Genomic DNA, 64,729 nt, shown 5'->3' with positions numbered 1-64,729 from the left:
TCAGAATTTCTCTATAAAATTGTGTAAGTAACTGAAAAATATAAGAGAATAGAATTAATAAATTTGTGGGTCTCATCCTCTATTTATAAAGAATGAAGTGACACCATGTGAAAAATCACAAATCTTAACTTGTGACTTTTCAATTGGTAGTTATAGTTTAGACGTTATGTTGCTTCATTTAGAGACCAAAAAATATGTATGTTTAAGTGATTGGACACCTCCCTTCACTGGTTCGAAACACCTATTTAACATTTCAGTTGAATTTATTTTGAAGCATTGCACTCATCCAAATGGGTCTTCACATGGGCCAGTTTGGCCCACGCCATACATTGTGTATGTTCGGCCCATGCCATGTATTGTGTCTGTTTAGTCCATGCATGGTGTCTGTTCGGCCCATGTGTGGTTTCTCTTCGGAACTCATACCCTTTCATTTGAAACAACACATTCTTACCATTAAACCAATGCATCTCTTTGAGATAGTAGTTCACAAAAATAAATAATAACCTACATTCAATAAATTTAATAGCAAAATCTATAATAAATATAATAATCTCCCACTTAAATTGGGATATTAAATTTTCAGTCAAATATTGATATCGTCATGCATACAAGAATGTATCTTTTTACTTAAACCTTCAATTAGTATAAGTATCTCAAATTCTTAACAAAGTCAATGGTGGTCTAGACTTAAACCATGACTGAAGTGATCTGCCACTTACTTGACTGTAATGGCTATAAATGGTGTTGGGTTATCTTGAATGAGTGTTCAAATGGTGTTGTTGGGCGTAATGCTTGTGGGCGTGCATGCATGTACAGAGCAGTTAAGTGGGTTAGAGTGGTTGAGTGGGCTAAGGCGGTTGAGTGAAGCACGCATGCCCCTAGTTGTAAAGCACACGTAGTTGTGGGCGGTTATGTGGGTTGGCCAAGTGGATGGTTGGGCAGTTTATGATGCTTGTAGTTAATCCCTACAAGATAAGGAGGCGGTTATAGCTGGACAAGTGTTTAAGGCTAGGTGTGTGGCTTGGGCAGTTGGCAATAACTGCCGAGCTTGTCTCTGTCCTTGCTCCAAATTCAACTATAGTGGCCCGGTGTAGGTCGAGTGCACTTCAATGGCCACTTATGGCTACCTTATGTGTTGTCCTACCCGAGTAGTGCGAAATGATCAGCATGCAAAGGAAAATGCAATGCAATAAACAACAAGCCACAATGCTAAAATATCTCGAAATTGCATTAACATAAGGGAAACGAAGATAACAATAGGTTATCCTAATTCACGAATTGCACAGGGATAGTCTTCTCCTTTGGGATTCACGAATTGCACCCAATAGAGCCTAAACGACAGAGCACATAAGTGCCTTCAAAAGCTTACAAGCCAAATTGTCCAAATGTTCAAAAAGATAGAAAATGCAATGGCCTAGTGCCTTACTTATACAAGAATTCAAATAACAATGTTTACAAAGTAGATAATGGTTGCTGGGTCCACGCCTCTTGATTGAGGCCTCATGTTGTTGGTGAGACATGCGTGGCCTAGATGAGCCCACGGCATGGGCTACTTGCTGGTGTGCGTGGGTCTTCAGGTTGGCATGCTAGGCAAGCCCTAATTGGTCCTTGGTTCCTGCATGTGTGGCCCAGGTTGTGTGGGCTGGGTGTTGTTGGTGGTCTTTGGGTTGGACCGTGGTGGGCTTAAGCGTGGCAGGTTGTTGCATGGCCCAGGCCAGAGAGGCTCGAGCATTGGTCTGCATGGCCCAGGCTAATGGGGCCTGGGCATTGGTTTGCATGGCTCTGGCCTTGGGCTAGGGCATTGAGCAACATAGCCCTGGCCAAGGCTAGGTCGTTGAGCGGCAAGCCAGCCTGCTGGGCAGTCGCGCCATCAATTCCAAATAGGATTTGCTTGCACGCGCTACGCTGGCACCCAAGCTATGCATGCGCACTGTGCTTATGCACAGGCTATGCATGCGCGCGGTATGTGCGTGTTGCCCATGCCAGAGCCTGCTGGGCAACCTCGCCATCAATTCCAAATAAGATTTGCTTGTGTGCGCTACGCTGGCGCCCAGACCATGCATGCACATGGTATGTGCATGTAGCCCATGCGTGAGCGCTGCGCACGCGCACTAGGCATGCGTGTAGTCTGGCCGATTGTGCGCTGCCTACTTGAGGGCCGCCGTGGCCTAGTAGCATTCTCCAAGGGCTCAGTCTGTGGGTAGTCAAGCCATGCCAACAAAGCTCCCAATGTGTTGTCTGGGCACAACAAGGTGCTTGTCAAGGCATGGTCCGTGGCCTCATGCCTTGGGATTTTGATAGTATGTTCTTTGGTATCTAAATGAAACAACATGACCTTTAAACTATAACTACCAGTTGAAAAGTCACAAGTTAAGAGTTGTGATTTTTCATATGATGTCACTTCATTATCTATAAATAGAGGATGAGACCTACGAATTTATTAATTCTATTCTCTTATATTTTCAATCACTTACATAATTTTGTAGAGAAATTTTGAAGGAAAAACTTAATAATTGTTATTTGTAATTGGCGACTTTGTTGTATCCTAGAAGTGAATTACTTGTAACCTGGTAGCAAACTCTTTTGAGTGGGAGCAATCATCACCTTAAAGATAGTATTCTACACGCCTCAAAGTTATATTTATTTTTTTAAATTACTGTATCCGTATAATTTCCTTCAACATTAACGTGGGAGGATGTCATGGCTTGATGTACGTGGCCGAGATATAGAGAAAAATAAACCGAAGAAAATTTAGGATGTGTGTGTGTATAATATATATATATATATATATATATATATATATATAGACTGTTGTCGTGAATGTAGTGGGAAGGCAACGTGCATAGAGTGGAAACATGCATGGCGTGGAGTCTAGACATGGTTCTCATGGGTTTGGGTTTTGGGCGTACGTGGTTTGGGCCTCTCCATGAGTTATGGGCCTCAACTCAACCTATAAAAATAATACAACTTATCCTATAAATTTTTCGGGTCAATTCTCACTTAATCCATTAAAAGATTTTAACCTAATTATCAAACTCAAAAAGATCCATACTTTGCCAAAATAAATTTTGAGACCCATGACTTATTCCAGAATTACTCACTAAATCTCGAGTAGACTTTTTATACATATTAATCCAAAAAAATTTATAAAATTTGCAATTAGTTTGTGGTTGGTGCTGGCCAAGTGTTACATCACCTCATTTCCTTTATGGTGCAGATATCAATTTCAATATTCAATGCTATTGATTTACATGGTGCCACTAGACGTGAATATTTCCTTTGTTTTTACTTTTTAACATTTACGCAAGAGCTCAACAAACGTCAAAATAGGCCAGGCTGCTCTTGAGATAATTTTAAAACAAAAACTACAAGACATCTTCCTTTCTTTCATCTTTCTCAAAACAATAACGGATGTGCAAGAATTGTGGGTGCATATTCGCCTTAGCACAGCAGAAAAATGCATATTTAAATTTATGACACAAATTAAGGAATTTCTCGATCCATCATATGATATTTAAAAGTATTGTCCCTTTTGTTACCAAATCATCTCTTATCCGTGAGTGATCAACTTAATTTGAATCTCTCTCTCTAGAAAATGTTAAAGATATATATAACGTGATATTTTTGCCTGATAAAGAAGAAATTTGCTAAAAGAATTCATAAAATATAAATACATACATCATCATGCTTTTGCTTCCTTTTAGGGTGGCTCTACAGCAGAGCTCTTCTGGGGCCACCGCTAGTGTATTTTGAATATTTTTTTTACTTTTTTTCACACATATTTTTTTAATAATTTTAAATATTTTTAAAAAATAAAAAAATTACAACATCATTAAAAAATACTTCCTTAATTACTAAATAAAAATAAATAAAAAATCTCAGAGGGAGCTCCTTGAAGAGTAGCATTTCCCTTTATTTTTCTACGCAGAACCCAAATACGGCACAAGGAGGGCTGGCACTAGGCAGGATCCACAGCCCGGACCGGCAAAGAAGACATGCATAAAAGCCCAACATAGGGGAGGACCCAGTCCAAAGATCTGGGGTATTTGGTCCTGCTTTTTCTTCCAACTTGCAGCTTGCTGCGTGACCGGACCATGTTAACTTCAGCAACGAAACACACATTTGCAAAGCTACGAAGACAGCAGGCAATCAGCCTTCATGGCCGCCCCACGTCTCCACTTCTTTTCCAGGACAACCCACAATCCGAGTACTGCTTGGATGGACTTTCTTGAAAACCCAGAAGAAACATCCGCTGGATGTTTTCTCTTTGAACTCGATCGCATCCATATTATTGTCTTTTCCTTCCTCTTGATCCATTGTCTTCATTTTCTCCTTGTGCAGCTTTCTCAACAGGTAGATTTCAGCCAGACCATATCCCGATGCCATTGCCAAATAATATTCAGATGTCTAGCTCTGGACGAGTACATAATACATTTTTTGGCCTCGGGAGGTGATTTATAGGCGTTTGAATTGGCTTGGGGAGCAAGCAAGCAAGCAATGTTCCTTAATGGATAGCGCATGCAGCGAAAGGGCTTGCGCATTAAATTCATTCTGTTCTTGGTTGACTGTGTTCATGGAGGCATGGGCGGCTGCAGGCAAAGACAAAAGTGGAAGGGATTGCTTTTGCTTTGAGCTGGAAAATTGTGTCGTGGCTTGGCGACCAAGCAATACAAAGCGGTCCACAAACATATCCATGGTCAAGAATAAGGGTGCCACATGTGAAAATTTTGAATATGGAGGCAATTTTGTGAGGTTGTCAGCAATGAGGTGCGATTCTATTTTTGTGGGTCCTTTTGCACCCACTTGCATATTAATTTCATATTTAATTTGCGTCTGATGGCTGTTTGACTTTCGTTTGAAAGTTAAAATCAATTCAATTCATTTTAATTCATCATTATAATTTTTTTAAATTTTAATATAAAATATAATAAATAATTTAATTTTTTTAAATCTTAAAATAATAATAATATTAAAAAATAATATTCTAACAATATTTTATCATCTCAGTTCAATTCAATTCAACTCAATTCAACATCTAAACGTAACTTAAATTACAAAAAGCCAATCAAATGCCTTGAGCCTTTTCTATTGTAGCAGTGGCTATTGGGAATTTTTTTAACCATATTAGAGTGTAATGAGAATTGAAGACAGAAAGTTGTAGACAGGAGTTTTCAATATTTTTGTGTCTTTAATTAATCGATACGCATATATTCTTTAGGAACAGGCTGTCGAAATTAAATAAAAGAATCTATTTACAAGGTTGTTTATTAATTTAGCATTAAAGAATTATTTAAATTTTGATTTTTTATATAACTCAATGGATTTCAGAGAAAGTAAATTGTATGTTTGTATCTCTTTGAATTCCTATTCAAATTTGAGAGACCCAGGCACTCGAGTAGAAAAAAGATAAACACGTGAATAGACTTCACAACGTTCATTGAACTTTTGATACAGCAAAAATAAATATAATAAGACTTACTTTATGTATATATCTCTCTTCTATTCAAGATCCTCAAATTTAGATAAGAACTTAACTAAATTTTTTTTTTGAAAACTGTCTGCATTTGGTTGCAAGACTCAGCTGAGTTCAATCTAATTTTAAACTAAATCTAACATCCAAACATCCAACTCTCAAATTATTAAACTTATCTCAACTCAAAACCTCTTTACACGTGAGACCCATCACTTTTTTCAACTAAACACATCTTTATATATGAGACCTATAATTTTTTTCAACTTTTCATAAAAAGTACTAAACTCATCTTAACATCCAAACACATTTTAAACTCAGTTTAGATGAGCTTAATATAACTCCTTCCATTACTTAACTTATTACTATTCATAAAAATTAAGCTCACCTTAACATCTAAACGCAGCCCACAATAGTTAAATACCTCAGTTACTCCACAAAAAGCACATGTATCAAAGATATTGGCTTTCTTGTAGTTTTTTATGTCACTACAGGCTGCAGCAACTTGACTATTCTCACCTAGATATATACTAGATGGCCAATCTAATTCTGCCTTTCAAAATTAATTAGGTGTAGCTACTAAAGCAGAATGTTATGATCAGTAGCTTGCATTTGGTGGTTGAAAATAGAGGATATGTCCAAAAGCAATATTATTAAGAAAAAGTTATATTATTAACTCGGCGCGTATTACATATTTTGTAAAGTGCTTACATGACATAATTTGATTTGAAAGAGAAATTTTAAATTTTGAATCTTACAAATTAAATCTTATCATTTAAGTGATGTGAATGATATGCTCTACACACCGGATTGAAAATTTAATAACTATATTATTAATAGATATCACATGAGAAAGATATGAGAACAAGAAAGGTAAGTTACATAAAGGGATGGATTATCACGAGCAATAAGACATACAAGACACTTCTAGAACTCAATTAGAAACATTTAACTGATTCATTCAAGTGGGCATTTTGTTAGGTGCCCACTTGATTGAATAATTTGATTTTTTTTTTTATTTTTTTTAAATTCAAAAGCTCACTAAATGGATCAATAGGTGATGCCCTATTAATTTTGTTAGGTGCTACCTTATCATAGTTTATCTTATAATTAATAATAACCATTATTTCTAAAAATAACTATATGCCACTCTTTCTACTGACTTTTATCTTACTGTCTTGTCTTGACATTATCAGAATTCTTGGATCATAAAGAAAAGTAACCTTTTTTCAGTCATTATTCTAATTTTTTGGATTGAAAACCTGGCTATAACCGGTTGGGTTCATGAGGAGATCAATCCAACCCCAGTTATGAATGGGCTGATAAAACTAAAGAGTTCCCCAAAATAAGCAGGGGAAAAAAAGAACAGAGACATGAAAAAGAAACCAAAATCAGTACCAATAAAATCTCAGGTGAGGTAAAGGATAGCATATCAACATGAGCAGAACATCCTTCCAGGTTCCAAGTAAGTGCTACTGAAGCTTATATTTATATCTGTATTCTACAACATTAGGGCCAGTTCTCAAGCTAGTATATGGCATTTAAAACACCCAATAATTGTCAGTACAGATCATTTCCCAACCATACACTGCACTATGCAGTAGAGTCCAGCAGGAAGATACCTCTGTTCAAAGCTCTCTGGCTATGGGCGTCTTTATGAAGAAAAAGATAGCAATATAATTTGAACTGGATAACACTTTACTATTTTGATTCTAGTGATAAAAAAGGCATGGGTGAAATGCCTTTACTTGTAAAGATTTTTGAGCCTCCTTGAAGCTTCCAATATACGTTCTCTCTGGCCAAATGCACTGACTCTAATGTATTCTTCACCACCAGGACCAAATCCTCTGCCTGGCACTGTCACTATGTGTGTTTTCTCAAGAATCTCACTGAATATATCCCAAGAACTCATTCCCGGAAAGTGTACCCACACATAAGGTGCATTTTTGCCTCCATACACCTTTAGCCCTAGTGATGCAAATGCATCAGCAATTATGCCTGCATTGCCCATGTAGTAATCAACCACAGCACTTAAGGCCTGAAACAAAAATAAAATAAAATGAAAAAAGGAAACTATGTAAGCTTTCATTCCAAAAAATCAACTTCATTGTAGTTATGTTCCTGGTTGGAGAACCAACTTCCTAAAGACTTTCATTTTAGTCAAGTGAAGCAGCTTTAATTACCAGAGTTGGTGAAAATGCTAAAAGAAATCCCATATGTCAAACTGAACCGAACTTCTAGTACTCTATCATGATCTGAAATCATATGAGAAGTTAAGAACTAGCAAAAATAACTTACCAGCTATCCTAAAAAGTTTAGAGAAACGTTGTCACGCTTGTCGATCTAGACAACTACATAACATGTGTCACATCGACAGGTGTGACTGAAGATAACAAAATATAGGATGGAGAACAACATTTCTCCAAAGTTTAATACCCGAAGCAAAAATGGATTTAGTTTCATCATTATTTTAACACTCCCCTTGGTAATTGGTATAGATTCACCTTTGTTTGATCAGTGAGATTCAACATGGAATTTAAACTTTTAAATTGGAGATAGACAGAAATTAGGATTGATTTCAAGATAAATAAATTACCCTAGTTGATAAAAAATGCTAAATGTATTCATAATTCTAACAAAAGATTTCAACGGAAAGTGTGGAAAACAACCAACCCTGTAACCATCTTTGGAGAGGCAGGCTAGTCCCCCAGCTTGAGCAACACTTGATGCACCATTGAAACAGGTGCACACAATGCGATTATAATCCTTAATGACAGGAAATCCATTCAAGTACAAAAGCTCCTCAGGGACCACTGTCCAACCAAGGCGAACGCCTGTGAAACCGGCAAACTTGGAGAAGGACGAAACTTCAATGGCAACCTATATTGGGGAACGAATGTCCCAGATTGTCATCATTCATTGATGCTAAACACTAGAGGTTCATTTCAAATTTGGCAATTGAAATATTCTCTAATTTATTTATCAAATTGGATAGTCTAACGTAGAAAAAGATAGACATAACATTTAAATGTTCATGTGAAGTCCACATTGTCTGAAAATCCTTTACAGACAACATTAACTGTTGTAAGACCCACATAGTGTGTCTATCAGACTATCACTCTCCAAATTTTGACCATCCAATTTGACCAGACAATTGGAGAAAATCTCTGTTCTAACTTTGCCAGCAAGAATAGTTGTTATCAAAACATAAAATGATTCATGCAAGTGACAAACCTCTTTGGCTCCTGGAATTTCAAAGATTGATTTGGGGCTTTCATCTGATATATAAGTAGCATAGGCAGAGTCATAAACAATTATGGATCCATTTGCCTTAGCAAACTCCACAAGCTGCTGTAATTGCTGCCGTGATGCAGCATAACCAGTTGGGTTGTTTGGAGAGCAGAAGAAAATGACATCAGTCCTTGAAGTAGTTGACAAGTCGGGGAAAAAATTATTCTCGTGCCCGCACTTCATGTACACAATATTCTCATACTTCCCGTTTTCATCTTGGAACATGCCAGCTTGACCAACAATAACACTGGAATCTATATACCCCTGTTCCAAGCAGAGCAACCATTAATATGGTGGCCCAAAATACAATCTGTCATGATGGTTTTCAAATGGAAGTATTTTTTGCAGGATAATCTTTGGGGATCATTCAAGCATTAATTTGGTGTTTGATATAAAAAAAAGGGGAAGAATTACCGGAAAAGATGGATCCTGTACAGCCACTGACACATTCGGCCCCATAAGCATCTGTGGACAAAAGAACCAAGGAGGATTTATAACATAGTTATCATTATCAAGCAATGGAAATTGGTCCTTTAATTGATCAGAATGATATATATATCTTCTACACATGTACACTCATTTTTTCTTACCTGGAGGCGGGAAATGTCAGATTGTGCACCATCTGATACAAAAACTTCATTGGCTTTTACACCCACATCTCTGTAAAATGTTTCTGCAATAGCCTTTCTTAATGCCTGCAGCAAGAAAATTACTTTCAGCAGGCGGATATGAGTAGGAAAGATCAGAAGTGAACCACAAAGCAATGTACTTAATCCCCCACATGCAAAGAAACATAGGGGATGCCACAAAATAGAATAATTGACAAGAATTTTAAAGCGAAGGCCTGAAAATATTTAGTCTTTAATTGATATATGTTAAGATATAAAATAAATAATAAAATGTATATCTTTCCATTAGGTTAAGCTTTTGGAACAAGTGGTGATTTCACATGATATCAAAGTAGAGGTCTTGAGTTCGAACTCTGACTTTACACTATCTCATTTAATTAAATATTTTACGTGTCGGACCACTCATTGAGGGGAAGTCTAGCCCATATATGAGGGAGAGTATTAAGATATGAAATAAATAATAAAATGTACCTCTTTCCGTCGCTTAAAATTTTGGGACAAGTGGTGATGTAACAATATATAACAATATACTTCAGATCTGAACTTTTAACTTCAGACTTTCTTTGAGCTAAGGCATCAGCGTTTTTTTAAAAATGGATTCTCGTTCTTAACAATTACTCAATATTGGATGACAGAAAAAAATTAATTACGTGATGAAACAAGACCAAAAACATAACAGGCTCTGGCAATTTTATTAGGTAAATTGTCCTCAAACAAGTCAGAGTTGCATGCGTTTAATTAAATACAACAGTAAGCGGACAAGTTGGAGGAGAAGGCAGGAGACAAAACACTACTAGTGTTTATGTTTTGGGAGCCCAACACAAGTATTTGAATTGGTATAGGAATTCAGTCCAGGATTGTTCTAGGAACCTGCTATTGTGGTATAAAAGATCGTTGCTTTGTAAATAACAACACTTTAACAAGGAGTGGCTTCAATCATCCTTGTTTTTTTTCCCCTTCTTTTTGAGTCATAGTAGATAACATGTTTAGCTATGCCAACTAAAATAAGAATGAAACGAAAAAAACATTATGCCATAAGTATAATTTACATCCTGATTATCAAGGTTTTTGTACTTTAATTATACCTTAAATGATAAAAAAAGGACACATAATATTATCAAACTATAAAAATAAATAAATAAAAATAAAAACCATTTTTCATAAATTTTTAGAGTCAAAGTTTGTCGGTTGCTAGTTTTCAATCTTTGGCATTAGGACTCGTTTGGATATAGAAACCATTTCACCTCATCTTATCTCATCATGACATCTTTCTCAAATTTCCATACAAAATATAATAAACAATTTAATTTTTTCAAATCTCAAAATAATAATAATATTAAAAAATAATATTCTAATAATATTTTATTCAACTCATCTAAAATCATCTCATCTCATCTCATCTCACTATCCAAATGAGCAATGTGTAATGTGCTGATACTTCTCATAATTCGGAAGGCAAAAGTGCAAAACTTCTTATCGCTTAAATTTGCAATCTTTTTCCCAAAATATATGCTCAAAAATTACAAAAAGTGCCGATATACCGTGTTGCCTTGCTCAGCTCCGTACCCTCTATAACCTTGAACCGTTGATAGAGCATGTGCATGCTGCAAAACAGAAGAAATTAACGTTTTCCTTTTTCTAAGGAATATACCAAAGTCCTTTCCAGAAATAATTTTCGGACACAAAGTGCAAATATATATAGCATTTTGATCTTCATCAACCACGTCAGAGACAAAGGGAATGATCAAATCATTAAATCCTGCACATCTGTTTTAAAACAATTATATATCGACATGCATGCAGGTCTTTCGCAGCTAAAATAAAAATAAAAAACTGGGAAAATAATGTAAATCATGTAAGAATCATTGTGGCAAAAGCACCTTTAATTAATTACACACCAGGTTGGATGAATGGTCGAATTATATATCATGCTAATTTGATGCATCGGAAAAATTATGAGCTACTTTCAGAATATGGATGATATGGTACTTCCCTCTTATCAACGTTATCATGATATGTTAAGACGTTAAAATTATTTGTGTAAATATTAATTTCTCATGATACAATATCTTATGATAGGTTGATATAAATATCACTTGTCTGTTGTGTCATGTGGTCCGAGAGTATCGAATAAGGATTAATTACACTTTATCCTTTTGAATTTTTACTGAATTTATAATGTATCTCTGAAACTAATAATTGCATCAAAGTGGACTCTAAACTTTCAAAATTTTCCAATCTCCCATTCCGTCCACCAACAACGTCAAATCTAACGGAAATTTACTGCAAATATGTGTTTTTTATTTAATTTATTATCATTGACTATATAAAATATAAAATAATATATGCTATCAATTAATAAAAAATCATTAATCATTAACCATATATAAAATTATTTGGTATTCATTAACCATATATAAATTAATAAAAAAATTATTTAATGATTTATGAGTTATTATTAATTGATATATAACATATATTATTTTATATTTTATATAGTCAATGATAATAAATTAGATAAAAATTACATCTTTACAGTGAATGTTATGCACATAAGCAATATATGCAATGAATTTTCGTTAAATTTAACGTTGATGGTAGACAGAATGGGGGATTGAGAAGTTTTGAAAGTTCGAAAATTCAGTTTGATACAATTATTAGTTTTGAAGGTATATGATGAATTGAGTAAAAGTTTGAGGGATAAAATATAATTAATCCTTTCTAATAATTACTTATATAAATAATTGCTCTTAAAATCCAGGTCACTGTTTACTTTTCTCTCTTCTGTTCAACTTTTACGTTAAAAACACTAGACCATTAGACTAGAGACCATAGAGTCACGATTTCTGTCCTTGAAGTTGCTAGTACTTGGCCCTGGCTCGGTACTGGACAAAGGCATGGGGTGTGAAGATTAAATCTTGCCTGGGCAAGAAACGAGAAAATAATGGAAAGAAAAGAAAAGAAAACAATGAAAAGCATATCATGTAAATCTACCTCAGCCATAGCAGAAGTTATGATATCTGGTATAGGCTCTGTAGTATCTCCAACGCCAAGTCTTATTAAGCCTGCTTGTGGATACTTCTGAGAGTGTTCAAACTCACGCATGCATATCTGCTTGAGTTATTAATAGATCAAAGGCAAACAAATCACCATTTATAGATCACAGTAATATTAATGTTGGCTATCTGCCGTACTCATGAAGCAAACTTGAAAGAAGGATTAATCACAAATGGGAAAAAAAAAAAAAAATGGGGGTTTCGAACCATAGATTTTTCATTTAGAGAGCCGGGTGATATGTCATCAGCCATCAGATTCTATTATTGCATAACGATAAAATAACAAAAATACCAAAAAAAAAAAAACGTTACTGCCATGGAAGACTTCAGATCAAGCGACTGGCATACCTCTGGAAACAAATATCCACTCTGCAGTTTCTCCATATTAGTATTGCGTGGAACTCTTGTGCAATGACCTGTTTATAACAGTTAGCAAAGCTCTGTTATCTTTACGTAATAATAGATGTATTTCTGAAGTATAGAACTCATTCCCATGAAGCTTTAAGCAGATTCATGCAGGCAGTAACTTACCAACAGTACTCTTCTCATTGTTGAACTTTGGCCTGTGAAAATCAACCAGAAAACATGAAAGGAGATAAATGATCAGTACCATACGTAAAAAAATTTCAAACAAACAACACCCTTCATTTATGGACTTTTTTCAAGGTTTTTAACATGAATACCTGTTCCAAGTTGTTTTAGGTTGTAATGAAACTGCATGAGGTATGCAAATGCGTGTTGAAAGTTGAGAGTACTGCATGATTAATTTGTTTCGAAGTTTTGTTCGAAGTATCAACCTAGCTCCTCCAATATTTATCTCAATATATATGAAGGTATACCGAGTAATATTCCAGTTTGAGAGTGCATCAAAGAGGCTATATATAGAGAGAGAGTGGGGGGGGGGGGGGGGGGGGTAACTCGAGCTTGTTTGGCACATCCTAAAAGCAATGTACGTGCATCTGTGTGACAATTTCTGTTGGGGACATGAAATGGAATTTTCTGAGGTGGTTCAAAGAAGCCAGAGACGTCTGTGCAGCGAAACAAGACAGGGAACAAATGTGGAAAAAAGCCGCACGCATATATGGTTTGATCCAATCATCTTTTCGATACATTTTCGTGGACCATGACATCCATGGATGGATATTATATATGTATATACTTTGATCCTCCAATAAGCAGCCGGCCCGGCCCTAGCTCGTTTGATACTTAATTTCCACATAACCACCTAATGTATGTATAAGTGTTTTGTGGGAAAATTCACACTGGACTTTTCCCTACCGATCGATCAAGTCTGGCCTTCAACTTTTAAAGAAAAGTTATGAATTTTTGTTACAAAATGATGGGACTCGGGGAGGAGTAGCCCCATCATTTCCAACGTTTTGTACCATTGCAATGTTTTTGAGCAGTTGCGACAAAACAACGGCGTCTAATCACGTGCGGCGCGGCAAAAACCGACGCTAAAAGTCATTTGCAATGTTTTAGAGGATAATTTTCGACGGAATTGAATGCTGGAAAAGACCCTTATTCTTCTTGTAGTTGCATGTTTGAATGCTTATTTTCGAAAAAGGCTGACTTTCTAAAGAATAATGTCAAGCACAATTGTAGAATGCATAACTCAATACAAGAAAAACAGATTTTTATAGTCATTTAATTGCGATGAAAAGATCATTTATGATCAAAACAGACTCATTTTGATTGTAAATAATCATTTCGCTGAAATTAACTGACCACAAATAAACAGTTTTCTTATAGTGACTATCATACATTAGTTTTGAAAAAGAATAAAATTTATTATTAAAAAATTAAATTTTTTTATATAAATCTTATACTTTTTTTAAATAACTACGATACTTTCGTACTCATAATTACAACTCGTTACAAAAATGTGAGAAAATTCAAAACTTGTACATCATGCCACGTACTGATCGATGAATATAATTAATGGCTGCTAATAATTAAAAGAAACTTGCAGATATAGTACGAATTTTCCACCTTGAAGAATCGTGGAGCATTTGGATTGGAGTGATGACTCGGCACATGTCATCATGATGAGGTAATTAACATCGGGTCACGTAGATTTTAGCTAGCGTGCAATATGTCCTACTATATCGACTACTTGCATGTAAATATAAATTTTTAAAGCATGCAGCTTCTCGGTTATCAACCTTTGTTACCTAACCATCTCATGCATTGCACGAAACTTCAAGAAAAGTTGAACCCAATGCAATTACTCAGAAAATTAACAACATCATGAGTTTGATATATATTACGTAGTACTCATGAATGTCATGTGTCTTTCTTTCTTTCTTACCCTACTGGCCACAATTACTAGGAAAAAGTTAGAGACAACGTTACGACACGAAACACTATACGTACCATGAATAAATTATCGAAACAAAAAGATATAGGACAGTAGTGCATGATGAGGAAATTACAAGCTAGCCACATATAAGGTTAAATAATGTTCTAAATTTCCAAATCAATGAATTGTCCGTTTCTTTAATTTATGTGGAAGTGAAACAAAGTTATAGCTTCCAAAACATACAATGTCAGCTCGGAATTCCTCTCCACCATGGAAATTAAAAAAGTCTCTTTCTTTCTGACAAATAGAAACTCTATCAGCAATATCACCCTGAGAAATTCTTTAGTTAAAAAAAAAAAAAAAATTCTACAAAATAAACCCACCTATAAATTAATATAGTTTAATGTGGTACATAAGATTATATATAAAACTATTTTTATTATAAAGTAATATTAATTTATGTGTTTATTTTTATAAAATCTTTTTATAATTGTAATAGTACTTCTATCCCATATATAGTTGATAGATGAAAAGCCATAAACAATTTCAATATATTTATTAGAGTCGATAATTCAAATAGAACAAACATAATATATAATATAAAATATAAGTTTTTAAGCAATTGACTTGTCATAAAAATTTTAAATTTTTATTTGATAACATTTTCTGTAAATTAGTATCAATGAGATCTAAAAACTATAATATAACTAAAAAAGAAGATAAAAACAAATAATTTAATTTAATTGAACTCAAAGCTCTTCGAGAAATAAAATTCATCCGGTATAATATTAACTTCCTTCGACATATATATTAACTATAGAATATATAATATGCCACAAAATCACATCTAGATAGGTAAAGTGTCAAACTTCATAATTATGTTTGTGATCATGAATCCAGCAGTGTTTTGAAAGAGGGTTTTTATTTTTGAGTTACGATATATCTATAACTTTTTTATAATATTTTATGAGAAATGTTGCTGTTCTTGTAGGAGATTTCTAATGGGTGTTTTTTTTTTTTTTTTTTTTTACTTAATGATTAGCCTTTTTGAATGATCTTGTAAATTTTTTTAAAAAATATATATTTAAAAATGTTAAAAAATTGATGAAAAAAAAAAGATGAAGTGCATGTCAAGAGCCCCAGCTGTGACGGTAGAGCCACCCATATTTTATATAATTATATCTTAAATTAATGTATTTTTATAAAACTATATTATTTTTATAGATTATCCTTTATTTATAAAAAAACAATTATTCTCATAAGTCATTATTTATCATTTCACGTCCCACACTTTATAAAAAATACTTTCATCTCCTATAAAAAAACTTTCACATCTTATAAAAAAATTAATATAAAGTGTAAAAATAAATAATAACTTATAAAAAAAAAAAGCATATCTCCGTCATTTTTCTTTCATGTTTGATGAGGGCGGCGGAAGGGAAAGAAAAGACACGAAGAAAAGCATAGAAAACGACAGAAGAGATACAGAGAACAGCTTAAATGAAAAGTCAAATACTCTGATTGGGCCAAGTGATCATCCACAGGAATAAGTTCACGTGTTCTTTCTTTCTTTCATGGCTCAATAATTGTTAAAAATAAAAGTCTTGGGGACTCGCACTGAAACATACACTTCTATAAAAGTAGCTAAATGTACTAAATAAAGAATATTATATTATAATACAATGTAAATAAGTTAATTTAATTTAATTTTTTATTAGTTTCAATTTTTAAAATGAGTGTTTAATTAAGATGAGTAATGTTATATATAATTATAAAATATGTAATTATTATGCAGTCGTTTTGAAAAATAGTGAGATCTATTATTAAAAAATTATTATTTTTCATGTGAGTCTCGTATTTATTTATTTTTTTTAAAAATGATTACACAACGCTTACACATTCACGATTACAATTATCATTTTTCAATTAGGATAGTTTTAGAGCAGAAATTGTGGGTAAACTCTAACCGACTAACTCTATATTCCATCTCATTAATAAGATATTTCATCCTTTATTAAAATTAATGATATAATAAAAATAACCTAAATGTCACTTATAAACTAATGGAAATAAGTAAATTTAATTACTTTATTATATATATATATAACTAAGTTTGATAATTATATAGGTTGAATAATTGTTATAATGGCTGAAATATTTAAAAATAAATAAATGTTATTTATTTCTTAAATTTCCTATCTTAATCTTTTCTTATTTATTTTCATTTATAAATTATGGAGTAATAAAATAAATGAGGAGACAGCTAATGAAAAATTAAAATCTACTTATATATATATATTTAATATTGTAAGTAAAATTGACCACCAAAGAAATACAATTTATAATTAATTTTTTAACTTCGTCCAAAATTAAAAAATTTATCATAAAACTTAATTAGCAACCGTTTTTCATTTAACAACTTTTACATAATTAAATATGATGGAGGAAAGGAATGATGATATTGGTAATTAACGTATATGACCAAAAGTACTCATGAATGTTTGGTCATTGGTGCAAGATTTACATTAAATAAAGGGAAAATACTACTTTGCCTCTCACAGCTTGTACCGCTCCATTTGACTGTTTGACCAAAAAAAAATTTTTACTTAGTAATTAAAGAAATGTTTTTAAGTATATTGAGATTTTTTTTTAGTTTTTTAAAATATTTAAATATATTAAAAAAAATGAAAAAAAAAACTCAAAATATAAAAGCGGTAAAGTTGAGCAGGCTACTCTGGGCGGCAAAGTAGCCCGACTCTAAATAAAGAAGTCATGATATTTATGAGTTGTGACTAGTATTATAAATATTTGATGTGAGATTTAACTACTTTTCCTAGTAGATGCATGTATATATGCTCTAAGTACATATATCATTTTCTTCAACGTCCTCCAAATTAACAAGAAGTTAAGAAACCAACCTCAACATCACACAATTCCACCCTAAAATAAGTTTCCTACACGTTAATTATATATACAAACACATGTACCCGAATTCATATGTCATCATGACTTGCTTGCATGTATTATAGAATGAGAAACAAACACTTTAATTAGGTTGCATGTACTATAGATCACTGTTATAAGAAAAATGTTTACTCAAAATTAGATATTTACGATAAAAACGACCATTTGCAACAATAATATTTGATAGCTTGGATCGAATAATTAATTACATGATCAGCCTCCACAATATTTTTCTTTATAAATTTTTCTGTGTAAAGATTAACATTGGATTTAAACTCTCGAGATAATTTGCGTTAAATTTTATAATAATACAGATACAAATATATATATATATATATATATATATTTTAGAGAAAGTACTAAGTCTACGTAGAAAGCTTACACAAGAAAGTCTACACATTGATGTATTTTAACGTGATCTATCATATTTATTTTATAATAAAAAGAGTTTTACAATTTGATGGATCATATTAAGTTATCTCGACAATCAATTTGATGGATCATATTAAATTGTTACAAATGAATGAAATCTTAAATCGTTGTTGGTGTCTTCTGCCTCAACAACAGAGACGCTCAAACAGTATTTCGTCCGAACGGTGCCACTTTCACTTACATTTGAGCTTTGAACGGAATGATTCCTAATTGCACACGTTCAAACGACCATCAAGCAGAGTTTTTCGAACAGTACTATGTTCTTAACTTCTTACGATCCCTCATCCAAACAACTCTACTTTTTAAAATTTGTATATAAATTGAATTTTAATTTGCAAAGGATTCCAAATAGTTGCTATAGATATATTAGCAACCAAATTATTATACTGTTGCTAATATGCATGTTTTAAATTAAATTGTAATTAGCAAAAAAATTATATTGTTGGTAATGAGGGAACCGAGATTTTTGCATTGATTAACTTTCGTTGGTAATGATAGTTATATAATTCTGATTTATAATTTCAAGGGAATTGAAATCGTTGCTAGTATGTTTTTGTAAGGAAATAATACCATTGCTAATGTGTTTTAGTAAGAAAATTATATCATTGCTAATAAGGTTTTAATTGTTATGATCTTCTATTTTGCAAGCTAACATGTTTTTGCAAGGAAATAATACCGTTGCTAATGTGTTTTAGCAAGGAAATTATATCGTCGCTAATGATGTTTTTATAATTATGATCTTCTATTCGCAAGGAAATTGAAATCGTTGCTAACATGTTTTTGAAAGGAAATAATACCGTTGCTATTATGTTTTAGCAAAGAAATAATAACGTTGCTAATGAGATTTTTATAATTTTGATCTTCTCTTCGCAAGGAAATTGAAATCGTTGCTAACATATTTTTACAAGGAAATAATATCGTTGCTAATGAGGTATTGCAATGTTTCAATTTCGTCAGTAATGATATATTCATTGGTTGTGATGATACATGATTTTACAATGAATAAAAATTCGTTGCTAATAAGGATACATGTTTTTGTAACAAATAAAAATTCATTGCTAACGAAGATATATGTTTTTGCAACGAAATGGTCAATTATTTTTGCAACGAAACTAAACCGTTGCTAATGGGTAGAAACTTTTTGCAACGCAAAAATGTTATTGCTATTGTCTCAAAATCATTGCTAACTGAATTCGGAATCCAAACCCGATGTTAATTAAAAAGATTATTTTGCAACGAAATCTTTTTCATTGCAAAAAGTCTTTCTTGTTATAGTGATATATAATTTTTATAATCAAGTGTAGTCTTAAATTTATAAAATCTTGGATTAAGGTCATCCCCCTTAACATGCATATATATTGTTTTCACATGCAACAAAATATAAAATACGATACATGACCATTAATTAAGGTGTAAAATTAACGACGGACCAGTCTAGCTAACTTAACTTGGATTTAAATAGTATCAAAATTACCAAGTATTTTATTGGTGTAGATTGAAGAACTTCTATGAAGTTTTGAAGAACTTGAAAGGAATTGGTTAATTAAGCCGTAAAATACATGCAATTAATAGAGTAATGACCAATTAATTAAGGACAAAAGAAATTAAAGGATTGAATATAAATTAATACTCGATCATAGTAATAATATCTAATGAATGCTACTTGAAGGGTACCAAAATATATATATATATATATATATATACGAATTTCATTACAACCTTAATTAGATAAAATATTCCACTTGCATGCAATTGTCAGCATATAATATACCTGGTGCCCTTTCCAAGAACTTTTTGGAAGATTCCCTTTTTTCTCAGTGGTGTTACTGTGGAAGATTTCAAATTAGTCAAAAGTGTTTGGCAACTATTCCAAATTACTCTTTTTCCTTTTAATCTTTGTTTGATCTATTCTTGACCATTGTATATATATACATATATATAGATAGATGACTTTATTGTGACTAATAATAGGTGGACACATATACGTGCTTTGTTTTATATGCACGATCAATTATCGAGTCATACCGAACTTAAAGATCATGACCTTCAAGTAGTTATTATTCAACTATAATCTTTAATTATATATATATATATATATATATATATATATATATATATTGTATGTTGATATAATTTCCCGTTAGCTGTTTGAAAAAAAAAAAATTCCCGTTAGCCAAGTCCGTCACAAGGTCCTCCAAATCCCAAGCCTGCAAGTTAACTTTATAAGACCCTAGACCTGGTTTGGATAGGGAAATGTTTCCATCTCATCTCAATATCTATAAATCACAAATATAAATATTTTTTAATTTCAAATCTTCAAATTTTTTATTTAATCATTACTTAATTATTACATTTTTTTTAAAACTTATCAACAAAATACAAAAAATAATTTAATTTTTTCAAATCTCAAAATAAAAATAATATTATAAAATAATATTTTTATTTAAATGTTTCTCTCTCATTTCTCAAAATTCTATAAAACATGTTAACTCAAATTATTTTACTATTATTTACAGATCAAATCATCTCATCTCATCTCACCATCTAAACCAGACCTAAAGAGAGTTAGGTGAGATTGTGGCGAAAAGTTTTTCTCTTTTTATTAGGTCCATGAGTGTCATCAACATTTAATGCTTTTCACTTGGATGGTTGGTTGTATTTAATGCTAATTTGCAAGGGTTTGCCAAGTCCTTTTACATTAGAAGTCAGTTTGGACATTCATCTCATCTAATTTCATTATCGAGAAGAGCATTCTAATGAACTGATTGATGATCCCTGTTTGCTCCCCTTGGCCTGCCTCTTCTTGATACTTAGCATATTTAACTCGCCCTTGGATCCCCAATATTCCTTGCTAGCTAGGCATTTCTTGCGATGCTCTCATTCGACTAATTGTTGCGAGTCGGGATGGATTGCATTCCTCATCGCTGACAGCCTGCCTATTTCCCTCGTGATTCCTTGCGTTTAAGGCTTTTGGTCAGTTGGGCCTGATTTCTTGGGCCTTTTGCCTTCCGGGTTTTGTTCCCAAAAAATTATGCAATATTATTATTAAAACTTAATTAATAGCTTGAAGTAAGATTGTTCACCCAATGAAGACTTGAGTATCTAGCAAAATCAATATCCGCATCCGGTTACTCCGATGCAGGCCTATCCACAAACTGGGCTTAACCTTAGTCCTTTTTTTATTTATTATTTATTTATATATATATATATATATATATATATAAATAACCATGGGCATTTTTCATAAGGCCTTTTTATGGGTATATTTCTTCAATTTTTGTAATAGACTTTTATCTTCCCTATTTGTTTCTAAATAAGGATATTTTTTTTAAAGATTTATTATTATTAATTCAATCAAATACATATTTAAGAAAGAACATTTAGAAATTATTTTAAAATGCTCGTGTAAAGAACTCTCTCTCTCTCTCTCTCTCTAAACTGAAGTGATCCATTTGAAAAGATAAATTTACAAGAGCGAGGAATGGATTGCAAGGAAACGACGTCGTAAATTTCCTAAACCCTTTTCCTTTTCCACGTTTTACTTTTACAGATCAATATTTTAACAAAAATTTTATACATAAGTCACACACTCTTGTACATCACTTAAAAATATATAAATTTATTCTTTTACCCTCATGTTTAGGGATGTAACCGGTCCGGTCCGGTTCAATTTTAGACAAAATCTATGACCGAACCGGTATGTACTGGTTTTGTATTTTTCAAAACTGATTACGCACCAATTACCCTCCTAAACCGGTACTTCTGGTTTTACAGGTTTCCAGTCTGGTCCGGTCTGATTTTTCAATTTTTTTAAAATATAAGTTTCACAATTTGTTATTAAAAATTTGTTTATTAAAAAAAAAACTGATTTTAAAAAATCTATTTTATACTTTTATTAATATATTAGACTATATAATAGTATTAATATTAGACTATTGGTATAGTTATAAGTTATATATTAGTATTAGTTATAAATTATATATTTAATATTAGTATTAGTTATAAACTTTTAGTGATTTAGTATTAACATTTTATGTAATAATTTATAAATTATAATAAGAAATTATTTCATATATGAATTATATATATTATATATAAAAATTTCACATAAGAATTTATAATTATACATAATATATAAAACTTATATATATTAATATATATATAATATTTTGTGTAAAAATTATATATATAATAATACAAATATTATTTTATATATATATTTTTTATCAACCGGTCTGGTCTGAAAAATCCTAAAACCGAAACCGGCCTGTTTTCACATTCTAAGAACCAGTAGCCCGATTTTCTGGTTTGAATTTACACCCCTACTCATGTTTCATGAAATATAAAATATGAGTGTAAAAAAGTAAAATCATATATTTTTTAAGTGGTGTGAAAAGTGTGAAGCTTCTATATAACTCAAGTCATGTATATTGTCCAAGTATATATACCTCACCCGCAGTTCCTCCACAATATTCTTCACTCGCCTGCCACCAATCGACCTCCTCCTCCTCCTCCATCACTGTTCAAAAGAATTGGGTCCCCCATTCTGGAATTTCTATTACTATGAGGGAAGTCCATATAAATGGTGCTTCTAGTTTGTATACTATTGTATCGAATCCGAAATCCCCCAATCTGTATCAGTAACTGAGAATGTGGGGAAGCCATCCTTAAATGAACAATCCACCCCTGAAATTGAAAAGAAGTACGTGCATAGTGTTTATGATGCTATTGCTCCACATTTCAGTTCCACCCGGTTTGCCAAGTGGCCAAAAGTTGCCACCTTTTTATCATCTTTGGCTTCAGGATCTCTTGTTCTGGATGCAGGATGTGGAAATGATAAGTACTTGGGTCCGGATCCTGATTGCTTTTTCAAAGGATGTGATATAAGTGCTCCCTTAATCAAAATCTGTGTGGATAGAGGGCATGAGGTTCTGGTTGCAGATGCTGTAAATCTTCCATTCAGAAATAGTTTTGGTGATGCAGCAATCTCTGTTGCTGTATTACATCATCTAAGTACAGAGACTAGGAGAAGAAAAGCCATTGAAGAATTAGTTAGAGTTGTCAAAAAGGGTGGCCTAGTTCTGATTACAGTATGGGCTGTAGAACAGGAGGATAGATCGTTGGTTGCAAAATGGACACCACTAACACAAAAGTATGCTGAAGAGTGGATAGGACTAGATAGTCCTCATGCTCGTAGCCTTTCATCCATACCATTACAAAGCATCCCAGAAAGTGAGGGGAATGGTTCAGGAGAGCATGTAAAACATTGCAAGGGGACTTCAATGGAGAATATGTATGAAATTATAAATGGATCAGCGACCTTTAAACATGAAGAGAATACCAAGAATCAACAGGAGTATTTTGTCCCTTGGCATTTACCTTATCATCGTGCTGAGGTAAGTGGTGCTTCTGCTCTTGCAAATGGTCTGGCTATGAAAGATGATAAGAAGGGTGCCGTTGTGCACAACAGATATTACCATGTTTTTAGTGAAGGCGAACTTGAAAGGTAACTTGTTACTTTCTTTTAAATGTTTTCGTGTTGATTTAACTTGTTTTTATTGTTTTTGTATGTCATTGATTCTATAATTGTTTGTTATGCGTAATTTTCTACCAATTGGTTATGTATCACTCAAAAGGAAATTCTGGTCTATCACACATTGTCCCCCTTGCTCGAATTGTCTCTAAATAGAAAGCTATGTCCCCACCCCCCCCCCCCCTTCTGCCTGTGCTTCTATGTCTTCGAGCATGACTGTTGACCATGCCTCTTGTTTGGGGTGCCTTTGATCCCAATACCTATGGACTGGGCCAATCACATTGCAGACACACACACACACACACGCATATGTATGCATCTATAGTTTTGTGCAATGAAGTCGAGTCACTTGCCTTCGTAGCATTTCCCAGGCAGTGTTACTTTTGTGATGAATTCAGTACAAAATTCTTGGCAAGTACTCACACCAGCCAATTCCATTGACTTGTCTTTGGGTACGGGAGATTGAGATGCTTTTCTGTAGGACTAGCATATAGAAATATGTGGCTGATAGTCAGGATTTTCCTATAACAATTCCTTAACATGAATGCTTATATCTGTGTGAGTTTGTGCTAAAGACCGTTTACTGCAAGTGAAAAGGCCAATTGAGCTAACTGACAGTCCAAAAATGAGAGGAAGCCCATTAGTGTTAGTGTCATTTGTCAAAGAAACTTTGACCGGGATTTCCTTGCAATAATTGCATAACACGAATGCTTATACCTCCGCAAGTTTGTGCCAGATGACCATATGTACTGCACAGAGAGGCCAATTGTGCTAACTGAAAGACCTATAACGAGAGAGGCCTATTGATGTTAATGTTTAAGAAACTCAAAAAAGAGAATCGAAGTTCAGTTATTAACCTTTGATGATCTTAACCATTTTCAAGTGTAACTAGACATAACCCTCTGTTGTTTTCCCGGCTTTTTAAGTGCTAGTACAAGATTTCTAGATAGATATATTATTATATATTAAATATTTTGATTTTTATTGATTCTGTAATTTCTTTTTTCCCATGTTCATCCAAGCCTTGACATGCTTGTGTATGTATGATGCATGATGTTTTATCCCTCCTTGTTTATCATGCCTTTCTGCAGGCTAGTATACGGTATGGGCAATGTAATAATTGTTGATCGGTTTATGACAAATCAAACTGGTGTAGCATTCTTGAAAGGATATTATGACATATTGAAGTTGCTGCCTTGGCGAGCCAAATGGGTTTTGTATAAGATGCTTTATCTGGCAAACTTTCATGCTTCACAAGTTGACCCATGTGTACATATCACTGAAAAGTTAGTTGTTATGATGCTCAGTGTACTGTTTCTAACATCTATGGCGAAGGCTTGGCCCCATTTGGGAGGTGGGGAGACACTGGTAAGAGTATTAAGCATTGGCCTTCAAATTTCAAAGAGATGTACTATACCATCACTTGGAGATTTTGGGTGATTCAATGTATACTATTACCATGTATTGGACTTTTAAATTATATTTTTAAAGAGTAGTGTTATTTGAATGTCTTTACACCACACATTACCCACATGACATAATTTGATTTGTAAGATTAAAAATATTCAAATTTTAAAATTTCTTTTCCAAATCAAATTATGCCACTTGGATGGTGTGTGGTGTAAAGACCTTCAAGTAAAATTATTATTCATTTTTAAAGGTGCAATTATGCGGCCTAGGGGAAAAAATTAAGAGGCTATATTATGCCTTTGTACTAATCAACCTTGGATCAAATTTCAGTTCATTCGAGTCATGCATATCAAGTTGCATTTACCATTTTTTTAAATGAGAAGAATGCAACGTGTGATCCCCGAACAAGCTCAAAACTATGAGATTAGTTTGTAGTTCATTGTCAACTTTCAATTCCATTTTATGAAGGCATTTTTTGGAACCCTAAAATTGAAATAGCTTTGAAGAAAATATTTGAGCCATTCTACTCATCATTCTTATATCACGCTTATTATTATTATTATTATTATTTTTTTATATCCTTACTAAACTAAATAAATTATTCAACTCATCATCTAAATACTACACATTTGGTAAGAAAAAAAAAATGTGTAGTATAGGAATGATGAGTAGAATTTTTCAAAATATGTAGGATAAATTATATGGCATTTCAGTTTGTGCGAAGAAGATCCCACCATCGTGATGAATGGTCGCCTACAATGACATTGCTCCAAACTGCATAACCATTTCAGCTCACACTGTCGGAAGGATTCCTTTGAAATCTGTGATCTAAGAATTCAAGCACCCATAATTCGACATTCAAATATGGTCAAGATTGCAAGGAGAGAAATGATCACGCGGTCACCATGTCACGAGTATGGCCATTAATACAATAAACGAAAATTTTCAGACAAATATGGAAGGGAATCAGGATGTTTAAGCACTACATGGTAAAAAAGATCATTTAAGTCCCATGAACAAGTTTTCTCGTGCTTACAAAATGGCCCACCATCAAGCAAGTGCGTGCCACCGTACTGTTCCAACAAAGACTACAATGCCTTCAGGTGGGAGCTAGGTATGATAGATAAATGGAATTATAACATGAACAAATTGCAATTACTTCATGCTAACTTTTCCAAAATTATGGAAGGTATTTGAATTACTAGGTATTGTGTAAGAAAACTAGGAGTAAAACTAACACTAGCAGTTCAAGCTCCAGTCATATTGCTGATATATCACCTTCAACTGAGAGTTGGCAAGCAAATCCAGTAATGCTTCTGAGTCAGCAGGCTCTAAGTAGTTTGATGCATGCTTTAGTACCTCTACCTCATTCTTGCCAAAATCTACATTAAACCTGGGCATCATCGATTCAGGTAATAGTATTAGATACCATAAGTTGCAATCTAAATCAACTTATCATAAAAATCATGATTGTATAAAATACTGAATTAATAGTATTTCTGTTCTATGACTTGGCTACACAAAGAGATGTTGTGGGCAGGTGTGTATGCATATAGTACCTTATGTATCTGTACGCATGAGAGAGAGAGAGAGAGAGAGAGAGAGAGAGAGAGAGAGAGTTTCTAAGGTTTGACATTCATTTCTATAGAGAAGTGCTCCATGGACCAAGGTACACCCCCCTCCCGGAAAAAAAAAAAAAAAACAAAACAAAAAATAAAAAAGAATTACAATAATTCCTCCATTTTTTAACCTTACCATTTAAGGATCTTACTGGCTGATGCAACCTTGGCATTCATATCAACAATGATTCCTCCATTTCTTAAAAAATTACGGGCTGCATCCATTAACTCTTTATCAATATTCCCTGGAGAATAGCATCGTAATGCAGGCCCAGACCGGGTCCCACAAACCAGTGCAAAGTGTATGAGAGGCTCCGAATAAGGAAGAGCTACCTGGTACAAAAGAATAAAGATCGCCAATCAAGAATCCCAACTCTTGGCAAATGAAGAGAAAGCAAACAGAAATCACCGAGAAGTTTTCAACATAATCAAATATGGAAACAAGATCCCCAGTGTCTTGTCCCCTCTACATTCCAATCTATCATAGATGTGACAGAAGGAAAAACTGCTTCTACTCTAATATGGGAAACTGTTCAAGAAGTAGAGGTGCATAGCAAAAGCTTAATGCATTCATTTTGTATATATAAAGGCAGGAATTGCTCAGTGGCTAGGGCCCCATGCATAAAAAATTAATACGCTCCTTGTTTACCCTTCCACAATGAATGCTATGATACAAAAACCTCACATATTGATCCTGAACAAAATTCAAATCAACGCCACCTCATTGGACAGAGATGGTCAAGTGGCAGTTAAAAGAGTAATTTAGTCCATAAAAATGTACCTGATATTGATAGTCGAGAAAATTATATTGTGGCTTTCTTACCTTGGAACGTTTATCTTTTGCACCAAATGGCTTCATGAGATTGAATGGTGGTCGCTGGTTGCCCCTTAAAATACCATTTTGAATAGCTGATAGTGAGAAGGTGGACCCACCAACAACATACTTAAAGTCTCCAAACAACTTTCTCCGTTCCAGTGGCCCAGCTGGATGACCCAAAACCAAAATCGCATGGATGGCCATCATATTATAGAGATTTATAAAGAAAGCAAGCTTCTCTTCCCTTGGCATATCTTGGACTTCCACTCTTTGAAGCTCCTGAACTATTCTCAAGTACCTAGAGAGATGTACAAATGACTTAAATATAAGAACTCGAATTTGTTGATCAATACTCAATAGCGACTTTTGCTCACAAACCTTGCAAATTCTTCACTTCCATGAATACTTCTGTAATCCACATGCTTTCCATCTTCTGACGTGTAGGCTTCAAGAATTCCATAGAACAAAAATCTCAGCCTAGATGCAATGTCCAGGATAGGCTTCGGTTTCACATCAGTTATACCCCGAGGGATGTTATGACATTGAGATGACACAATAGGATCATCATCCAAGAAGCGATACAAGTGGTTACCATCTTCAAATAGATTCTCTCTAGAGAAATGGAAACAGAGATAGAGAGAGAAGAATGGTCAATTATGGAATTAAAAAAATAAGACCAAGAGTCACAAGTATAAAGATCAAGAAGCCCGCCCTTCAAGAGACTTACTCAAGAACGTGTTGAAAAAAGAATGTGCTAGCAAGCTTTCGTCCAAATTCAATAGCCTGTCCCGAAACACAAGAACAAGGCAAAATGAAATGAAAATGTTAAGCAATGAAATAATCAAGGTAAAACACAGATGAACTGAGAAAGAATTTTTATTTTGCATTTGTATTAATAACTTGTTGTTTGACTATTAATTCAAGAGGGCCATTCAATAGGTAATAGATTAAATGGGCAGAGATACCCCTCCTCAGCCTCCTATTCAGAAGTAAATAAAGGAAGAAAGAAAGGATACTAAATTACAATATATGAAATCTTTTCTAGATATGAGACACAATAGAGATAGAAAGGCTCGGGATCCATAACACCAAAGATCCCCATTCAAGGCCATCTAGATTGCTCCTTTACCTAACCTAGAAGCACCCATAATAAGTAAACTGCTCAAGCATCGCTTGTGCTGAAAATAACAAAAACCATAAAGGTCACAGAATTGATACAGAAATATCTAAAAAGAAAAAGAAAAATCTAATGCAAAGGGCATCCCACTGCACTTGTAATCTGATAAGGAGTAAGAATAGGTAAATTTTAGGAGTTGAATAAACATTATAGCCAATAGGTAGATCATTAATATGCATATCCTTCATCATGGCCACTGGATCTACCATCCAACTGTCACCCACCCAAAAAGCAAGATCCTAACCTAAGCTCTCAAATTCAGCGATGGTCCTAGAAATGCATTTTTTTTTTTTAATAAGTAAGAAAAAGTTATTAATCCTCATAATTAGGCAAAGCCCAAGTACACAGGTAGTATATAAGAGAAATATGCCTAATTACAGCATACTAGCAAAGAAAGAAGCATACAAGTCATTAAAATTAGCCCCCTCTAATACAATGGCCTTAGCCCAAAGTAACAAAGATTGATAAAAGAAAGCTCTAATATCCCCCCCCCCCCCCCCCCCCCCCCCCCCCCCCCCCCCCCCCCCCCCCCCCCCCCCAAAAAAAAAAAAAAGAACGTTCTCTATTTTCAAAGCATCATCCATTCCTCTCGTTCTATATACACCACATAAGACATACAGGCACCATCTAGAAAATGCATAAATTACAAAAACTAAATCAACTTCTAGAGTTAGATAAACTTAAACTTTAATTAAGGTTTAAAACTATGAGTGCATAAACTACTTGTTCTGGTTTTGTGATTTATTGTTTACTTTTACATCATCGAAGTTTACAATTAAATAACAAAAACGTCAACAATTTGTGCATGCAAATTTGTGTGCGAGTGTTTTGTTGTGAATCTTACACAATACTTAGGGTCAGTGATTGGTGGAATAGTTTAACTTATATGACTGAAGGAAATCTTCTAGTCCCCACATAATATAAGGCCCAAATACCCTTCATGTGTTGAACACTCAAGACTGTCAGACTGAGCCATGATCCCCAGAAAGTAAATTGACTTTCTCCAAACCTCAAAATAAAATATAACTGACCTCTTCCCTTTCCAAATACTGATCCTCTGATAAGAAATCCACAGCTTCTGAACCTATGAAACAGTTAGTGAACCTTCGCATTTTATAAAATCGGTCCTTAACAATAATAGATTCTTTCATTTTTTGGACAAGTAGGGCCAGCTCATCAATAGCCCCACTACTTGAGAGGTCATCTTCACCAGAAAGAGGTGGCAAAGGAGCTTCAAATGATGGTGCTTCATTTATCAGATAATCAATCTTTTCATCAAGCTTTCCAGATTCATTCGAGGCCTTTAGCTCACTCACCCCTCCAATAAGGATTTCATTGAAGAACACCTTGGGAACAGCAGAAGATCCAGAAATCTTCTCCAGTTCCAGCTTTCTACTGGGGTAGATATCTATGTTTATTTCAACGTATCTGAGCCTTTTCCAGTACAAAAATAACCTAGCCTCTTTGCAATCCTGGCATCCTAACCTTGTGTACAGAATAACTCTTCCTTTCATGGCTATAGGTTGTGTTGATCCTTTGCTGACTTCCTCCCTCTGCTCAGCTTTGTTATCTGCATCGGCATCATGTGACGTCATAATATAGCTCAAAGGATTCCACGCAGACCTCTCAGTTGTTTTCTGAGGGACTTCTTTCACATCACTATTTTCAGAGGAATTAGGTACATCCTTACTTTCATCACCAGGAAAATCCTGTCCATCTTCATCTTTTTTCCCAGAAAGGCGACGGAGAACGCTAGAAACTGCGACTGCACCCTTCTCCTTAACAAAGTTTGTGAGTGCCACTGCTTTCTCAACTACACCCTCCGTTCCATCAAAGACAGGCTCCTCTTCGTTCTCCTCACCAAAAACCCCCTCCATATTTTGGTCCTTATCATCCTCTTGAGCTTTAGACTCCAAATCCCTGCTCTCATTCATCTTGTCACCTAAATCCCTGCTCTCATTCATCTTGTTACCAGAGTCAACTTGGCCAATATCATCATCCAACTTTTGTTCTTGAGCTTTAGCCTGAAAATTCATACCCTCATCCATCTTATCACCCGATTCATCTTGCCGACTATCGTGGCCAAATTTAGGACTATCCCATCTCTCCTTTAATGGTTCCTCTCGATCTTCCTCCTGAACAAGAAGTTCTTCCTCCACCTTTTCAGCAGTTGGAGAATTCACTACACCTTTCTCAGTTGAGTCTTCTTTTTCCATAATGCCAGCAAGATATAAGTTTGATAAGTTTGGAAGCCAACTTATCAAAACATCGCACGGAAATTTTGGATGTTTGTGCACACTTGCAGATTGTGAGAGTTTAAACAGTTAATGCAGCTGCTACAAGAAGTTAAACAAGAGCTTAAAAAGTCATTACTTTGCGCACATAACTGCATGTTAAAATATAAAAAAAAAGGCACTATAAACATGACTGCAAACTCTTAATTCATAAATTTCTACATGCAGGTAATAATACAAACTTCAGACACTCATAAAGCAGTTACAGGATAAAAATGAAGACCAAATGGTAAATGACTTGGGTTCTAGATTGCCAGGAGTGGTTGGATTGTTTGTGTCTGCCCATATGCAATACCATTGGAATTCCCCATCTAATCGATTCTTATAGCTGTGCCTAAAATGATAGGATGGCCTTAAAAATCACCGACCACCTAAGATAGTAGTTAAAGGAGCCATTAATTAACAATGAAAATACAGGCATATTCAATAAATTAATTGTAGATTCTAGAGGTGCCCTGTTGGACAAATGTTTCTGCTTCCGTTACAGACATGTAAGAGTCGTGCCTTGTTCATCCAGACAAAAATATCAGATGTCGAATATATCAGATTAGTCGAGATAAGAACAGAAAACAACAACCCACCTATGGAGCCCACTTAAATACTTTCCATCAAACGACCCGGTCAATAGCTAATGCAAGTCTTAGAATATTTAAATCCCAAAGATTCGAGCAAGGTAAGAAAAAGGATAAAGATTCAAAGTTTGGTCAAAGAACCAACTGCATATAGAAAACCAGGACAAATGCATAAAGCAACAACAAATCAATTAAAGCTACCCGAATACAGAGAAAGTGAAAAATAAAAAAGGATCTTTTGAATAAATTTCGTTTCCAATTCAAATGAATTATCAGTAGCCGGACAGATATAGAATATCAATCTTTGAAGCCTATTACCCGCATATAAAATAAACAAAAAGAAAAGAAAATCCAATCTCACGAACCACACAAGTAATAATAATCAAAAGCATGAAACCGTCAGCATTAATCTTACAGATACGAGAAGATTGTGCAAACAAAATCAAAACAGGGACAACATGATAGTCGAAAATTCAGGTGAAAATTTTCAACGTGCGAACAAAAAATGAGAAAAAAATCTTACAGATCTGAGAAGACTGGGAATGGCGAAGAAAAGATCCGAAGGAATTACAAAAATGGCAATAAATATCTTGGGAGTTACAAAACAAGTTTTGTTTTCTTATTTTTGGGGTCAATACAGATAATGAATTGAAAGAACAGGACACGAGGCGATTTCAGAGTGAAGAGAAACAAGCGCCAGGAGCGGGAAGTCCGTGGGCTGAAAATAAGAAAAATGTTGAACGTGATGATGGACTTTGGACCCCGCCTTTTATAGTTGGGGGACCACTTCTCGTCCCTACGTTAATCTTCAACTATTTTTTTTTTTAACTTGCTTTTTTTTTTTTTAATCATTGCAACTTCAACAGGTGATTTTCTTTACAAATTGGTGTTTAGGTTTTCATATATGATTTGGATTCAAAGATGAAATGAGATGTTTTAGATAAAAGATAAAAATTAAAAAAAATATTATTAGAATATTATTTTTTAATATTATTATTATTTGAGATTTGAAAAAGTTGAATTGTTTATTATATTTTGTATAGAAATTTCGAAAATTTGTAATGATGAGATGAGATGAAACACTTTTCGAATTTAAACCGGGACAAAAATGTCATGTAATTTTCTAATGGTAAATTAATGAAAGTGTCTAATTAATTAATTGCTAATCGGACAATGTTATTAGGATGGAATTTTGCACTAAATTGTGACCTTTTTTTTTCCAATTTTCTTTTCACTTTTTGAATTTTTAATAAAAAATCAGCTATAAAAAGGATTTTTTGTTCATGCAAAATAAATAAATTAATAAACTATTACATCGGTACACTTTCTTTGTCAAAATAGCATCTTTCTTAACATTAATGGCTTATTTGGATGTAAGATGGTTTCATAAATAGTTAAAAACCTTTTTGAGATGATGATTTTCTAGAATTTTTAAAAGTGTGGGAACCAATTACAAAATTATGTTTATATGTGAAAATTTTTAAGAGATAATATAATAAATAATATTAAATTTTTATTTAAATTAGGAAAAAAAAAACAAAAATATGAATTTATTGCAAACAACTTGATTTATTTACTCAAATTGAAGCTACAATCAACAAATAAATAGTAAGTTCTACAAGTTGATCGTGTATTTCCAAGTTGAGATCATATTTCTCATATAGTGAGATATTGTATAAATGAACTTCAACATCCCCAACACAATAGAGAATACATTACAAGTGGTCTTTTGTTCCAAACTGTTCTACTCATTGGAGAACACATCCGCACACTTCCGATAAGATTTGATTTATAAGAAAATTTTAAAATTAAATCATATGACAAATCAAATCATATCATCTCAATAGTGTGAAAGGTGCGTTCTCCACACCAGCTTGCAATTATAATATCCCATTGTCTTGTAACATCCTCTGAGTGCATGATGTACCTAGAAAGAAGTGGAACAAATATTCCTCACTCTCTCTCAACACGAAAGTAAAAAAAAAAAAAAAACTCCAATGAGACGCGAAGTTCCTACATAAAGCACTTTTTTACAGTTCACTTGTAAAAAAGAGCGTGCATTTACATATTCATAATTAGTACCTGAACATGTCTACAGTAATGCCCTCTTACTGATGCGAGCCATGATGCTCAATATTCATGGAGGAGTAACATTACATCGTTCTCGAGAAATGCCCCAGGGAGAGTTGGATTTATGAAGTGAATTGGAACCCTCTGCACCCTTTTTCTTTCGACCTTTCCTAGTTTATATCAACATGTACAAGAGCGATGACAGGGTGCAGAGCGGGAGTCGGGGATGGTCCCTCATTCCCAGTACTTCTTGTGATACATTCATTCACTGTTTATCTTTTACCACTAATCCTGCAGACCAATTTATGATGTATCTGCAGCTCAGTATAAATCCGCCCGCTGTATCTTAGTTGATATATATATACCTGATGCCTGCAGTACATAGATCAAACATTGGAATCCATATGGGCAAAAGATTAAGTAGACAGTAAGCAATATTCGGATGAAGCCTCCATATCCCACTTGAAATCTCCACACGCAGCAAGGACTGTTGCAATGATGTAATCATCCACCACAATACCCTCTGCTTTCATCCGATACATGAGCTTCAAAGCCTCTTGGCAGAGCCCATTCTTTGCATAACCCATAATCATAGCCTTCCAAGAAACCAAATTTCGATCGGGCATGCTGTCAAAAACTTGGGATGCCTCTGACAAATATCCGCATTTTGCATACATATTGATTAATGCACTACCCACAAACACATTAGACAAGGAAGGGGTCTTGTTTGCACAAGAATGAATCAATTTTCCTAGACGGACAGTTTCCAGATTAGCACACGCTTTCAAAGCTGATGAATAAGTAAAAGAGTTGGGATCAACACCTTCCTCCATCATTTCTCCCAAGAACTCAAGAGCCTCAGACTCATGCCCAAGTCGTGCACCACCTGAAATAATGGCAGTCCATGATACAACATCTCTACGGGGCATCTGCTGGAGGACCTTGAAGGCATGATTATACTCTGCACATCTACAGTAAAACCATACTAGAGTGCTTGCTATGTATATATTGGTCTTGATGGATTTCTTAATTATTTGTGCATGAAGTTCCCTTCCCAATAGTGTAGCCTCAATTGAGCCACAAGCCCTGAGGACGCTAACAATTGTCCAGTTGTTAGAATTTATTTTTCGTCTCTTCATCACTCTGAAGAGTCTTATGGCCTCCTCACCAAGTCCCTTTCGGGCATATCCAGCTATAAATGATGTCCAAGTAACCATGTTTCTATACCTCATTCGATTAAAGACTTTTTTAGAATCTAGCATCTCCCCACATTTTGCATACATATCAACGAGGGAAGTCCCTACAAAAACATCATTCCTAAACATTTTCTTCACTATGGTACCATGTAACTGCCTCCCAAATTTGAATGCCTTTTCCTCTCCACAAGCCTTCAGAACACCACATACTGTAAACTCATTAGGGAAAGATCCATTACTTAACATTCGTGAGAACAGTGAAATGGCCTCCTGTCCATGTCCTTGTTGTGCACAAGCCGTAATCATAGTTGTCCAACAAACCACATCCTGCTCTTGCATCCGATCAAATGCACGAAATGCACTTGGCAGTTTCCTACATTGCGCATAGAAATGAACGATGGAACTATCCACAATCAAGTTCCTCGAACCACCTTTCACAATACAGGCATGAAATTGACTCCCAAGCTCAAAATCCGACCTCCTACTGCACATATTCAAAACACACACAAACATCTTTTCATTTGCTCGGATCCCATTTTCAATAGAATCATTAAACAACCTCAAAGCCTCATCATCCAAACCAACGTTTAAATACCCATTAATGAGAGCAGTCCAAGTAACCACATTCCTGTTCGGCAATTTATCAAACACCTTACGAGCTTCAACTACCTTCCCAAACCCCAGATAAGTACTTATCAAATTATTACCCATGTAGATGACAGACTCCCGAAAACATTTCACAACCACCGCATGTATACTTCTGACCTCTTTTAAACTACGACTCGATCGAAGCCAAAGCGCGAGCCGGTCAGGAACGAGCCACTGGCTCACCGACTGGCCATCACAAAAATCGGCATCTGGGATTTCTTGGCAGCTGGAGATATCGCTTGGGTTCCGATAGTGAGACGTTGAATCCGTGGTGGCCCTGTAATGCTTACTATTCCTTGAGCTCGAATTCTTCCTTTGCGTCGAGCACGTGTTCCCAAGCCTTGCCAAAGCTAGAGTCGAGAAACATATAAATATTATCAGTGCTAATACATAAAGAATTCAAATTTATCTAAGATTGAGAGTTCTGGTCTGGCCTGCTAGACTGGCTCGTTTCTTACCCAATTTTGAGGCCAGGTCCGTTTTCCTATTAATCTCAACCTTGGCTAAGAAATCCAGGCCAGTAAAGATACATTCCCAGTTGCATTATTTCAGCATATTATTATTATTATTTTTATATAAGTAAAGACTCTGAGTGATGAAATTTTAAACCCAGCTCAGCAAAATGAGATTAGCATCAGAATAACAACTAAGACTAGAGATACTATTCGGGAAACTTGTAGGTTTTTTTCTTTTAGTTCCCAAAGAGAACCCCTCAAATATTCAACTAAAGCAAACAGGTTATATCTTCTTGCCTTCAAGTCGAGAAGAGGAACAACAAAAGGTGATTCGAGCTGAGTTTCTAATGGCTCTGACAGCGAGAGTAGGGGTTCTAACCGGGAAAGAACAAGAGGCCTGGAGAGTCACAGAAGATAAATCCATATGAAGTTTGAAAGAATTTTAGGGGAAAAAGGTTGAAAAATTCTGGGTATTAGGATTTCAAATGGGAATGGTCAAACGCAGACGGAGGGTTTTAGGACAGAGGTTGGATTAGGCGCGAACAGAACGGAACACTGCACTGATGATATCGATAACACCGTTTCGTTTTTCCGGCCAAATTCAACTACGGTCGTGGACACCTTTTGTAAATAAATAAAAAGAAATATTAATAAATTCTAGATATTATTCTAGTTTAATATAATATATTAGATTTTTATTTTATAATAAATTAAATTTATAATTTAATAAACCACATTAAATATTTGTAAACTTTTTTATTTATAATTCCTGTATAGACTAAATATTTTTCATAAATAAATAAATAATATTTGATGTAAGTATAGAATGTGTGTACATGCCATTTAGAAAAATATAAGATTTACCATAAAAAAAATAATAATTTTCTTAAGTGAATCTCAATTGTTTTTGAAAGAAAAAAAAAAAAAACTTCTACAAAATTAGTACACTGCAATCTTACCAAGATATTTTTCTTATCTTATGGATAAACTCTAAGGCCTCGTTTAGATATAAAAATGATTTCATCTCATCTTATTATTATAATTTTTTTAAATTCACACACAAAATATAATAAATAATTTAATTTTTTCAAATTTTAAAAAGATAATAATATTAAAAAATAATATTTTAATAATATTTTATTCAATTTTCATGTTAAATTATCTTATCTATTCTTACTATCCAAATAAGACTTTAAAATAAATCAATTACAGATATTTATTTTGTCTCATAAAATCTTTTTCTTTTAACATATTTATGTATGAAAAATGTTAACTCTATTTTAAAAAAATATTTATAAAAAATTTATTTATTCAAGTATGAATTATTGATAATTATTGATATTTTAAAAATTATAAAATTTGAAATTTAACATAAAATGAGAGAATGAATTTTATAGATAAAATTATAAATACATATAATTTTGTGTATTGTCTTTTATTTATTCTTTAGAGTAATGTTAAAGAGAAGTCATTGTAGTAGTACACACTTCGTACTCATTACATGATTGCTTCTAGTTGATTATTCCTAACACTCACTTGAAAAGATATATGATCTAGATGATGCCACATAATATATATAAAATAAATATTTTTAATAGTAATTTTTATCTATATTTATTTTATTCCTTAATATGGACCATTTGAAAAAACAAATAAGAATTCATAAGAAATTTATTATAGAGTTCGGAACTTTGAAGCAACGGCTGTTTCTGATCGTCACCAGAAGTTTCTATTAAAACGACGACGGTGTTATCGAAATATCGGGACGGTGTTCCATTCTGTTCGTGCCTAATCCAAACTCTGCGTAAAACCCTCCCTCTGCGTTTGACCATTCCCTTTTGAAAACCTAAAACCCCCGAGTTTTTCAACTTTTTCCCCTTATCTCGTTCAAACTTCATATGGATTTCTCTTCTGTGACTCTCCATTCCTCTAGCTCTTTCACGGTAAGAGCCCCTACTCTCGCTGCTAGAGCCCCTTCTCTCTCTTTCACCAGAAACTCAGCTCGAATTCCCCTTTGTTCCTCTTCTCGACTTGAAGGTTAGAATATATGCTTTGGAACCTGTTTGCTTTTGTTGAAGTATTTGGAGCTTTTCTTTGGGAACCAAAAGAAAAAGCCTACAAGTTTCCCGTATAGTATTTCTAGTATTTTAGCTGTTACCATAGGCGCAGCCAGTTTTATTGATGATTGTTTGTATGTTTAGGTGGCCGTTTGGTGATTAATCCGCAAAGGTTTCAGTTGTCTACTGCTATTGCTGCTGTTGTTGGTGATAAAACTACAGCACCAAGTGATTGTAGTGGAGAGGAGTCATCGGTTTCCAATGAGCTTGAGAGATTTGATGAAAAGAGGGATGAGGAGGATGGTATTGAGGGCTTGGATGACCATAAAATGACCCGAGTGTGTGACAAATTAATTGAGGTTTTCATGGTTGATAAGCCTGCTCCGACTGACTGGAGACGGTTACTAGCTTTCAGCAAGGAGTGGGACAATATAAGGCCTCATTTCTATAAGCGGTGTAAGGAGCGAGCAGATAGTGAGGATGATCCTGGAATGAAGCACAAGCTACTTCGGCTTGCAAGGAAGCTGAAAGAGGTGGACTGCAATTTATAAATAGAACATTTTGAGAGTGTGGACTTTTTTTTTCTTTCTTATTCTGCATACGTGCACACACATATAAAGACACATCTTGATACCCTTATGTTTGATTATACTAAAGGAGTGGAGGATATTTACAGCCTCTAGATGCCAACAATTTTCTCCCCATCAAGGGATGGTACTTTGATTATTGGGTTGAGTTTGTGGAGTTATTTTTTCACAGGTTGATGAAGATGTTCAAAGACACAATGAACTTCTTCAAGTGATCAGACAATCATCATCCGAGATTAGTGAGGTTGTTGCCAGGCGTCGTAAAGATTTCACAAAAGAATTTTTTGTGCATCTTCACATGGTTGCTGAATCCTATTATAACAATCCAACAGAGCAAGATGGTGAGAATAAATTAATCTCCTTTGTATGAAAAAACTAGTTAGTCTGTTTCTTACTTTTCATATAACTCCCATATAACAACATATGTCATTGCTTCGTTGCAAATCATGAAATTTAAGTGACGATTAACAGAATTTGGCAGTCTTCTTTGGTTCCAATCATATGTTATGTTGAATCAATGGCATCTATGTTGTGCAAAACACACACACACCAACGATGGCAACCAAAGTAAACAAACACACGATCAAGCAAACACACGACACACAATTTACGTGGTTCGGCAACTTGCATACGTCTACAGAGCTGCAGAAATCTTATTGACTAGATGAGATTACAATCACTTAATCTCAACTCACTCTTTTTAGGGCTTTTGCTCTCTCACACAATATACACTCACTTGACTATTGTTCTCTCTGAAAAATATGCTGAAAATCATACACAATAAGTCATATATTACATAGTTATAGTAAACGGTGTTGGAAACTCTAATTTGGCAACAATTGGGTCATTTGCTCGAGCGACGTGCCGAGCCCACATCGAGTGAACATCCAATCAACATTGGCTCGAGCGGTGTGTCGAGCGTAGTTCGAGCGAATACTACGGTTTGTGTCTCGCTCGAGCCTACTGTTGCACGAGACTCGAGTTAACTCATGGGTTGAGTTTCGCTCAAGCCCACCATCGAGCACACCTCAAGCCAACTCACGGGTTGAGCTTCGCTTGAGCACCAGGTAGAGCGATAGTCAAGTGAACTCTTTGTTTCTCGATTTTTGTTCACAAACCAGACTCCACATACAACCCAACAATCCACATTTGTATCATCTGTTGGGCAAAAATCGACTGAATGCGGTTTTCTTCACTTTCTCCCCCAGTTCCCGCCCCCCCCCCCCCCAAAAGACCCCAGCCACCCTTCAGCCTTCTCTGCACTTGTTTTCACTTTTCGGTGCCGAGAGTCAAAAGAAGCATGGTGCGACGGAGATGGTGCATGCTGTCAAGACTCAAGAGAGAGGACAGGGTGCGACGGAGATGGTGCATGCTGTCAAGACTCAAGAGAGAGGACAGGGTGCGACGGAGATGGTGGCTGAACTGAGATCAATCAGATTTGTGGGCTGAGGTGAAATGGGTTTCCTTAGGCCGAGAAATAGAGGAGATAGATCGGATCTAAGTAAGACATTTCTTAATCTTTGTTTGAATGTTGTTGGATATTGTTTGGAATCTTTGGATGTTGTTTGGATGCTAGGAAAGTGGGAAGAAAATTGGAAAAAAAAAACCTAACTCCAAGTTGGGCTCCGACTCCTGACTCTAACTCCGGAGCTCCGATCGGAGTTGGAGCCGGAGCTCAACTTGGCCTCCGACCCTGGTCGGAGTTGGCCATTCCAATTTTGTTGTAGTCGGAGCCTACCCCTACTCTATAATGTATTTTGTGGTGACATACACGCCGGGCTTACAAATAGCAAACACTTTATGCTGAAATAATGCAACTGGGAATGTAGCTTTACTGGCGTGGGTTTCTTAGCCAAGGTTGGGAAACTAGGAAAACTGACCTGGCCTGAAATTGAAATGAGCCACTTTAGCTGGCCAGACCAGAACTTTCAATCTAGAGAAAGTTTTATTCTGTGTATTAGCACTGATAATATTTATTTGTTTCTGTATGCTAGCTTTGGCAAAGCTTGGGAACACATGTTTGGCTGCCGTACAAGCCTATGACACTGCAACTGAAAGCATTGAAGCGCTAAATGCTGCAGAGTTGAAATTCAAAGACATTATCAACTCTCCTTCTCTAGATGCTGCTTGCAGGAAGATAGACAATTTGGCTGAGAAAAATCAGCTTGATTCAGCATTGGTGTTGATGATCACAAAAGCTTGGTCTTCCGCCAAGGAGTCAAACATGACGAAAGATGAGGTGAAGTGATACTGGTCTCTGAAAATGCCTATTGTCTATATTCTGTGTGCACGCGTGCTGCCTTTTTATGCTAAGAACATTAGAAGATTCCAATCAAGTCAAATTGTCTACTTATCACTTTTTTTGTACAATTTGCCAAAAAAAAAAAAAAAAAATCTGATAAATGAGAGAGATTTATACTGTACAGAGGGTAGAGATTGCCTTGAAGAAGGAAGAGAACACAACTTTCTTCTTATTGGGAGCAAGTCTATTCAAATGCTTTACATGCATGCTGACACACAGAAAAAGATATATCCATTTTAGACAATTCAGCCGTTGGAAATTTTAGAATAATTACATTCAACCAAAAAATGTATTTAATTCAACCTTTTAATTGCTACCTTAAACAATATCTGATAATTCCATTTGTGTAGTGTCAAAAATGCTACATTAGGGTTAATCATTGTTCTCTTTGATTGCAGGTAAAAGACGTACTGTATCATTTGTACATGACCGCCAGAGGTAATCTTCAGAGGCTAATGCCAAAAGAGATTCGGATAGTTAAGTATCTTCTTACTATTGAGGATCCGGAGGAGCAGCTATGTGCCCTAAGAGATGCATTTACCCCAGGCGAAGAACTTGAAGGAAAAGATGTAGACAGCCTGTACACGTATGCATTTGAAACTTGATTGCATTGATTATTTTTTGTTGTCAGTTAATGATGCTTTTGCTAGATTTTTGAAGTTCAGACTGTCCACAGTTGTTTCAAGCTTGTTTTTGTTCTATTTGCTTATAAAATTTCTTAGGACGCCAGAGCAGCTGCATGGCTGGATAAAGGCTGTGGTGGATGCTTATCATTTCAGCAGGGAAGGCAGTCTCATAAGAGAAGCTAGGGACCTGATGAATCCGAAGATAATTGAAAAATTGGAGGGAATTAAGAAGATAGTTGAAGATAAATTCATGTGACCAAGAGCTCAAATTATATTTTCTCGAAAGGTTTTTCCTATGGCCCTTGGTCTGGATAATTTCAAGCATTCGGAGCGCAATTTTGGGTGGCTTAGCTTCGCTAGCATGTGTAAGACTTTATGCGTTTGGGCTTAGAGATGAATAGCATGTAAACCATAAGTGTTTCACATCTGCTTATCTGCATAGAAAATGGAGGAAAACTGGCAGGATGATCTCTACTATGAAGTTTCAGATATTGGATAGAAATTCATGATCATTCATCATTTCTTTGGTTGATTGTGCTGTAGTTTTTTTTTTTTTTTGGGAGTACTTCAGATGTATAGCAGAACACACCATTGAAGAGCTTTAAAAAATATATATTACTCTCTTTCAGTCTTTCTCGATGGAGGAAATTTCTTCTGTGCATTTGCTATTTTATGCGCTGATTGTTTAATTCATTAAAGGCAGACCAATACCGTGGGGGAGGGGTACCCCAATGGACTCCCCTATTCAGAGAGCAAAAGAGGAAGTACCAATTGGCTCTAACTAGTGGGGTTGGTTTCGTGTTTCTCGGCGTGATACTGATGGCGATTTTTGAGTCAATCAAAAGTGGACTGCTCCTTTGAAAGGAGTCCTTTCATCAAAAAAGAAAAAGGAAGATGCTTTGTTGGCATAGCTTCTCTAAAAACGTTCTCTCTCTCCCCCTCTCTCTCCATCCTCATGTAAAACCCTCTTTACCTTTCTCAATATTTCATTTTTCTTATTTTTTAATCGCATGACACACCACATTGTTGTGCTTGCTATTCTCCGATGAGCGGTGCTACTCCCACCGCTAGGAGCTCCCGCTGGCGCTTCTGCTAGTGGTTTTGGAATGAGTTTTTTTTTTTTTTTTTGTATTTTTTATATGTATTTTTTTAACACGTTTAAATATATTTTAAAAAATAAAAAAAATCATAATATTATTAAAAAATACTTACTTAATAATTAAATAAAAATAAATAAAAAAGTCATAGCAGTAAAAACTAACGGTATAAACTAGCGATAAGAGTAGTATTTTCCAGTCTCCAATAGTTTTATCTCATCTTATTATTACAGCTTTCTTAAATTCTTATACAAAATATAATAAACAATTTAACTTTTTTAAATTTCAAAATAATAATATTAAAAAATAAAATTTTAATAATATTTTATTCAACTTTTATCTAAAATTATCTCATATCATCTCACCATCCAAACGGGATCTAAAGATTCGCCAGAGTACCATCATCTATCTAAAGTTTCATGTGTTGTTGGTGTTTGCCAGCCTCCAATTTTAAAGATCTACCCAAAAGTACCTCCATACAATCTTGCGAACCACTAGGTGGTCATCATATATGCCTTAGGGGTGGCAATTCGTGTTTCAAGTAATAGACATTCGATTGTATATCAATCTGAATTTGACTCATTTAAATAACGGATCATGTCATGTCACTCATTTTAACTTATTTAATAATTAATTAGAAATTTAAATAACGGATCATGTCATGTCACTCATTTTAACTTATTTAATAATTAATTAGAAATATGACAACACAACATGACTCATTTCAATCTAATTCATGTAAATGTGTTGAACTAACACGCATAATCCATTTGACATGATTAACATAATTTCATATAAAAATATAAGACTATTTGCTAATAAAAAAATATCAATATTTTTTTAAATTTTAACCTATAATAAAACTAATATTACAAACCCTATAATAACAAATATGAGCATAGGTTCAAAATTACAATCTCAACAATAAACACACAAGGATATTGATAAATACCAATATTATAACTCAACAATAATAAAATTATAATTTTAAAATAAAATATAAATGGGTTATTGTTGGTTGATTTTGAGTTAATCGAGTTGATTCATTACTGACCCGTTTATTAATCATGTCTTAACAGACTAATCCGTTTTGATTCAAATACATTTATATCAAACCCAAATTTATTAATTTGATATCGTGTAATATATTGTCACTCCTAATTTATTCCATTCAACCCCACCCCTCTCAATCCCGAGACTCCCATACTATTGTTAAAATATTTGTTGTACTATTATTGATTTGAATTTATTTCATTCTAGCTATATCCAAATATTTTGATGCTTATATTAATCAAGGCTACAGAGAGGAAGAGAGAGCGAATATCTTCTTCTACAAATATCTCAATAGCCAACAAACAATAATGCCCCTCTTAGATCAGCATCGAACGGGTCGAACCTAAATATGGATCGCTCACTAGTTTGCTTATAGAATAATGTTACGTATAGTTATAGAGTATGTAAATGCTATACAATTATTTTGAAAAAAACAGAATATCATGTAAGACTCGTATTTACTCACTTTTTCTAAAAAAATTATGTTATATTTACGCACTTTACAATTGTAAATATCATTTACCTTGCATACGATCTACTTTTACAGCAATCCCTTTCATGACTAAGCCAAGAACCATGTGTCGGATTCAATTTAGTAGATTATTTGCTCGTCTTTTTATTTTAATTTTACCGTATTGTATCTATCATAATGGGGCTTTCGTTGGATTTTCCGACTTTCCCGCTAAAAATAGAATTTTTAGGAAAATGCCAATGGGAAAAGAGTAGAAAAACTTAAAACTAACAAAGGAAAAGGTTAAGGCCGGTTTGGATTGAGAATTGAGATGGAATGATATGAGTTGAGATAAAAATTGAAAGTTGAAAATTGAAAGTTTGAATAAAATATTATTTTTTAATATTATTATTATTTTAAGATTTGAAAAAATTAAATTATTTATTAAATTTTGTGTGGAAATGTAAAAAGATTATAATGATGAGATTAAATGAGTTGAGATCACTTCTCAACCTAAATAGAGGCTAAAACTATAAAGTAATGATGAATGTACATTATTTTTATAATTTTTTATATAGTCACGAGAGTAGGTTTATAAAATGACGTTATTTTTATAAATTATTGAGTAATGCTATTTAAATACTTTTATACTATATATAATTTTATTCGTAATATTTAAATTTTAAGATTTATCTTCTAAATTAAATAATTCTACTGGAACGATGTGTGCTATGCAAATCTACAAATATAATTATTTTTAGTATTAAATCTATCTACCGGACATAAGCAAGATGACAGAAGAGCATAGCTTTCTTACTTTTTGGAAGAAATAGGCAAATAATTCACAAATTATTACACATTTTGAATGGACTCTCGTCTCTCAAATTCACAAATATTACATATTTTGAAACAACTCTCAAACTATCGAGAAATTGCAATCTACCCATTTTCTCTTAAAAAGATAAAGGTAATGCTAAAAATTAAAAAAAAAAAAAAAGAAGATAAAATGTCCTATTACATTCTTGAAAAATCATTTTTTTTTTTTATCTTTTGAATTTATTTAAAAAGATCAAAACTTTTATCTTTCAATATATTTTAATGTTTTTTTAATTTTTTTTCTATATTTGTCAGTTTCTTATTAAGAATATTTATATCGGATGCCGATGTATTGAAAGAGGATTATGGAAATCCGGAAATCCGTGGGTGATTAATAATCCATAATTTATAGAGAATTTGTATGTTATCTTGTCAATTTTGTATTAAAATAAAGTTTTATTTTTAAACCCACATATTTTTTTAAAACAATTATATTTATGAGTGAATGCGGCTAAAGATCTAATAATTATTTATAAGTATTGTTATATCTACAAATGAATTACACAAAATAATCACATAAATTGACATGGCTTCATCGAATCTGTTATATTTACTTTATAATAAAAATAATTTTACAATCTGATAAACATCATCAAATCACATAAGTTTGTTGTAACACTCAACTATTTTTATTCGGATTGTAATAAATGGACAATGAACTAACTGCTGGTAATAGAAATGTATGAAGAATTTGGGTAAAACTCATTTTGAGGGTGAGGGCCTCTAGAGAATCAAAGAGAAAATGAGGAAATGAGAAATAACTGAATTGTCATAGATTTTGCATAAAAAAGGTCTTCGTACAGTCTGACCATATAAAGCTGACATACAGGGAATACCACAACTCAGATTCCCTTCTAGAAGCTACTACACGACAAATTAGTAAAACTACTAAAACAAATACTAACGTGAGCCAACTTCTCCCATTGGGCTGACCGACCCTTACACAACAACTAAAATAGCATAAAACGTAATTATTGCTATTGGCCCAACAAATGCCACTTCTTGACTTGACAAAGGCCCACACAATAGCCCGGCCCATAGGTCTCCTGATCCTTAGTGCCTTGGTCTTTATCACGACCAAACCCTAACTCCATCTTGCCTTCTTCATGCACGGCTTCCAGATGTGAGGAAAAAACTGATCTATTAGTTTTTGAAATTGATTATCAACTCCCTCCATGTGAGCTAAATAGTATATTTCTCTGTTGAGTATTTTTTTTCTCACTTTTAGAGTGAATTAACATTACATGGTGTCATTTTGGGTGTGAATCCAATTTATCCATTACATTTTGTTTGAATGCATAAATTCAAATTTAAAATTATGTCGTATCAATAATAGGAAATACTTTAGTCACAAAATGATTACATAAAAGTAACCTGACAAATGAAACACATATGGAAGTCGTGCGTGAAGAAGACAAGATGGAGTTAGGGTTCGGTCGTGATGAAGACTAGGGACTAAGGATCAGGAGACTTATGGGCCGGGCTATTGTGCGGGCCTTTGTCGAGTTAAGAAATAGCCTTTGTTGGGCCAGTAGCAGTAATTACGTTTTATGTTATTTTAGTTGTTGTTTAAGGGTCGGTCAGCCCAATGGGAGAAGTTAGCCAACGTTAGTATTTGTTTTAGCAGTTTTACTATTTTGTGGTGTAGTAGCTTCTAGAAGGGAATCTGAGTTGTGGTATTCCCTGTATGTCAGCTTTATATGGTCAGACTGTACGAAGATTTTTTTTATGCAAAATCTATGACAATTCAATTATCTCTCATTTGCTCTTTCTCTCTCTGATTCTCTGAAGGCCCTCACCCTCGAAGTGAGTTTTACCCAAATTCTTCATACATTCCCATTATCGGCAGTTAATTCACTATCCATTTATTACAATCTGAATAAAAATAGTAGTGTTACATTTGTGGTATCAAAGATTTGATCCACAGTGACAAATCATGGTTGAAGGAACGAGGATTAACCAACTCCAAGATGGCTTGTCTGCATTGAAGAAATCTATTGATTCTCAATTGAAGAACTTAGAGACAGAGATGTTAACTCTCAAACGCCAATCTGATTCGGTGATGCAGCAGCTGGCATCACTTACTGTGGATGTAACACCCCGTATTTTAGTGTATTTTTACTGAAGGAATTATTTTTATGTAATTAAAATAATTTCTCTTATTTTAAAATTGGTTGGATTTTAGTGAGTTTATTTCTATGATTTTTATTTGGTGAAAATTATTTTTATGTGCTTTCCAAATATTTATTTATTATTATGCATTTAAATTGCTTTTAATATTTAAATTAATTACCGTGGGATTTAATTATTTCAATTTGACTTTACCATTACGTTTAAATTATTTTATTTAACTTGTGGTTTTAAAATCGTTTCCGTTGGATCATTTTTGTGACCCAAGTTATGAGGATTGGACCTCATTTCTTTTTCCCTCTTTTTCTTTCCTCTCCTTTTCTTTTCCTCTTTTTTTTTCTTTTCTCCTTATTCTTTTTCCTCTCCCGCGCGATCTCTCTCTCTCCTCCCCTCTCCTCCGCCCGTTTCCCTCGTCCACTCCCAGCGCCGCCGTCCGCCGGCGGTGGTCGTCACCGCCCAGCCCATTTGACTCCCCAGCCGCCGGCCGTCCTACCCCACCAGTATCACCGCCGTTCGTGCCGCCGTTAGCCTCCACGAAGCCCACGAAACCCACGACGCCGCGGCACATTTTCCTCCATTGCGCCGCCGTCGCGCCACCTCCGGCCACCATCTTCCTACCACTTCATCCCCGGCCTCTTGGCAACCCATTGGACCCAACCCCAGCTCCGATCCGTCACCGGTGAAGCCCCACCAAGTCCATCTCCGATTTGCACTTTTTTGGCCTAAAACCGCCCCTTGCGCCGCCACCCACGGCAAACCACCACCACCACTAGCTTCACCGACCTCCCTAGGCACTACCCTATCAATCTTGGGTCTTCGTTTGTCCTCGTTGAAAAGTTGGTAATTGTGACCCACGGCCACAGTGTATTTTACACTGTGGTGTTGCTCAAACGTCGCTTTTTTCAACTTCGCGATCCTCGGAAAATTATTATATTGCACTGTAAGTATTTCTCCAAAGAATTTTCGTAATTTAAATGTATTTTTGCACTAACCCATTTCACTGTGTTTTTTTGGCATGCCGGACTGAGTCCGAGGAGTTCGAGGGTCGGATGGATTTGTGATTGGAGTTGTTTGGTTGGATTTGATTGGATTGGTATCTGTTGGTTTGGACTTTGTGTTGGTACATGTGCATTTCATTATTTCATGCATGATCATGTTTGTAAAAGAAAACTGGGTTTTCGTGTATTGCATTCATGTTCATGTGATTTGAAAAGCTATGATTTTATGTGATAATATTTTTTGTGCGTGTGTATCACGACCCCAAGCCGAGATGGGGCATTAACTCGGTGGAGCTCCTCTGGTTACTCGGGAGCGGAATATACTGAGTAACGTCCCCTGGATTGTCACCGGGCGACAATGGAATCGGACGAGATGGTCTCGTGCCGACTCCGTGGTCCTTCTGCTGGCGGGGACTAGAGGATGTCTGGCCACGTACGCGCTGGGCGCGGAACTGGGCATCGCTCATTGCGTAGTGTGAGTGCTTGGCCACGTACGCGCTGGGCGCGGAACTGAGCACCGCTGCAAAGCCAGGACGTGCGGATGGTCCATAGGGGAGACCATGGTGCATATGGAAATAATGCATGGTGCATTTGGTATTAATGCACTATTTTCTGGGAAAATAGTGCGAGTTGATTTTTTGGGTAAATCATTTTCTGGGAAAATGTTTTACGGATAATTCGGACCAAAATGAGATTTTGGTGTGTGTTGGAAAATTTATCATTTTCGGAAAAATGATGTTTTGTGGAAAAATGCATGTTTTCATGTGCATGCATGTTAGTTGCATTTAATGCATTTTGTATTACGTCGTTGTTTGGGTTATACTTACCTGCGAGACCATTTTGTGGTGTCGCAGATTTTGATGCTGATGAGGAGGAGGAGGGCGAGCCTGAGGAGACGGCTCCGCCTGAGGAGTGATCTGGGATCACTCGTTTGTAGCTTTAAACTATTGTAAATTATTTTATGGATGACTGTATAACTGCTATTTAAATCTTTACTGATGTTTGATTGTAATTAAATTCTGGTACTTAGTTGACTATCCGCTGCGTTATTTTATTTGAACACTGTTGCATTTACACACACTGGCACTTCGTTGGGATGTGTGACCGTGTTGTCACCATCCTGGCGTCTCGATCCCTGTGTATTTATATAAGGGGGATTGGGGGCGCCACAGTGGAGTTGCAGAAGAAAAATAATGGTGAATCATCCTCAGGGAACAATGGCTCTCGGACTCACTGTAAGGAGCAAGGGGGGAGCCCCATTCCAGACCAGCACATATTGATTTTCTATGTTTCCATGGAGTAGATCCAAATGGATGGTCATACAAAATAAATCATTATTTTGCTTACTACAACACTTTGCAAGTTACGTCTAGCCTATTTTCACATGGAGGGATATATCTTGATTTGGTTCCAAGGCCTGGAAGAATTTGGTGAAATAAGGGATTGGGAGGGGTTTACCAACGTCCTAGTGTCCAGGTTTGGGCCATCTTCTTACGATGACCCAATGGAATCACTAACCAGACTTGAACAATCTGGAACAGTGGAAGAGTACAAATCTAGCATTGAGAGTCTTTCCAATAGATTGAAGGGGTTGTCAGAAAGGTATAAGCTAAGTTGTTTTCTCAGTAGGTTGAAGGATAAGATAAGATTGCCAATAAAAGTGTTTAACCTTAAAAACCTCCTAACAGCCTACAGCCTGTCTAGGATACAAGAGGAACATGTTGTTGTCACCAAAAAGAACCCCAGACCACACCAAAACCATGAGGCTGGAATCTTGAAACAACCTACTTTCCCAAACCCAAACAGTAGCCAAAACAGTAGCCATTTTAACCCAAAAGCCATAGTCCCAGTCCAGAAAATTAAAGCCCAACAAATGAAAGAAATTAGGAAAATGGGTTGTGTTACTACTGTGATTCAAAATGGAACCATGGCCATAAATGTACACAGCCGAAACTATTCTTCATTGAGGAAGAGAAAGATGAATATGAGGAAGTACAGAGTGAAGAACCAATAGACCTTACCAACCAGCCCATTACTCTCACCAACCAACCAACCCAACCAGAAATTTCCTTACATGCTCTCGTTGGTTCCTTAAATCCTAAAACTATGAGAATCAAAAGGAGAATAGGAGGTCAAGAGGTGGTTGTACTAATTGACTCGGGTAGCACTCACAATTTTTTAGATCCTTCCATTGTTAAAAAATGGCAAATTCCAATGAATATACATGAGAAAGTGTGAGTCAAGGTGGCTAATGGTGATCTAGTGGGAGGTGAAGGGAAATGTGCATCCCTTAGAGTGAAAATGCAAGGACCAATGTTTACTGTTGATGTGTTTGTTTTGGTACTTGCTGGCTGTGACATGGTATTAGGTGTCCAGTGGTTACATGAATTGGGCCCTATTTTGTGGAGTTGTAAGGAGCAGTCAATGCAGTTTTAGTATCATGATAAGTCAGTCGAATTATAGGAGTTGCGTCCTTCTAATCTCATTGAGGAAGGCAACCCAAATCTGAATCACAAGTTCGAAAAGAAATGGTTGTTGTTACAATTGATTGACCAAGTTGAAATTAAACCCACATGGGAGATACTCAAACCCATCCAGAACTTACTCAATCACTACGAGGAAGTTTTTGGAGACCCAAAATGCATTCCTCCAAGCGAGACCATGACCATTCCATTACCTTATTCCTAAACACTAACCTAGTTTCTATAAAACCTTACCAATACCCCTATTTTCAAAAAGATGAGATAGAGAAAATTGTGAAGGAGTTGCTTAGTTCAGGAGTAATAAGGCCCAGCCACAACCCATACTCCACCCATGTTTTATTGGTGAGAAAGGCTGACGATTCATGGCGTATGTGTGTGGACTATAGAGCCTTGAACAAAGTGACTGTGAAGGACAAGTTTCCTATTCTGGTGGTTAAGGAACTTTTAGATGAATTGAGTGGATCAAGGTTGTTTTCTAAACTGGACTTACGTTTAGGATATCATCAAATCAGGGTTAAGCCCGATGATATTCATAAAACTGCCTTCCAAACCCATGAAAACCATTATGAATTTTTGGTTATGCTGTTTGGGTTAACTAATGCCCTTTCGACTTTCTAAAATTTTATGAATAAAATTTTTAAGTCTTTTTTGAGAAAGTTTATCCTAGTCTTTTTTTAATGACATATTGGTGTATAGCAAGACAATGGATGAGCATGTGCAGCATTTGAGAATGACTCTTGAAGTGTTAAAAAAGTATAGTTTGCTGGCCAAACACTCTAAGTGCAGGTTTGCTACTACTAAAGTGTCATACTTGGGCCACCTAATTTCAGTTGAATGTGTAAGGACCGATCTTTATAAATTGGCAGCAATGGTGAATTGGCCATTCCCCAAGACCCTCAAGTCTCTAAGAGGTTTTCTGAGGCTAACAGGGTATTATAAGAGGTTCATAAAAGGGTATGGAAGCATTGCAACACTCTTAACACAGTTACTAAAGAAGAATCAGTTCTTTCAAAATGAAGAGGCTAAGGAGGCATTTCAGAATTTAAAGAGGGCTGTGACTCAGCCACCTGTGTTGGCTTTGCCAAATTTCCCATTGCCCTTTTGTAATAGAGTGTGATGCTTGGGGCTCAGCTATTAGAGATGTACTAATGTAGAAAAATAAGCCTATAACCTTCTATAGTCAGGCTCTAAAAGGAAGAATCTTATCACTCTCGACTTATGAAAATGAGCTATATGCCTTGGTTATGGTAGTGCAAAGGTGGCGGCCTTATTTGTTAGGGCATCCATTTGTGGTTAAAATCGATCATTAAAGTCTAAAACATTTATTGGAGCAGAAGGTAGGAAACCCATGTGGCACAAATAGGTTTCCAAGCTTCTTGGGTATAATTTGGTGGTTAAGTATAAGAAGAGACCTGAGAATAAGGTAGCAAATGCACTATCTAGAAAGGCTGAAACAGAAGGAATGGTGGAAAAAGAGGCTACTTTGGCTGTCATTTCCATCCATACACTTGATTGGTGGGAGGATATTAAGAGAGGTTATACTCAAGATCCTAAGATTTGAAAGCTATTCCTGAAATTTCAGAAGGATGAATTACCTCCAACTTATGCAGTTAGAGAATGGCTGCTACAGTATAAGAAGAGAATAGTAGTTGCTGATGAGCAAGACTTTAAATAGAAATTGTTAGAGTTGTTGCACCACAGTCCAATAGGTGGACACTCAGGGTATGATAAAACCCTTTATAGACTGAAGAGGGATTTTTTCTGGGCATGAATGAAAGCTGATGTGAAGAAGTGGATTAGAGACTGTGATACATGCCAAAGTGTTAAGGCTGACCAGACTAGGCCTAGTGGGTTACTACAACCCCTTCCTATTCCCTCACGGCCTTGGACACAAATTTCCATAGACTTTATTGAGGGGTTACCTCCTTCCCAAGGGTTTAACAATTTGTGGGTGGTGGTAGATCGATTGACCAAGTATGGTCACTTCACTCCTCTGGCCCATCCTTTTACAGCTAAGACAGTAGCTTAGTTATTTACCGAACACATTCTCAAATTGCATGGGATGCCAAACTCAGTGGTTTCAAACAGAGACAACACTTTTACTTCTCAGTTTTGAATGAATAATTTAAAATCCAAGGGGGGCAATTGGCTTTTAGCACAGCCTATCATCCTTAGTTTGATGGCTAGATTGAGGCAGTTAACAAGTGTATTGAGATGCTTCAATGGGGAAAAGCCTAGAGATTGGGTTGTGTGGGTTTCCCTTGTTGAGTGGTTGTACAATACTACTCAGCATTCTTCCACTTGAATGACCCCCTTTGAAGCTTTATATGGGTACTCCCCTCCCAGACTATTGAGCTATGTACCAGGGACAGCTAGGGTTGAAGCTATTGAGGAAACCCTAAGGACACATGAACAGATGCTAAGCCTCCTCAAACATAACCTACATAAAGCCCAAAGCCGCATGAAGAAATATGTAGACTTGCATTGGAAAGATCAGAACTTTGAAGTAGGAGAATGAGTTTATCACTGTCTACAGCCCTATCGGCCGCTTACAGTGGCTCATCGCCGAAATCTAAAGTTAAGCCCTAGATTTTATGGGCCGTTTCAGATCATTCAGAAAGTGGGTGTTGTGGCCTATAAACTACAACTACCTTCAATAGGAGCTATTCATCCGGTTTTTCACATATCACAATTGAAGAAAAAGTTGGGCCAAAGAAATGTACCTCTTGCGGATCTACCGCCGTTGGACAGCACAGGAGTTTTGAAGCCCAAACCAGAAAAAGTGCTGAGCTGTCGTGTCCGTAAGAGTCGAAATCTTCCACTCACCGAGTTATTGATACAATGGCAGGGGCAGAATGAGGATGACGCAACTTGGGAGCCATATGAAGTGTTAAAAGCCTCTTACCCTCACTTTGTGGACAATGTGCTCTAAGAGAGTGGCTTTGTAACACATCTGGAAGCCGTGCATAAAGAAGACAAGATGGAGTTAGGGTTTGGTCGTGATGAAGACCAAGGCACTAAGGATCAGGAGACCTATGGGCCGGGCTATTGTATGGGCCTTTGTCGAGTCAAGAAGTGGCCTTTGTTGGGCCAATAACAGTAATTACGTTTTATGCTATTTTAGTTGTTGTTTAAGGGTCGGTCAGCCCAATGGGAGAAGTTGGCCCACGTTAGTATTTGTTTTAACAGTTTTACTATTTTGTCATGTAGTAGCTTCTAGAAGGGAATCTGAGTTGTGGTATTCCATGTATGTCAGCTTTATATGGTCAGACTGTTCGAAGACCTTTTTTATGCAAAATCTATGACAATTCAGTTATTTCACATTTCCTCATTCTCTCTTTGATTCTCTAGAGGCCCTCACCCTCGAAATGAGTTTTACCCAAATTCTTCATACATTCCCATTACCAGCAGCTAGTTCATTGTCCATTTATTACAATCCAAATAAAAATAGTTGAGTGTTACAACAAACTTATGTGATTTGATAATGTTCATCAGATTGTAAAATTATTTTTATTATAAAGTAAATCTAACAGATTCGATGAAGCCACGTCAATTTATGTGATTATTTTGTGTAATTCATTTGTGGATGTAGCAATACTTATAAATAATTATTAGATCTTTAGCAGCATTCACTTATAAATATAATTGTTTTAAAAAATATGTGGGTTTAAAAATAAAACTTTATTTTAATATAAAATTGACAAGAAAAGATAAAAATTCTCTATAAATTATGGATTATTAATCACCCACGGATTTCCGGATTTCCATAATCCTCTTTCAATCCATCGACGTCTAATATAAATATTCTTAATAAGAAACTAACAAATATAGAAAAAAATTAAAAAAAATTAAAATATATTGAAAGATAAAAGTTTGATCTTTTTAAGTAAATTCAAAAGATAAAAAAAAAATGATTTTTCAAGAATGTAATAGGACATTTTATCTTTTTTTTTTTATAAATTTTTAGCATTACTTTTATGTTTTTAAGAGAAAATGGGTAAATTGCAATTTCTCGATAGTTTGAGAGTTGTTTCAAAATATGTAATATTTGTGAATTTGAGAGACGAGAGTCCATTCAAAATGTGTAATAATTTGTGAATTATTTGCCTATTTCTTCCAAAAAGTAAGAAAGCTATGCTCTTCTGTCATCTTGCTTATGTCCGGTAGATAGATTTAATACTAAAAATAATTATATTTGAAGATTTGCATAGCACACATCATTCCCGTAGAATTATTTAATTTAGAAGATTAATCTTATAAATTTAAATATTACGAATAAAATTATATATAGTATAAAAGTATTTAAATAGCATTACCCAATAATTTATAAAAATAACATCATTTTATAAAACTACTCTCGTTTTAACATATGACTATATAAACAATTATAAAAATAATGGTACATTCATAGTTACTTTATAGTTTTAGCCTCCATTTGGATTGAGAAGTGATCTCAACTCATTTCATCTCGTCATTGTAATCTTTTCACATTTCCAAATAAAATATAATAAATAATTCAATTTTTTTTTAAATTCTAAAATAATAATAATATTAAAAAAATAATATTTTATTCAAACTTTCAATTTTTAACTTTCAACTTTTATCTCAACTCATATTTCTCGTCTCAATTCTCAATTCAAACCGGCCTTAACCTTTTCCTTTATTAGTTTTAAGTTTCTCTACTCTTTTTCCGTTGGCATTTTCCTAAACATTCTATTTTTAGCGGGAAAGTAGGAGAATCCAACGAAAGTACCATTATGGTAGATACAATACGGAAAAATTAAAATAAAAAGACGAGCAAATAATCCACTAAATTGAATCTGACACATGGTTCTTGGCTTAGTCATGAAAGGGATTGCTGTAAAAGTAGATCGTATGCAAGGTAAATGATATTTACAATTGTAAAATGCATAAATATAGCATAATTTTTTTAGAAAAAGTGAGTAAATACGAGTCTTACATGATATTCTACTCTTTTTCAAAATTATTTTATAGCGTTTGCGTACTCTATAATTCTACGTAGCATTATTCTATAAGCAAACTAGTGAGCTATCCATATGTAGGTTCGACTCGTTCGATGCTGATTTAAGAGGGGTATTATTGTTGGTAGGAGTGTAAATTTGAACTGGAAAACCGGACTGGTTGGATCAGTTTTGAACCGGTCCGTCCGGGACCCGTTCTTGTAATCATAAAATCGGCCGGACCCGGTCCGGTTCCAGTTCCATAGTTTTTAAGACCGGACCGGATCGGACCGGTTTAAAAAAAATATAAAAAAATAAAAAATTTATATATATATAAGTTTTATACAAAATTAATATTATACAAAATATTTTTTATATATAAGTTTTATATGTAATATATAATTATATAAGAAATAATTTCATATTATAATCTAAAAATTATAACATAAAATGTTAATCTTAAATATGAACATTTGTAATTTGTTTGATCATATATTATTAATATAATTATATATAAGATAATGTTTTTATAATAAAAAATTCTGCTTGCAACCAGTTTGGGGAACAGGTTGCGGAACCGTGTCCTACGTGGCGGTAAACGGCGTCGTTTGCATTTTACTTTTTGCATTTTCACATTTCACATTCATGATCACTCCCTCTCGATTTCTTCTCTCCTCCCCATTCTCATTCTCCCCAATCCCATCATTTTCCTCCGCACTGGTTCGGTCAGCGTCGAATTGAGTAAGCCGGCTCCCTCTTCTCCCCATTCCCAGCCACTAGTTCCACGAACCCACTTCGTCTTCTCCACCACAGCCACGAAGCTGGTTCGTCTTCTCCACCATATCTGCAATCCGAAGCCTACAGAGCAGGTAAGCACTTCTACTCCTCTTCTCCTCGAACCCAAGACCCACAAACCCTGCAACCACAGGCTCTTACCACATCACCGAACCAACACCAACTTATTTGAAACCACGAAGCCCTGTCGTCTTCGAACACTAGATCTGAAATGTGAAGCCCACAGAGCATCGAATCCCTAACCCCTAACCCTAACCCGTAACACTAACCCTAACCCTAACCCTAACCCTAACCCTAACCCTAACCCTAACCCAACCGTAACCCGTAACCCTAAGCCGTAACTCGCAACCCTAACCCTAACCTCAAATAATTTGGCATAATCATCAATTGGGCCAATTTTCAAAATCAGGTTAGTTCTCTGATTGTTATATTTTATTTTCTATTTTTGAGGTCCGATTAAGAACTTCACTTTGAATCCCTGTGAAGAATCATAAGAAAAATTAGAGATGTGGACAGAATTTATATTTGATGAGCAATGGATTCTGAGGGATAAATATCATATTTAATTAGTTAGAAAATATTAATGGATCGAGATATTATTGTGAAGGATATGAATTTTTCATCACTTCCAGGATGGAATTTGCTCTTGTTAAAAAAGGTAGACCTAGTTGATTGCCTCAATTGAATTCTATCAGTTTTTACGTTACTTTAGTGTTCACTCTATGCTCGAGACTTCCATGTGGTTTTATTTGTATTTGTATATCAGTTTTTGCGTTACTTTAGTGTTCACTCTATTGCAAGCATTAATCTCATAGTGCTCTAGAGGCAAGTAATCTTAGGAAGATGATAGAAAATATAATAATTTGTTTGGAATGATGCTTTCTAATTTATCATTATATACTGTAACATGAGTCCTGAGCAAATGCTTTATGAGTTAAATGGTATGGCTTGCAGTTTTCTTTTGTTTTCTTTTAAATAGATATCATTGTATGCACTATTGAAATTCTTTGAATTGTCTTTGAGAATTTGATTGTCTTTAAGTTTCTCCATGCTTGCATGCAAGCATATGTGAATATATGCATACATGCATTCATACATATATTCACATATGCATACATGCATTCATACACATATATGTGTGTGTGTGTGTGTGTATTGGTGTAAGCTTCTATCCCCTAATTCATTTATGATCCTAACAGAAGTTGAGATTTGAAATTTAAGATCGATTTCTATATTCAGAACTTGTTGCTGCAAAAGGGCGTGAACAGGCACTGCAAGAGTAGCTCTTGAAAGAGGTGAATGATTTTCAGGAGCAATTTAAAAAACAATATTGTATCACACAGCGAACTTGAGGTATCCTTGTTCTCTTTTACTAGCCTAATTTCATGCGATGAATTGATGAATCCATTTGGTTTCATGTGATTTTATTTTCTTGTCTCAAAGAATAAAAGTTCTAGTTTAATACCTTGGGTTGGGTATAGGAAGGTGTGAATGCCAAATGGGTTTGTGCATTCTTTATCGTGTCCAATGATGTGCAAGAGCAGACCCAGTAGGTATATATATATATATTCAAGAAGAGGTAGTACTCATATATATACTTAGTTTTTTTGAAAAAATATATATATTTGCAAGTCTGTTTATTCACAAACGTTAAATACATTATTGTTGGGGAAATTTGTTTTAATGTCTTAATAACTTTATATAATACACACCTAATTATTGCTTAGCTTAATTAATTAGGTTCTATGTATAACAACTTGAAAAGAAGCTTAATTACTAGGCTAGCTGGTTCAGTTGATTTTTGGCCCTTTTTAAGTGTTAACTCGATATCTAGTACAATTATTCTCATGTAACCGCTTGCGATTGCACTTTCATATATATCAGCTTATTTCAGTACTCATGTCTGCTTAAAGTATGGAAGACCTGGCCTTTTAATTTGCATATGCTGTACATGTTAATTCTCAAGCATGATCTTGCCTCCTACTCTGTTATTAGTACTACTGAAAATTTAATATGGTTATTTTTTCTAGCTTTTATTATGTCCACGAAGTTGCATATCCCACATTTCTTGCTTCTTGGGATTGATACCTATTACATAATATAATTGGTATACTCATGTTTAGAGCAGAATACATTTGTAAAAACCTGTTAGGTGAATATTGGTGTGAGTACTACTGTTGCCACCATCCTATATATGCTGTATATATAAATTTACTACTGTTTCAACTTATATTTCGATTACAGAGAAGGGAATATGAATAATTTTTTAGTTTCTTGTTAGTTTCTTTTTTTTTTTTTTTTTCATTTTCTATCTAATTTTATAGATTGATGAGTAGTCAATATCATGAGGTTCTATCCAATTTCTCAATCTCCCTACTTTTGATTCCATTCTTCACCTTCTTGAGTTTTCAAAATAGAATTCAATTAAAGTTTTAAAATTTAATTGTCTTATCATTGAAATATTAGATAAGAAAAGATTCATGGTTAATGTCCAACTATAGCGCCTGCCTCGTTCTTCTTCTCCTTTCATGGCTTTACTTATCAATTTTAAGTATGCATTGACTAATACAAGGGATCCATGGCTTGATTCTTCATAATCTCGCATGGCATCATCCCAATCATCAGTTTTATTATATGATGATGTCATAGAATCACCAACTTGTTGGTGTGGTTTAAAAATACAACTAAAGATGTCCTACACTAAAAAAAATCCTGGAAGGAGATTTTTTACCTGCCAAAAATATAATACGGTAAAGCAACTTGTAATTTGTTAGATTTGCATATTGATTTGCTGATTGCGGGGTGTATAGGGATCCATGTTAACTTGGGAGTTTGTAATGTGTGCAGAGAGATGCGATGTGTGAATTCTTTGTATGGACGGATATACTTCAATTGCTAGAGAAAAATATTTTATTAAGAGAGAATAAGGTTTCGAAGACGTGGGATGATGTATTAAAGCGCGAGTATGCCGTTCGCAAAAGGAAAGATAAAGTGAGAGAGATGGCGAAGAATCTAAGAAAGAAAAAGCGAAAGTTATTGTGTTTGTATTGGATTGTCACCTTTGTAATAGTGTTCGCTTGGTTCGGATAAATTTCATGTAAAAAGTCATTTTGTTGGATTAGATCATTAATTAATGTAGAGGTTCATTTTGGCTGGCTGGTTTATATAACTAGGTATTTGGATTTGTTTTTGTTTTGCTTATTTTGTGAACTTGTTTTAAATTATTTATGAAACTTGTGTAAAAATGGGACGTTGCTTGAATATTTTGTACTGAAAGGTGTTGTACTGCTTATATCAGATGGGCAAGTTGTCATGAGATTTATTGGAAGTAATGCTGCCGAAATTTTTCATACTGGCTATATTCCAATTTTACTTAATTTTACTGATAGGTGTTCACTACCATTATTAGATGAACACATCCTTTGTTTTCTTTTACTTGTTATTTTTCGTTTACTGTTAGCTGGCAAAAATCAAAGCCATGTAAAAGCTGAATTCCCATGTAACGTACAGATTGCATCAGTCAAAAGTAAAAGCAACTGCATTCATACTTAGCATCCGAATACAAGTAAAAAATAGCAGCTGCTTGGTAGGCATCAGAATACAAGCCATGACTCCCAGCTAAGAGTATACCTCCCAACGTAGCATCCGAAATAGCAGCTGTGAAAAGTGATCCATAGCATATGCTACCAAAAGGCGTTCTCACAGCATACCGTAGTGACTTCATCAAAAGCAGCTGGAATGAAGAGCAAAACTTGCCAGCTCACCAAAAGAAACCACCAGCATCCACCGACACCCATGCTTGAAGCCACAACACCAGCTGCTCCAAAAGACCATAATTCCACCCATAAAAGCATAACAAACATAAATATGCACAAGCTGCTCCAACACCAGCTGCTCCTAAAGCCATAACAAACATAAATATGCACAAGCCACAACACCAGCTGCTCCAACACCAGCTGCTCCTAAAGATGAACAAGATGTTAGGTGAAAATTTTTGTAGTAAAAGACGACATCAGAGAGAGAGAGAGAGAGAGAGAAGAACATCAAATAATTTAAAGCAAAAAGTTTCAAGTAATAATAAGTTGAGAATGGCATTAGGCACAGAAACAGTATGGTCTACTCTAATACTCCTGGATGTATAAAAAATCTACATGAGACATATGCATCTGTAAAATCTAGCCACACTAATCTTGTAATCGGTATTTAAGGTAGGGCATTCATATCAAGGTTGCGTAAACCCAAATGTAACCGAGAACTAATGAAATTAAAACTACATATGATAAGAGAAGTAAATAATAACTCCAAAAGGCACAACACAAAAACTAAATGAAATGAAAGCTTCAAACCCAACTAGTTTTGACAACCCATAATGCAATTCTACCACATACAATGTCTTTTCAAGTACAAATAGAAGAAAGGCTGGGGTAGTTGATCCCCCCCCCCCCCCCCCCCCCCCCCAAAAAAAAAAAAAAACCAAAAATAAAATAAACCTCTCTCTCATAGAATCATCTTGAAATTCCAAATGATCAAGTCTTTACAAGGAGGCCCCATTCACAACTCTACTCGACACACTCCAAACCCCCAACGCCCCCACCCCCCTGCCCTAAAAATAAATAAAGAAAGAAAAAACAGTATGCTCTCATCTCCATTTCAAATTTTAGGTACAATGACCCTAGCCTTGGAGCCTCATATAAGATATGCCTTCAAGTCCAAAAAATGAACTTCTATATCAGTTACAGAAGGATCCCAAATACAAAAAATTTCACTCACCAAATACCCTAAATGCTTGAAACACAGAAATAATTTGTCCTGACACAAGGGACTTTGATCCATACTAACTTGCAACTATTAAGACTTTGGTGCAAAACACAAAAATAATGATTATCTGATACATACCCATGATGATCATATCATTGTCGTGGTTGTGATCTATCAAACCCAAATTGCATCTATAAAAAATAGTAACTCATATTAATGTGCTGTCGTCTAATATCATTAAAATACCATTATAGTTTCGATCCACTTACGCTTTCTTGACTTTGAAGTACTGTTTCTCGGTCCTGGGTTCCACTAATCTCAACAGTTGGTATGCTTTCTGGAATAGCCTGATGATAAATACTTGTAAAAAATAGAGCAATAACTCATAACTCAAATAAAAATATATACTTATTATATTACCCTCGCGTGACCAACATTGGAAAAGTCCAAATCGGAAGGGCCAAATAGCCTCATGCAAGTGTCCCCGACTGGTGTATCTTCCCCATCTCACTATTAAAATAGTTATTTCTTTGTCAGATAACATTTATATCAAAATTCTTGAAATATCAAGGTAATATTACAAGGAATCACCTGTTTGCGTTTTGTATTTTCCGCAGCTTTCTTCGTCTTCTGCTTAACTTTCCGCAGGTCTCTCTCCATCTCGGATGCTCTCCTCAGAGATGGGGGTTTGCCTTTTCCTCTGACAACACGTGGACTGAGTACTTTTGTTGAACTACCAATTGTAGTTGTGTCTTTTGTCGTGCCATCAACATTTAAACACTTTTTGGTCATCGATGGTTCCTAGTCCGCTTCATACAGGTCAATCATTGCATTTAACTTAGATGTTGCATCCTCAGTATGTTTTTTTGAACTCGCCGCACAAGTAATCATCTTATAACAGATATTCAACAGACTTGAATATCTATTAGCATCTTCCCGTTGATCCCCTGCGTCATAGCTGCTGTGGATTAACATGTATCTTCTTTTGATGTCTTTTCTCCATCGATCCAAAATGTACCTATCTGGTATTATCTTAATCCCGTTACATTTAAAGACGACGAAGATGTGCTGGCACACTATCCCCTTCATTTCAAATAAACCACAAGAACACTTGGCGGCTGCATCGTCCACACAAAAATTCACTGAATGTGTAACCAGCTTTGTGAAATCTTTGACACGAACTTCATCCTCTACCAGATAGGTCTTACCATGAACATCCGACTTAAGTAAAACTGGGTCCAAATCGATAATACCAGTAAGTTGGTGCTGAACTTCCTTGAACTTAGCATTTGTGTACAAATCTTGGTATCTCTTTTCAATTGAAGATCTAGAGATGCAGGGAATTGTGACATTAAATGACTGGAAGTTCGCGGCTTTTTCGTTCTCAATCTTCTTTTTCAACGCATTATCATATTGATTGACAGACTCTTTCAGGTTTGTTTTAGCATGAACATAATCATCAAAGAAGGCATTCATGCTCTCGCTACGCTGCGTTGTACTCATTCCAGCCCAAAAAACCATTTTCAAGAATGCCGGTACTCAATGCTCACGCTCAGTGTATAAACTCTGCAACCAAACATTCTCATGCAAGTTGTACGTGCTAATCAATTGATCCCAACATTTTTCAAACTCATCCGGCGTTTGGGTATCATATACACATTTCATCAATGCAGTTTTCATTCCATTCTTGTAAGAACCATAACAGCCAAGCTTTTCAGGGACTTTCTTCAAGATATGCCACAGGCAAAATCTATGTCGGCTTTCTGGGAAAACTATTGCAATTGCATTTTTCATGGCTCTGTCTTGGTCAGTGATAATAGCCTTCGGCACTATACCATCCATACACTGCAACCATGTTTGGAATAACCACAGGAAGGTCTCAATCTCCTCAGAGGAAATCAAGCCAGCTCCCAACAAAATTGACTGGCCATGGTGGTTTACACCAACAAATGGCGCAAAGGGCATCCCATATCGGTTCGTCAAGTATGTGGTGTCGAAGGTTATGACATCTCCGAAATATTGGTAAGCTGCTCTACTACGGGAGTCTGCCCAGAATACATTTTTTAACCTCCCTTCATCATCCAAGTCCATTAGTGCAAAGAACCCCGGATTTTTAAACTGCATACGTAAAAAGTAATCTCGAAGCGCTCCAGCAGCACCTGCGCCCAATCGTAGATGTCGTGCTTTGTCGATGTAGTTACGGCAATCCTTTTCCAAAAAGGGAGGTTCTCAAAACCTCCTGCGCCAACAAAAAGAGACCCGAAACTCTTATTCATTTGGATGCTGACTAAATCATTCGTGTCTAGGACCCTTTTAACAGATTCACTCACTTCTCTATTACATCGAAAGAAGCGAGATTTCTTTGGAATGAGGCCGTGGTTGTGGATATTGTGAACTGTAGTCAGCTGAAACTTCCCATCAACAACTTTTAAGGCATTAATTTTTGCCTTACATTCCGTCTTTCCTGTCGACCGTGGGTTGGCGACATTTATAGTCCTATTCCGGGCCTTCCCTCCACGGGCACAGGCAAGAGTGACATATCTAACAGTCTGATCCTCTCCCCTCTCACTCCTTTTTGTCATCACTCCAAACCCGCGTTTCTTACCATATTCCTTATAATAACTCATTAAATCTTCTAAGGAATTAAACATCATCCCCAAAACTGGCTCATCATCACCATCCATTTACACTTTCTCTGATGTTCCTGCACTACCACACTCGATTTCTTCTGCATTTGGTCTATCAAGATGAATTTCTTCAATATTAGAAGATGTAGCTGGCAATTCAGTTGATGGCATGTCCTGAAATGTGTTTGGATAAATTATTGATGTATTGAGAAAATAAAAATCATACAATCTCGAATCTAATTTTATTGATATATTGCAAATAAAATAACATACCGCGGATGGAGGATTTGAGCTAGATGGCTGTTCTTTTCCTTTTTCCATGCTAAGAGGGAGACAAATGCATCTTGTCAATAGCAATATTGTATCACTCCAACCACATTAAAATCTATGAACTGGTACAATAGATCTCATTTCAAATAAAATGTTTAATATTTATTTCATTCATGAGCATGTGGCGATGCAAAGTTTAATATCTATATACTTTATATTATGATTCTAGATTGAAAATGTTGACCTTTTTATGCTCTTTTCAAGTTCTTTTCAGAATGGGTTTTTCTTTTTCTTTTCCTTCTTTTATTTCCTTTTTGAAAATTGCTTATTATAAGATTATCATATTTACTCTCCTATTCTTTGAAAATGAAAATAATTTTATCAAATTGGTGTAGTTAAGTATTTTTCCTACGAAGACATACCCACGGTCAAATGTTAATGTGATATAAGCTACAAAATGCACAAAAATTCTGGAAATTTTGCTGTCTACACCATAAAGTTTTTCATACTCTATTCATTTACATGCCAATTGTTTGCCAAGAATCTGTTAAAAAGAAAAGAACACAATAAAGAACAGTTTCATTTCGCTAGCAAATTTTTGGGAAAAGATCCTAAAACAGTTGGCCTCATTCCTTCCCTTGATTATTGTTTTTGTGCTGTGCATTGAGCAGGGCATTTCATCCGAGTCCAATGAAGATGGGAGCTGAAAGTTAGAACACATGC

The 64,729-nt window shown here is 35.0% G+C and overlaps 6 protein-coding genes and 1 long non-coding RNA gene across 9 annotated transcripts; 3 read left to right on the top strand and 4 right to left on the bottom strand.

Annotated features, from left to right (window-relative positions):
• Positions 1-7,109: 7,109 nt before the first annotated feature.
• LOC121256711 (aminotransferase ALD1, chloroplastic-like) lies at positions 7,110-13,417 on the bottom strand. Its single transcript, XM_041157585.1, has 10 exons — positions 13,130-13,417; positions 12,978-13,009; positions 12,795-12,862; positions 12,385-12,501; positions 10,932-10,994; positions 9,352-9,456; positions 9,176-9,226; positions 8,705-9,025; positions 8,144-8,350; positions 7,110-7,508 (listed from the first exon to the last, which is right to left on the bottom strand). Exons 1-10 carry the CDS (start codon positions 13,381-13,383, stop codon positions 7,215-7,217), a joined length of 1,512 nt encoding a protein of 503 aa, XP_041013519.1. The 5' UTR covers positions 13,384-13,417; the 3' UTR covers positions 7,110-7,214.
• A 9,150-nt stretch (positions 13,418-22,567) lies between these two features.
• On the top strand, positions 22,568-25,144 carry LOC121255270 (tRNA (carboxymethyluridine(34)-5-O)-methyltransferase-like). Its single transcript, XM_041155546.1, is given in 4 exon segments — positions 22,568-22,582; positions 22,740-23,650; positions 24,769-24,809; positions 24,812-25,144. Coding segments are annotated over 4 exon segments (1,011 nt in total). The 3' UTR covers positions 24,856-25,144.
• Positions 25,145-26,061: 917 nt separating this feature from the next.
• LOC121256710 lies at positions 26,062-32,307 on the bottom strand. 2 transcript variants are annotated; one of them, XM_041157583.1, is made up of 7 exons: positions 32,090-32,307; positions 29,732-31,036; positions 28,251-28,306; positions 27,902-28,135; positions 27,530-27,821; positions 26,843-27,039; positions 26,062-26,480 (listed from the first exon to the last, which is right to left on the bottom strand). In XM_041157583.1, exons 2-7 carry the CDS (start codon positions 30,914-30,916, stop codon positions 26,327-26,329), a joined length of 2,118 nt encoding a protein of 705 aa, XP_041013517.1. In that variant the 5' UTR covers positions 30,917-31,036; positions 32,090-32,307; the 3' UTR covers positions 26,062-26,326. The 2 variants fall into 2 exon arrangements, with proteins under 2 accessions (XP_041013517.1, XP_041013518.1); XM_041157584.1 differs by having other exon boundaries at positions 29,732-31,033.
• An 841-nt stretch (positions 32,308-33,148) lies between these two features.
• LOC121256709 (pentatricopeptide repeat-containing protein At4g18520, chloroplastic-like) lies at positions 33,149-36,551 on the bottom strand. Of its 2 annotated transcripts, XR_005939050.1 has the most exons (4): positions 36,233-36,551; positions 34,162-35,830; positions 33,649-34,030; positions 33,149-33,493 (listed from the first exon to the last, which is right to left on the bottom strand). XR_005939050.1 is itself a non-coding variant. In XM_041157582.1 (2 exons), exons 1-2 carry the CDS (start codon positions 36,357-36,359, stop codon positions 34,053-34,055), a joined length of 1,905 nt encoding a protein of 634 aa, XP_041013516.1. In that variant the 5' UTR covers positions 36,360-36,551; the 3' UTR covers positions 34,037-34,052. The 2 variants fall into 2 exon arrangements, 1 of the variants encoding a protein (XP_041013516.1); XM_041157582.1 differs by lacking the exons at positions 33,149-33,493; positions 33,649-34,030 and having other exon boundaries at positions 34,037-35,830.
• A 1,046-nt stretch (positions 36,552-37,597) lies between these two features.
• Positions 37,598-42,138, top strand: LOC121256708 (uncharacterized protein At4g37920). Its single transcript, XM_041157581.1, has 6 exons — positions 37,598-37,972; positions 38,137-38,525; positions 38,752-38,920; positions 40,574-40,818; positions 41,280-41,467; positions 41,604-42,138. The coding sequence occupies exons 1-6, from the start codon at positions 37,834-37,836 to the stop codon at positions 41,761-41,763; spliced, it is 1,290 nt and encodes a 429-aa protein (XP_041013515.1). The 5' UTR covers positions 37,598-37,833; the 3' UTR covers positions 41,764-42,138.
• Positions 42,139-51,298: 9,160 nt separating this feature from the next.
• On the top strand, positions 51,299-51,712 carry LOC121255269 (uncharacterized mitochondrial protein AtMg00860-like). Its single transcript, XM_041155545.1, has one exon. The coding sequence runs from the start codon at positions 51,299-51,301 to the stop codon at positions 51,710-51,712; it is 414 nt and encodes a 137-aa protein (XP_041011479.1).
• Positions 51,713-61,240: 9,528 nt separating this feature from the next.
• On the bottom strand, positions 61,241-62,502 carry LOC121256707. The gene is made up of 4 exons (XR_005939049.1): positions 61,701-62,502; positions 61,518-61,619; positions 61,379-61,446; positions 61,241-61,300 (listed from the first exon to the last, which is right to left on the bottom strand). It is a non-coding gene; the product is annotated as an uncharacterized LOC121256707 (long non-coding RNA).
• Between the last annotated feature and the right edge of the window lie 2,227 nt (positions 62,503-64,729).

Source organism: Juglans microcarpa x Juglans regia, chromosome 3D (assembly GCF_004785595.1).
Source record: "Juglans microcarpa x Juglans regia isolate MS1-56 chromosome 3D, Jm3101_v1.0, whole genome shotgun sequence".
Lineage (NCBI taxonomy): Eukaryota > Viridiplantae > Streptophyta > Magnoliopsida > Fagales > Juglandaceae > Juglans > Juglans microcarpa x Juglans regia.
This window is presented reverse-complemented; position numbering and strand designations above follow the sequence as displayed.

Excerpts from the sequence above, each read along its gene's own strand:
- LOC121256711 (XM_041157585.1), bottom strand. The coding sequence starts at position 13,383 with ATGTGCCAAACAAGCTCGAGTTACCCCCCCCCCCCCCCCCCCCACTCT. Across the intron at positions 13,010-13,129 it reads CCTAAAACAACTTGGAACAG|GCCAAAGTTCAACAATGAGA; the intron begins GTATTCATGTTA and ends TGATTTTCACAG. Across the intron at positions 7,509-8,143 it reads TCTCCAAAGATGGTTACAGG|GCCTTAAGTGCTGTGGTTGA; the intron begins GTTGGTTGTTTT and ends TTTTTGTTTCAG.
- LOC121255269 (XM_041155545.1), top strand. The coding sequence starts at position 51,299 with ATGGATGAGCATGTGCAGCATTTGAGAATGACTCTTGAAGTGTTAAAA.
- LOC121256710 (XM_041157583.1), bottom strand. The coding sequence starts at position 30,916 with ATGGAAAAAGAAGACTCAACTGAGAAAGGTGTAGTGAATTCTCCAACT. Across the intron at positions 28,307-29,731 it reads AGTATTTGGAAAGGGAAGAG|GCTATTGAATTTGGACGAAA; the intron begins GTCAGTTATATT and ends GTTTCGGGACAG. Across the intron at positions 27,040-27,529 it reads CAAAAGATAAACGTTCCAAG|GTAGCTCTTCCTTATTCGGA; the intron begins GTAAGAAAGCCA and ends CTTTTGTACCAG.
- LOC121256708 (XM_041157581.1), top strand. The coding sequence starts at position 37,834 with ATGGATTTCTCTTCTGTGACTCTCCATTCCTCTAGCTCTTTCACGGTA. Across the intron at positions 38,526-38,751 it reads TTGCAAGGAAGCTGAAAGAG|GTTGATGAAGATGTTCAAAG; the intron begins GTGGACTGCAAT and ends ATTTTTTCACAG. Across the intron at positions 40,819-41,279 it reads CAAACATGACGAAAGATGAG|GTAAAAGACGTACTGTATCA; the intron begins GTGAAGTGATAC and ends CTTTGATTGCAG.
- LOC121256709 (XM_041157582.1), bottom strand. The coding sequence starts at position 36,359 with ATGGATTTATCTTCTGTGACTCTCCAGGCCTCTTGTTCTTTCCCGGTT. Across the intron at positions 35,831-36,232 it reads TTCCTCTTCTCGACTTGAAG|CTTTGGCAAGGCTTGGGAAC; the intron begins GCAAGAAGATAT and ends TCTCGACTCTAG.